Raw genomic sequence first — 72089 nt, 5'->3', positions numbered from 1 at the left:
ACTCTCTAAGGGACATTACTGTGCAACAGGAATTCAAAGCCGCTTTAGAAGAGTCTCTACTACCAGAAAACAGATATGAAACTACGAGGTGGAACGCTCTAAAAATCAAAATAATAAACTGTGCAAGAAATATACTCCCACCACGTCGTGGCAACACCAAATCTGGCTGGTTCGACGATGAATGCAGACAAGTGACCGAACGTAAGAATACTGCATACCGAGCAATGCAGAAACGGCATAGAACGCGGGTATGCGCAGAGGAATATTCACGGCTCAGACGCAAAGAGAAACGAGTTCACCGCTCCAAGAAGCATGCTTTGGTCGCAGCAAGGATGGAGATCTGGTCAGTAACCAGCCAGAGGTCCTCTCGCGGTGGGCTCAGTACTTTGATGAATTACTCAACGACCAGTTTAACGATCAGCTAGAAGCGCCACTAGCAGATAGTGTCATGCTACTGCCACCTACCATAGAGAAAACACAAAAGGCTATCCGTCTGCTGAAAAATAACAAGGCACCCGGAACCGACGAAATTGCAGCTGAACTGGTCAAGAATGGAGGTGCACGACTAGAAAACGAGATTCATCAAATTGTTACTGAGATGTGGGATAGCGAATCGATGCCTTGTGACTGGAATTTCGGCATCATCTACCCCATATACAAGAAGGGAGATAGGTTGGACTGCAACAACTACAGGGGTATTACGGTGTTGAATACCGCCTATAAAATATTCTCCCAGATCCTCCAGGATCGCCTTGTCCCGCACGTCGAAGAGGTAGTCGGAAACTATCAAAGAGGATTCCGAAACGGAAAATCAACCACTGATCAGATCTTCACCATGCGGCAGATTTTGGAGAAGATGGCTGAATACAGAAACGACACATACCATCTCTTCATAGACTTTAAAGCCGCGTATGATAGCATAGCCAGGGTAAAACTGTACGACGCTATTAGCTCATTTCGAATCCCGGCCAAACTGATAAGGCTAGTTAGAATGACTATGACCAACGTCACATGCCAGGTGAGGGTGGATGGAAAACTCTCAGGACCTTTTGCTACCACCTAGGGTCTGCGCCAAGGGGACGGGCTTGTCTGTCTCTTATTTAATCTGGCACTAGAGAGGGCCATCCGCGACTCGAGAGTGGAGACTACGGTATCTTCTATAAGTCAACCCAGATCCTGGCATACGCTGATGATATAGACATCATTGGTCTGCGGCTCTCCTATGTAGCAGAAGCCTACCAAGGGATCGAGCAGGCGGCAGAGAACCTCGGATTGCAGATAAACGAGGCAAAGACCAAACTGATGGTGGCAACATCAGCGGGCCTACCAATAAATAATCAGAATTTACATAGGCATGATGTACAGATAGGTGAACGCACGTTTGAAGTCGTCCCACAATTCACCTATCTTGGGTCAAAGGTCAGCAACGACAATAGCATGGAAGCTGAGTTGCGCGCAAGGATGCTGGCTGCCAACCGGTCATTCTACAGCCTGAAAAAGCAGTTCACCTCAAAGAACCTGTCGCGACGGACGAAGCTGGGACTATATAGTACCTATATAGTACCAGTACTCACATACGCCTCTGAGACATGGACACTGTCCAAATCTGACGAAACCCTCTTAGCCGCGTTCGAGAGGAAGATGCTCAGAAGGATACTTGGCCCCGTATGTGTGGAAGGACAATGGAGGAGCCGCTATAATGACGAGCTATACGAGATGTACGGCGACCTCACTGTCGTACAACGTATCAAGCTCGCCAGGCACCGGTGGGCTGGCCATGTTGTACGCATGAAAACGGACGACCCAGCCCGTAAACTCGTTTTAGACCGCAAAGCGGTTGTAGCGCCGGATAAGTAAGTAAGTAAGTAAGAGGTACACTATTCATGTCAGAAAAAATTCCAGACATTCTTAAAATCTAACGGAATAACCCATAAAACAGGAGCTCCTTACCATCCCGCCACAAATGGTCATGCAGAAAGATATGTACAAACAATTAAAGATAAAATTAAAACTATGTAATGTCATAAATCTGAAATTCCAAAAAAGTTACAAAACATACTGCTAGCGTACAGGAAAACAACTCATCCAAGCACAGGGGAAAGTCCTTCGCGGTTAATGTTAAACAGACAGATACGGTCTCGGCTTGATGTTATGGTACCAAAAATCGAAAAGAAATCCAATCCTGAAGTAGTAGACAAAACGACATGATCATTTGCAGTAAACGAAAGAGTAGCAGCAAGAGATTTCCTTTCCCAAACCGAAAAGTGGAAATTTGGAACGATTACAAAGAAGCTAGGAAAACTGCATTACGAAATACTATTAGACGATGGAAGGATGTGGAAAAGGCACATAAACCAAATGAGGTCTGGTCCTGAAGAAATATCAATCCACCATAGTAGTAACCAAAACATAGAACCTTGGATAGATGAATCATTTTATCTGCCAGATAGGATGGAAGAGTTTCAACTCCCTCATGATTTAGAAACGGAGATGGTTAGATCTGATAATATCAATGAAGATTTAGCTCGTGGAGAAGAATCTCAAACTCAAGTTAGGAGATCTACAAGAACTCGACAACCACCAATTCGATACCGTGATTAGGGATTATTACTTTAATTAACAATTTAAATATGAATTGTCTTTCACACTTTAGTAAGTAATCACTTTATATTATTAGGAGGAGAGAGTTGTCATATACGTCTGACAGCTGTCCATCGACAGAAACTGCTAGTTGGGTAGCAAACAGCTGTCAGTGAGAATAAATGGCACGCTGTGTAGCAATGCGAACGAAACACATGTGTCTTCCTTCCACGAGTTATAACACCCTTGTTACTAATCACTCTGTCCACTTGTAGACATACGGCATACTACAGACTCGAGATCTTCGGCGACCGCCTAGTCCGCCTACCGTTACATCCGCCGCTGGTTCATGACGGCGTTTTTTTATTGTGTAGGTGCATCCTTCCCCCTGCCTGCAGCCTATGCATCAGGCAGAAGACAATGTGGCAATATGCAAGTTGCCCTGCCCGCTGGATAGGAGCGGGCCCGCGGCACCGCCATCATTCCGCACATCTTAACAGCATGCCCATGGTAGGTTCTAACCGCGTATGAACCGTCCACCGTAGCAAGGGCTGAGTATGCGGCTACGTGGTACTCAAGTCCTGAAAAGGCCGACATGATCGCGTAGGCCGTAATGACAAGAATAATAATAAGAAAAAGACTGTGTTGATTTTGTTGCTGCCGGGTCCACCGCCGTGGCGCGTCAAATGCACGGAATACACTTGACCAAAAGACACGAACCTATCGAGCCTTACCCATTCCAAGGCAGTGCCGGTCGCACGGCGTTACGATAACCGTAATAAACAAATCCAGAATCCTCTTTTGTATGAATTTAATTCAAGTTTCGTTTCCACTTGCGTCCGCTAACTGAATGGGAAAGAAATGTGCTACATATCACATGCACGTTTGATCGTGTTTCTTTTTGATACCGCCAACAGCAGAGCCGGTCGCAAAGATGGTAGCGCCAATCCAATGGTTGTGTTGTCTCTCAGGTAGCGAGATCGAAAATGCGTGGTACTTTGTAGCCGCAGTGGATGAAAATGTACGCATCAGAATCAAAGAATCAAACGCATCATGGGGTTTCCACACGCACACACACACACAAACACGCAAGCACACACACACACACAAACACGCAAGCACACACACACACGCACGCACGCACACATGCGCACATGCACGTACGCGCGCACGCACCCCCGAAAGCGCACACGCGAGCCCGCATCTCCAACCAACCCCCCCCCCCACCACCCGCACGAGCGAGTACGGCTACCTTATCGGTAGAACGGCTGGTTCAGCTTTCTCGTAGCATCCTCATCCAAAGCGCCGGGCGGGGTGGGGGATCGCGACATGATAGAGTGAACGGTCACTTTCCCCGCGCTGTGTGTGTGCGTGTGTGTATCGAGACCTGAAAACGCGAGACAGATTTCGGCACTTAAAACAAAATTATCACCACTTTACTCTGTGCTACATAATGCTTAGAAGGTCGTTGAAGCATCAACCATGTTCAAATAAAAAAATATTAGATTAGTGTTAGACGTTCTCCTACGCTTGTTTGAAATAGGCTTCTTCACCCTCGATTGGCACGGGCATCGAATGGTCTCATCAGCAGCGGCACGAAATAAAATAAACCATCAATACACCGTTAACACTTTGAATCCCAAACCAGCTTCTCCCGCATCGTCTCAAGGTTACACACAAATTAATAAATGCTAACACCCACCAATAACAATGCACATCCGCAATGCACATATAAGTATCAACGCATACACCACAACACCCAATCAGCTGGCGACGGAAGGTACGGTCAGAAGCTCAAGTAAGGCAAGGCAGAGGGTTGGTTAGGGAGGGAGCAAAAGCGGACGAGAAAATGGTTGCCAATATTTTTAAATTTTTTGGCCGTTTTTTGCTCCGCCGCCAAAAATAGTTCGTCCATTTCGCCAACAGATGGCGCTAATCCTGCGCAGGCCTGTGCAGGAATCGCTAAAGTCCCGCGCGGGGATCGGGCCAAAATCTGCGTTGGCTAGCGCAGATTTCGGTACATTTCCTGCGCAGGAAACTGCTCGAATTTGCGCAGCTGGACCCGGCATGGCGTTTCCCTCCAACGGTAAATTTGCACGTCCCTGGATTCGCCTCATACCCCTCGACTGAACGCGCTGTGACAGGTACCGATGTGTTGGTGCTTCAGACGGCCAATCGCTGTCAGTCGTCGTCCCTGCTCATTCCCTCCATAGCGCTATCTCTTTCTCGTTTGTGGTCAATGCTCATGAGTTGCTGTGGCGCTTAAAAAAGCCGTTAACAAACATTGCGGCGATGAAGTTGCATTTTCACAATTCAAACCAAAAAAGCGCAATGAGTTCAAACGCTGCAATGTAAAAATGACTACGGAATCGCTAGCTCACGATGGAGGGTGTTGGCACGTTTGCCATGCGGTTCGACACCGATTTGTTTATAAAGATCGGTTGTCACTTGACCATTCGCGATAATCCGGGCTGGTTATCGAGCCGAGCACCAGGTGGCGAGCACCAGAAATACCGAAAACAGAAGATAAACAGGGGGAGATAGAAACAAGGCGAAAGGTAGATGAAATTACGTCCTAGAGAGAGAAAGAGAGAGAAAAAGAGAGAGAGAGAGAAAGAGAGAAGAGAGAGAGAGAGAGAGAGAGAGAGAGAGAGAGAGAGAGAGAGAGAGAGTACATCTGGAAATTAGAAACTAGGTCACGGTCGACAACAGGGGTCACCAAGGGTCATGCTATGTCCAGTACGCAAATGATCAGCTGAGAGACCGGACTATTTTTAAACCGCGCCCACACCCCAAAATCATTATTCGCTTGTGAAATCGCCATTACAAAAATCCGGAATAAAAATTAATTGTTTAGTGAATTCTAAAGCTTGTTTAGTGAATTCTAGACAGACAGACGTTCAGCGGAACGCCTAGGGACTGGCCACGATTTTATAACAGCTACGTAGAGTCAACAGCCGCGTGTGGATTTTCAAACGAGGAAAATCTAGCCAGACTGGAAGAGTGTTTGTTTGGCGCAGCACGGGATGTGGTTGAAGTCTGGTTGGATTCACCTTCATTCGTGTCGTTAATAATTAAAACCCTCCAGCGTCTGTTTGGCAAACCATCTCTCGTGATAACGGATATGGTGCAGAAAATCCGACAACTGCATCCGCCTAGACGCTTGGACGACTTAATTACATTTGGGTTGGCTGTTCAACACTTATGCAGCCAGCTTAGTTCCGATGACCGAAAGCACTACTTAGCTAATCACGAGTTGCTGGAAGAGATTGTCGATAAGCTACCAGCGTCTAGGCAGTTGAATTGGGCCACATACAAACGAGCAATCCAGGCCAAACGCCAAATATAGCCTACGCTATATGAATTTGGCCTATTTATGGAAGACTTGGTAGAAAAGGCTAGCGATGTAACTAAGTACATTCGGAGGAATCCAGCACGTCAAGGCCTGCAAGGAACCATGACCGTTCGCCCGTCCTCCTACATGCACCAGCAACCAACAGCATCGAACAAGACAATAATACCAGTCCGTCAAGCTTCACATCAAAATTATTTATTTATTATTATTTATTTAATCTTCAACGGGCCGTATGGCCTAATTAAGATGTAACAGTTCAATTAAAAAAAATACATAGCAAAAACAAGATTTGGATCGCAATTCATTGCGGCCACGGCAAAAGCCGGAGACGTTCCTTGAAGCACTGAGTTGAGATGTCGAAGTCGAAGCAATCCGAGACAGTGTTGAAGACAGCCGACATGCGGAACATAGGGTCAGACCGACCAGCACTGGAACGGGGTTGAGCGAGCCGTAGAGTTTCTCTAGACCTAAGTGTTCGGGATGGTGCATAGATATCGACTCGATGCAACAAAGGCGATGCGTCGATAGAAACATTTAGCAATCCAGCGATGAAAGAGCACTGTGCATTGCGTCTTCTAATCGAAAGAGGTTCAAGGCCTAGAAGACGGCACCGCGCAGCATACGGAGGAAGATTATAGCGATCCTGCCAGGGAAGTAGGTGTAGGGCATATCTCGTGAGCTTACGTTGAATCGCCTCAAGTCGAGCAATTGAAGAAGCGGTAGTTGGGCTCCAGACTACGCATGAATATTCCAGAACCGAACGAACGATACAGTTGTACACAGCTTTGATGCACATGGGGTTGCGGAATTCATTAGTTGTCCGGATAACCACGCCAAGTAATTGATTTCCTCTGGCTACAACGTCATCGATATGCTGTTTAAAGTTCAAACTAGAGTCAAGCAGAACGCCCAGGTCTTTGGCATGATTCTGTCGAAAAACTGCAGTGCCGTCCATGAAGTAGGTCCCAGTCACTGGGCTCCTGCATCGACTAAAAGACACACAGTAGCATTTCTCGATGCAGATAGTCAGTCCATTACGCTTGCACCACGAACAGATAATGTCGATGCAGTCTTGCAGGAAAGTACAATCACCTGTGTTGTAAATAGGCGCAAAAATGTTTGCGTCGTCGGCAAACTGACTGATACTGTCGGGAGGTAAAGCGAGGGTAACATCGTTGATAAACAATATGAAGAGAAGCGGGCCAATATTGCTTCCTTGTGGCACACCCGAGCTGCTGACTATTTCTTTGGACATGTGCTTATCAATTTTCACGATGTATGTGCGATTAATTAGGTAAGACTTAAGCCACTGTACGAGCGAGCTGGGAACTCCTAGGAGGATCAGGATTCCGAATGTGAGGCGTGGATGCAGTTTGAAGGAGGGTAAAACCACTGCGAACTTCGGCGACAATAGGCTCAACGAGCTTGCCAATAGCTGCTACAGCTGAGGTGAGGGCGGCTTGGAAACCGACCTGGGCGCCTATTTCTTTTACCGAACGGCAGCGCGGATTTTTAAGAATGTTAGTGCAGCCAATGCAGCTCCAGTGCAGGTCGACATTGGACAATACTGCGTCAATCAGCTCGGGGGGCAATTTGCAACAGCCGCGGTGGAACGTAGCGTCACAATATGCACAACAGATGATGCAGCCGGTGGCCTCTAGCCGTTCAGCACACGAGAAGCAAATAGCCGCCATCGCGAAATCACGCGTAATCACAGCACAACACTGCTGAGCCGAGCAGGAAAAAACAGCAGGAAACCACCGGTGCGGTGCAACTAAACAATTCGCCAACACGCAACGATGATGTGAAGCAGTTTAATAGTCCGTAGAATAGGCAACAATGCGATGCAACGCAGAAAACACAAGAAAATTACTGAAAAATAACGGAGCGCGACGAAAGTGCGGCCGAACAGTTAAACGTCAAACGATCATCGTGCTAGAACCAAATGCTAGAAACCAACACAACGGTCCAGAGAGAGTTTTCTATGGGACAGGTGAATGACTAGTCTGCCACGATCCAGCACATCGCATTAAACAGTGCGATAGATTTAAACGCATGAGCCTTGAAGCACGACAAGTCTCCGTGAGGAAATTCAAACTGTGCCATGTCTGTTTGGGAATGCATGCATCCAATCTATGCAGATGCAGATACGTCTGCCAAGTTTCGGGTTGTCGAGAACGACACCACACGCTACTTCACGAGGATCCACCAGATTCCACACCCACGCACAGTGGGCAACGGCCATACAAACGCCGGGATGAAAATCAATCCCTCGTGCTATTGCAATTTTTCTTCATTCAATACAATTGCTCTTACTATACAGGGCAGTCCTATACTAAAATCGTCAAGACAGCCAAGAACTTAATAATTATCGCTCACAACATTGCATTATTGCGTATCAGTTAACAGCATCGACAATAATTGTTAGGAATTAAAACGAAGGCGGAATAAGTTTCTTACTGAAAATGAATTTTTAAAGTATTACACGCTAAAAAAGTTATGTTTTTCATGGTTGGTTTTGAAAAGAGCTGTTTCCTATCTTACGACCTTTTTAAAACAGTTTTTTCTCTCTTCAGCTTTATTTTTTGCCTGGTCGTTTCAAATGCCCGTTTATGACAGGTAGTTGGATACTGGTGGTATATGGCTCCTACAACAATACATGTCAAGCTCGCGCTACTTTAAAGAAAAAGTTTGATAATTTTCGGGGTCGCAGATGGTCGCAGCTAGTTTTAACGACAAAACGTAGGAAAAATGTTGATCTTTCCTATGATATACGACTCACGAGTGAAATCGAATCATAAAAAAAATCACTCTCCAAAATGAAAACATCCAAAAATTCAGCAGTGATGTTTGGCTTTCAATCATTTATGAACTATAAAAACAACTTTTTGCAAAATATTCAGACATAACATCAAAGTACGACAAAAAACGTTTACAACAACACATTGATTATCAAAATCTAACCATTATTTACTAAAATATTATGATTTATGTTCGGTCGAAAAATAGCTCAAATTTGGGACAAAAAACACAAAATTGTACTTTGATGGCCTGAGCTATAGGCAAAGTTTTGGATAAAAACGTATAATATTTTGGTTTCAACTAAGTTTAAGTATCTCTTTTTAGAAAATGTTTATGGTGTAAACTTGCGACAAAGTTGGTTTTTCGATTTTTATACAGGTGTTTGCCCAATGTGCCACGGTAGCTGACTGCAGATGAAGGATCCATCCATCAGATGAAGGAGAAGCCGTCTGATACCTTATTCCGGATTGTGCCTGTTTCAGTATACAACGGCACAGTAACCGTCGAAACCTTGGCGTTCCTGGATGAAGGATCGTCTCTCACACTGGTGGAAGCGGCGTTAGCGGAACAACTTGGACTGAAGAGGGATCCGGATCGGCTGGAGCTTCATTGGACTTCCGACGTTAAAAGAAATGAAGCTACTTCGCGTCGCGTCAGTCTGCAGATTTCGGCAAAGGGGAGTGAGCGGCGCTATTCAATAGCGGTCGCTCACACCATCAACAAGCTAAGTCTCCTACCACAAAACCCAAATTTAAAATATCTGATAACAAACCTTTACTACTTGCAAGACATTCCACTTCTCACCGTTGACCACCCCGTTCCACAACTGCTCATCGGGTTAGCAGACGTAGAATTGCTAAAACCGCTGGAAACACGTTCACGTTCACGTGATCTTTAGCGAAACGGTCTCAACAACCAGTCCATGCATATACATGCCTCACGTTGTATGCAATCTTTGCAAACAAGACTGAAACTCCAAAAAAAAGCTTTTCTGTCGCATACTTACTCCTCTTAAAATAATGTTTTTTTTTATAAATATGAGCCCCACATAATACCAAGACAATTGCTACTTAATATGTTTTCGGATTGTGAATGCAAATATAGAGCTTTTGGATTTTAAGCTCGGTATATTCTTTTTCTGAGTTCATGTTTTGTAATAATTTAATTCATTTTTATACAGTTCACCAAACGGACACACCTAAACTAATACTACTAACAAACTATAATGAATTCTTCATAATTCAATTTAACCAAAACCTATACTACTATTTACAACTATGCTAACTATACTATACTAATTTTAAAAAAATATGACAAGAAACTACATATCTACTATTTACAAATTCAAATCAAAATTCAGATCTTCGTGATCTTCAAGACCTTCAACATCTGCTAAGTTCAGGTGATGTTCTTCGTTTTCTTCTTCGGCTTCTTCGTTCTCAGGAACGCGTGCTGCGGCGTAGCGCAATTTCAAAAAAAAAATTTTTTTATAAATCCTTTCTTCACTACCATGTCGTCCGTGCTTCCAACTTTTGCCATTAGTGACACAATGTTAGGATAATTTTTTAGCGGTATTTTCCCGTTCTTGGCTGTCCACCTGCAGGAAGGCATGAAAGCCTTTGAAAAAAGCAAGTCCCTTGCTTGGTTCAACCGCTTCATTGAATACGGCGACATCACCTCACATTTGAGCCACGACACACAGTGCCGCATATACTCCTTGTCAGCCAACTTCCGCTCCATGTTGTCGAGTTCGTCCTTCGATCTGATGGGTTGCAGCGTAAACTCGTCCGGCAAAGACCTCGCACACCCCTCCTTGTCGGCACACACCGCTGCTCTGATCCGGTTCACAACCACCTCCGTCGTCAATACCGTCTTACGGATGACGGGGATTTCCTTATTCAGAGTTGCGCTGTGTGCCTGGAGGGTGTTTTCGATATCGTCAAACCGTCGTTTTACGTATTGAAATAGGTGCGATATTTGCTGCCGCACATCAGTCGAAGGATCGACACCAGGATAGTCAGTGGCGGTGACTGTGGCTCGGGGTGGAGTGGAGACGGGATCTGCGCGATTGGAAGCCGTACCCAAATGAGTAGCGGTTGACCGGAGAGGACTAGCTGCCTTCGAACGTCGAATTACCCCCGACCGGTTCTTGCTGGTGGATGGGACAGGTGATACAGCAGGAACTGGCTGGTTATCGTAGCGGTCTGGCGAAGCGACCGCTGATGCCCGCCGGATTGGCGATGCAACGATGGCATTTCGCTGCACTGCCGATGCAACAGTGGCACTCCGCTGCACCGCCGCTGTAGCTGTAGCACTACGCTGCACCGCCGCTGTAGTGGTAGCACTGCGTTGCACTGCCGATGCAACGGTGGCACTCCGCTGCACCGCCGCTGTAGCGGTAGCACTACGCTGCACCGCCGCTGTAGTGGTAGCACTGCGTTGCACCGCCGCTGTAGTGGTAGCACTGCGTTGCACTGCCGACTGCACCGCCGCTGTAGCGGTAGCACTACGCTGCACCGCCGCTGTAGTGGTAGCACTACGTTGCACCGCCGCTGTAGCTGTAGCACTACGCTGCACCGCCGCTGTAGAGGTAGCACTTCGCTTCACTGCCGATGCAACGGTGGCACTCCGCTGCACCGCCGATGTAGCGGTTGCACTACGCTGCACCGCCGCCGTAGTAGTTGCACTACGCTGCACCGCTGATGCACAGGTGGCACCTTGCCGAACAGGTGCAAACGACGACCCAGTTGTTAAGATGGCTGGAGAGGCCGGGAAAGTTGAGGGGACAACTGTTGTCAGCTCGCTAACCGATACTGCGCCCCGGACATCGGTTATAAGGTTGGTGTTGATGTGAAGACCACGTAGCCCCATTATTTTTCTCGGAGGACCGTTTGAATGTTCCTGGTGAAATGGCACAGCTGGTCGAAGGGCGGTAGCGCGTTGGACACTGCTTGCTATCATGGTGCTGGTAGCCCAGGTTAACGTTCCACATGTAGCCGCTGTGGCGACAGTGGTGATTGTTCAACCACGGTTGTGGTTGTGGCAATGCCGCTGGTGGTGATTTCGGATACCGCCCCCGGATATGATATATTAGAAATTTTCTTCATACCTGCGTCGGACAGACACTCGTTGTCACTAGACTCCTTTCGTACCGGAAACATTTTGCTGAAACAATGCAACAACGCAAAATTTAAGTAAGGTTTATGCGCATCCATGATTACCGCGGTCAATTGGTTACATCGGAACCGGCATGGAACATACTACACGGACAGCAGTTCAACACCAGCAATCAATCGACCAGCGGCATATAAGCAAAAAATAATGATAAATAAATACTAACCACAACTAACACACGCCTTACTAACACGAATTCAATAAATCGCTCCGCGGAGGAAAATACATGTGATTCGATGGCGGCACACAGACAGAATGAGGAGATGAAAGGATGGTGTGTACAGTGTTGGCGCCAAATAAAGGAATCGGTGGTGTGAGTGAAGAGAAATATGAGGGCAACGTTAAAAAACAAATACGTACGATACACACAACTGTGGGTAAATATATTTTTTGGCCGTTATATATTTTTCAATACATTTGCAAATTTGGATCTACCTATACAAATGCATTCACACGCATTCGAATTGCCAGAAAGAGATAGATATATACTTTGCCATCTCGCTCGGCACGCAGCCATGAGCTCAAAAAAGTACACAGCCAGTGTCAAAAGGGCTGAAGTTTGACATCCAAATTTGAGTATACCCGCTGCGCAAAGCAACCCCGCTGCGCAAAGCGACGCAAGAAATGATGGCGTTCGGAGAATTTTATCATGCCTTCTTTTTCCCTCCAACGGCAAATTTGTCAAGCAGCCAGTCGAGCTACCCGTCCCTGACTCCGCCTCATACCCCTCGCCTGAACGCGCTGTCGAAGGTTTGGATGTGTTGGTGCATCAGACGGCCAATCGCTGTCAGCCGTCGTCCGTGCTTTTTCCCTCCATAGCGCTATCTCTTTCTCGCTTGTGGCCAATGCTCATGAGTTGCTGTGGCGCTTAACAAGCCGATACTAAACATTGCAGCGAAGAAGTTGCATTTTCACAAATCAAACCAAAAAAGCGCAATGAGTTCAATCGCTGCAATGTAAAAATGACCAAGGAATCGCTAGCTCACGCTGGAGGGTTTGCTGTGCAACGGGCAGAACCCTAATTCGCATTAGCACGTTCAGCCTGGCGCTGTTTTTCATCAACATTCCGTTCCGCCGGCATCTAGAACGCAAGCTGATTGTAAAATCGGCATACTGGAAAGTTCACTGGCAGTCCCTGGGGCCTGCCATCGAACTGAACGTGCTAAACATAAAGCATAATTTTATTACACTAAGCTTTTGCTTTCGTATGGTGTAGATTACACAGATATGCCAAGCCGCCTGCGCATGGGTGTGAGTGTGCGTGTGTATGCAAAACTGTCGCCGAATGTATGCTCTTCCGGAATGTTATGATCGATCGGTCAAAGAAAGGAAGGTGTTCATGACAGTGACGGTGTTCCGTTGATAACGGAAGATGAAGAGGAGAGAGAGAGAGAGGGAAGGCATCGTGCCATACGGAACGGACGACATTTGTAGTTGACGGTATGCACGTACGTATGTATCGATACAATAAGTCGAGCAAAAGCGCCGGTCGGTGTATTGGTGTACGTGTAGTATTTTTTGGCAAGCAAGTGTGAGAGCAAGAGCACGAGGCTAGAAACAGGCGAGCAGGTAGAAACGCGTATGCGATGAATTTATACTGGTAGTGGTAAGAGCGAGCGGTGAATTTCGAATTGAAACGGAATTCTGTTTGTAGCAATCGGCTTAGCCAGACGCAAACGCAGCGGTGTTAAGTTAGTCAATAAAGCGACACAAAAATCAAACTTTTCCTTCGTATCCACTGCTTCCCAGAGCAAATTATCCATTGGTCCTTCGAACCGGATGTTAGAAAAGTGTTAGAAGTGTGCAACATGATGACTAGAACATCGAAGTCTGCGAAGGAGAAGCCCGATGAGGAACATGCGGAAGAGTTGCAATCTATTGAGATTGATCCGGACGCGCATGGTTTTATGCGACAAGCAGCAATCGACGAGGTGGTGAGAATAAGGGACACTTTGCTAAAGGCCACTGACGAAGGGAGCGAATTCTCCAACGCACGGTTGAGAATATTTCAAAGGTCAGTGGAAGGTGCAAGTGTACAATTTCTCGATCACCATCAACGTTTGTTGAAAAGCTTATCAGCGAGTGATCGTCAGAGTGAAACCGCGACTTACCAGGAATTCCGTGTTCTATACGAGGACACAATGACGGAATTGGAGTCAACGTTGGAAGGCCGATCGCCGCCTGTGGTTGAAAAGAAAGAACCAGAAACAATACCGGTGCAAGCGAGTGCGCCTGTAGTGGTGCATACTTCGTTGCCTCGTGCCATTCCATCGTTCAGCGGACGATATGAGGATTGGCAAAGGTTTAAGGTAATGTTTCGGGACGTGGTTGATAAAACCAACGAAGAACCACGAATCAAGCTCTATCATTTGGAAAGAGCTCTAACGGGTGAAGCATCAATGATAATTGATGCAAAAACGATCAGTGATGGAAATTATGATCATGCATGGAAATTGCTCGAAGAAAAGTACGACGACAAACGACGGATAGTGGACTTGCACATCAAGGGACTTTTGGATACGGAAAAGATGAAGCAGGAAAATTATGAGTGTTTGCGTGAACTGGTGACGGGTATAGAGACACATGTTGCGAATCTGAAGTTTCTTGGTGAGAGTTTTGATGGTCTGAGTGAGAAATTTGTGGTGTACATTATTTCACAGTGCTTGGACAATGAAACGCGCAAACAATGGGAGTCAACTGTATCACGGAACGAGTTCCCGAAATACGAAGACACTATAACGTTCCTGAAGAGTCGTGTATCAGTACTTGAGCGTTGCAAGTGTAGTGGTAAATCGGAGAAACAAAAGAATTTCGTCGATAAACCCGGTCGTTCTGGATATAGGGCAAATACGGCTATCACTGAGCAAAAGTGTGCGGTTTGTAAGGCTGCACATGAAACGGAAAATTGCCCCGAACTAAGCAAATTGAATGTGAAACAACGAGGAGCGTTGCTCAAGAAAAAAGGGTTGTGTTTTGTTTGCTTGAAGTATGGTCATTGGAGAAATCGGTGCAAGTCACAGATCAAGTGTGAAAGGTGTTCGGGTTTTCATCACACAATCATGCATTACGATCAAGCGGAGAGTGTAGTGAATCAAACAGCATCCGATGAAGTGCCAGATTCCGATGTAGCAGTGTTTAGTGTGAGCCAACACTCAAGGGTTTCAACGTTGCCGAGAGTGCGTGTAATCTTACAAACAGCTCTAGTGAACGTAATAGCCAATGGCGGAGGGTTAGTGCGTTGCCGAGCATTGTTGGATAGCGGCTCTCAGATAAGCTGCATAACATGGCAGCTTGTGAATAAATTGGGGTGTCGAATGGTGAATACTAACATGCCAGTGTCAGGGATCGGGAACGTTAAGTCACCAGTAAACAAGTGTTGTTCGGTTATTGTAAAATCAATGTGTAGAAACTTTACTGTGGACTTGCGTTGTCTTGTGTATGATGAAATAACGGGAACCCTTCCAGCGTCGTATTTCTGTATTGATAATCTGAAAATACCAAGTGATCTTGACTTAGCTGATCCTGACTTTAACAAGCCGGCGTCAATAGATTTGCTTATTGGCATGGATCGTTTACCTTTCATCATGAAGTCAGGGTTCGTCAAACTCTCGAATGAACTTCCAGTTGTGATGGACACTGAATTAGGATGGGTGATTGGTGGCTGTATCGACAGCAGTGACAATGGTGAAGGTGTGCATACGAACATAGCAGTTTCTGATAATTTAGATCAGTTATTGCAAAGGTTTTGGGAAATAGAAGAGGTTTCTAACGAACAGTGCGTTCAAACGGAAGCGCAACAATGTGAAGAACATTTTAAGAAAAGTCATCATCGCGATGTGGACGGTAGGTATATCGTTCGGCTTCCATTAAGGGAAACAGTTGACAAACTTGGCAACTCACGTTCGATGGCTTTGCGTAGATTTTTTGCTTTGGAAGCTCAGCTAAGTCGCCGTCCAGAAGTGAAGGAGCAGTATTCCATGTTTATGGAGGAATACAAGGCTATGGGCCATTGTCGCGAGGTAAATGAGTCGCTCGATTTAGCTGAAGTTAAAAGGTGGTACCTTCCTCACCATGCAGTTTTGAACCCCAGCAAGAATACCACCAAATGCCGGGTTGTATTTGATGCATCGGCTAAAGTGAATGATATTTCATTAAATGATGTTATGATGACGGGTCCCACTGTGCAGGCTGATTTATTCTCAGTTCAGCTGAGGTTTCGGATGCACAGATACGTGCTGAGTGCTGATGTTGCCAAAATGTTTAGGCAAATCAAGGTTGACCCTGAGGGATACGCCCTTACAAAGAATATTTTGGCGAGCTGAGCCATCAAGTCCTATCCGTGTTTTTGAATTAACAACTGTAACTTACGGGACTGCTGCAGCCCCTTTCTTGGCAACAAGAACCTTGCTACAGTTGGCTGACGATGAACAGCTACGGTTTCCGTTGGCTAGTCGTGTAGTAAAGGAGAACTTTTACGTGGACGATGGACTTTTCGGTGCGAACCATGTGGAACAGTTGTTAGAGGTACAGCGTCAGATTGTTCAATTGTTTGATTCAGCTGGGATGCATTTGCACAAGTGGGCGTCTAATTCTGAAGTGTTGTTGAGTGAAGTGCCGAAGGAAGATCGAGATTCATTTACGGTGTTGGGCGAGAGCAAGGCAAATGAAATAATAAAAACTTTGGGTATCAAGTGGAATCCTGCTACGGATGAATTTATTTTCATCACCCCACAGATATCGGAAAACTCGGCCCCAACGAAAAGAGAAGTGCTTTCAGCATTGGCCAAAATTTTTGATCCTCTTGGCCTCATTTCACCAGTGATTGTGATTGCTAAAATGTTAATGCAAGAGTTGTGGAAGGCACAGCTTGGCTGGGATGACAAGGTGGATGACTATCTTTTGCTTGGATGGACGAAATTTCTTGCTGCGTTACCAAGAGAGAATCAAATACGTATTCCGCGTCAAATGGTGAACGATGACTCAGCCTTCTTCGAGTTGCATGGGTTTGCAGACGCTTCGGACAAAGCATACGGTGCTTGCGTGTACATTCGGTCGGTTAACGGACATGGTAGTGCTGAGGTGCGTTTAGTGACAAGCAAGTCTAAGGTTGCTCCTCTGAAACCTACTTCGATACCACGAAAGGAACTGATGGCTGCGGTGCTTCTGTGCCGATTGACGATCAAGGTTGTGGATGCTTTGTTTAGAACAACGTTTAGAAGCATCAACTTATGGTCCGACAGTCAGGTGGTGCTTGCCTGGTTGAAAAAACCTTTAGATCGTTTGGAAGTGTTTGTACGCAACCGAGTAGCAGAGATCACGTCTCATCGCGAGTTTACATGGCGATACGTTAACACAGCAATCAACCCAGCGGACATCGTGTCAAGAGGACAGTTGGCTTCTGAACTTGCCGACAACGAGCTTTGGTGGAACGGGCCAGCATTCTTGAGAGAATGTACGGTAGAAGCTGAGCCGGTAAGGGATCTTCCTGAATCTGCCATTCCGGAACTACGCTCGGAGATTAAAATTCACGTGGCAATGACCAAGGAGGAGTTTCCGTTCTTATTCAGGTATGAGTCATTTCGTAAGGTTCAAAGAATAATGGCATATATTTTACGATTCGCAGACAACACCAGGCGTCTGAAGGAGAATCGTATCAAGGACTCTACCTTGCGAATTACAGAACTACGAGAATCGTCAAAACGGATTGTAGGATTAGTTCAGCGGATGGAACTATCGAGCATTATAGCGGCAGTTAAAAACGGTAGCCGCAATCATCGTTTTGCGAATTTGAACCTGTTCTTAAAGGATGGTTTGCTAAGAGTGGGTGGACGTCTGCAACATTCTCAGCTACCATACGAAAGCAAGCATCAATTGTTGCTGCCTAATACGAGTGTGATTACGAGCAGAATCATCACTATGATACATCGTGAGCATCTGCATGTGGGGTGCTCGGGCGTTATCAACATTCTACGACAACAATACTGGTTGACGAATGCGCGGTCCACGGTGCGCAAGGTTCTCCGAGGATGTGTAACCTGTTTTAGAGTCAATCCAACGACTGTAAGCCAACAGATGGGGGACTTTCCTTCGTATCGTGTGAATGCAGCTCCGACGTTTGAACGTGTTGGTCTGGACTACGCAGGACCAATTTTGCTTCGATCAGGAATACGGCGGGTTTCCTCATCGAAGGGTTACATTTGCATATTTGTATGCATGGTAACCAAGGGAATACATCTGGAGGCTGTCGAAAATCTAACGACGGAAGCGTTTCTGGCGGCTTTTAAAAGGTTTGTGTCACGTAGAGGAATACCACAGGAGGTATTTAGTGACAACGGCACGAACTTTGTAGGTGCGAATGCGGAGATTCGAGAGATGCGAAACGCCTATAAGAAAGCTGTTGCAGCTCAGGGATTTGTTGAATTTTGTCAAGCAAGGGAGATCAGTTGGAAACACACCCCTCCTAACGCTCCACATTTCGGTGGAATTTGGGAGAGTGGGGTTAAAAGCGTAAAGGCGGTGCTCAAAAAGGTGTACAAGACAGCGTCGTTAACAATCTTTGAATTCTATACCTTACTATGTCAGATTGAAGCGATTTTGAATTCTAGACCACTGTACGCGCATTCAAGTGATCTACACGATCTTGAATGTTTGACACCAGCGCACTTTATGATCAATCGACCCTTGGTAGGAGTTGCGGAGCGCTCGTATATAGACGTTACGGAAAATAGATTAAATAGATGGCAGAGAATTCAGCAGTTGAGGGATCAATTTTGGACAAGATGGTCAAAAGAATATTTAAATGAATTACAAGTGCGAAGTAAATGGATCACAAAACAGGCTAATCTTAAACCAGATATGTTAGTGCTGATGAAAGAGGATAATATGCCACCTCAGTTGTGGAAAATGGGTCGAATAGTTAAGACATATACAGGGCCTGACGGTTTAGTAAGGGTAGCAGAGGTGTTCACGAAGGGTGGAACATACAAACGGCCAATACATAAGATAGCGCCTATCCCAGGGTTAGAAGAGTAGTTAGACACTTCTTGTGTGGGAGTATGTTCCGTTGATAACGGAAGATGAAGAGGAGAGAGAGAGAGGGAAGGCATCGTGCCATACGGAACGGACGACATTTGTAGTTGACGGTATGCACGTACGTATGTATCGATACAATAAGTCGAGCAAAAGCGCCGGTCGGTGTATTGGTGTACGTGTAGTATTTTTTGGCAAGCAAGTGTGAGACCAAGAGCACGAGGCTAGAAACAGGCGAGCAGGTAGAAACGCGTATGCGATGAATTTATACTGGTAGTGGTAAGAGCGAGCGGTGAATTTCGAATTGAAACGGAATTCTGTTTGTAGCAATCGGCTTAGCCAGACGCAAACGCAGCGGTGTTAAGTTAGTCAATAAAGCGACACAAAAATCAAACTTTTCCTTCGTATCCACTGCTTCCCAGAGCAAATTATCCAGACGGAGTAGGGGAATCGGGTGCCCTAGGCGGAAAGACGGTCGCTGTAAATGGTAACTGATGACCGGGAGGAGGGGGTACTGGAGCGGGTACAGCTGTTGGGAGATATAACAGTATACTTAAATCGTTGGCGCGGGGGGGGGGGAGGGAGTGGGACCCCTACGATCATCACAGGCCCTAAAATTGTTGTCGGCATGGGGGAGGGGGGGTAAATGTTTCTCCAGCCACAGGACCATCTTTCCAGGGGCCTTTATCGCTAATACTCTGTCCACTTGTTGTTGTTGTTGTTGTTTTATTTTTTTACGAGGCCTCTGTCCACTTGTAGACATACGGCATACTACAGACTAGAGATCTTCGGCGACCGCTTAGTCCGCCTACCGTTAGATCCGCCGCTGGTTCATGACAGTGTTTTTTTATTGTGGAGGTGCATCCTTCCCTATGCCTGCAGCGTATGCATCGGGTAGGAGACAGTGTGACAGTATGCAAGTTGCCCGCAAGATAGGTGCTGTCCCGCGGCACCGCCACCATTCCGCACATCGTAACAGCATGCCCGTCGCGGGTTCTAACCACGTATGAACCGTCCGCCGTAGCAAGGGCTGACAAACCGGCTACGTGGTACTCAAGTCCTAAAATGGTCGGCATGATCGCGCTGGCTATTACGCCAACAATAATAATAATAATAAGAAGAAATTAGCATAACATTCCACGCCCGGGGAAGAGTTTGGCTTGTCTTTGATGCTGCCGGGCTACCGATGTGACGCGACAAATGCACGGAATGCACTCGACCAAAGGACATTAACCTACCGAGCCGAACCCATTCCAAGGCAGTGCCGGACGCTCGGCGTCATGATACCGGCTTGCCCAGCCAACAAGCCGCCAGATTCTGGACGGACAGGTGCAGCACCATACGCGCACCGTAATAAACAAATCCAGAATCCTCTTTTGTATGAATTCAATTCAAGTTTTGTTTCAACTTGCATCCGCTAGCAGAATTGTGTTGTCTCTCAGGTAGCGAGATAAAAAATGCACGGACTTTGTTGCCGCAGTGGATGAAAATGTACGCATCAGAATCAAACGTTTTGGGGTTTCCACACGCACGCACACACACACACACACACACACACACACGCGCGCGCGCGCGCGCACACATGAATGAACGCGCGCACGCCAGCACGCACGCACGCACGCACACACGCACGTACGCGCGCCCGCGAGCATGAAAGCGCGCACGCCAGCACGCACCCACGAAAGCGCGCTCGCGAGCACGCACCCCCGAAGTCGCGCAAGCACGCACTCCCCCCCCCCACTAGACCACCCCCCCCCCTCCACGCATGATCGATTACGGCTACCTATCGGCAGAACGGTTGGTTCAGCTTTCTTGTAGCATCCTCAACCCTAGCGCCGGGCGGGGAGGGGGATCGCGACATGATAGAGTGAACGGTCACTTTCCCCGCGCTGTGTGTGTGTGTGTGTCGTGGCCCGAAAACTCGAGACAGATTTAGGCATATTTTAAAAAAATATTTTATTGCCACTGTACACTGTGCTACATGATGCTTAGAAGGTCGTTGAAGCATGAAACATATTCAAATTAAAAAAATATTAGATTAGTGTTAGACGTTCTCCTACGCTTGTTTTAAATAGGCTTCTTCACCCTCGATTGTCACGGGCATCGAATGGTCTCATCAGCAGCGGCACGAAATAAAATAAACCATCAATACACCGATAACACTTTGAATCCCAATCCAGCTTCTCCCACAGCGTCTCAAGGTCACACACAAATTAATAAATGCTAACACCCACCAATAACAATACACAACCGCAATGCACATATGAGTATCAACGAATACACCGCAACAGCCAATCAGCTGGCGGCGGAAGGCACGGGCAGAAGCGCAAGTTAGGCAAGGCAGGGTGAGGGAGGGAGAAGAAGCGGACGAAAAAATGGACGCCAATATTTTTAAATTTTTTGACCGTTTTTTTTTTAATCCGCCGCCATAAATAGTTCGTCCATTTCGCCAACAGATGGCGCTAAACCTGCGCAGGAATCGCTGAAGTCCAGCGCGGGAGACCAGCTAAAATCTGCGCTGGCCAGCGCAGAATTTGGTACATTTCCTGCGCTGGAAACTGCTCGAATTTGCGCAGCGGGCGGGGATCGGGCCAAAATCTGCGCTGGCTAGCGTAGATTTTGGTACATTTCCTGCGCAGGAAAATGCTTGAATTTGCGCAGCGGGTAGTTTTTTCAGCGAGCTCCATAACAGCGACCCGCTGCGCAAAGCGACGCAAGAAATGATGGCGTTCGGAGAATTTTATCATGCCTTCTTTTTCCCTCCAACGGCAAATTTGTCAAGCAGCCAGTCGAGCTACCCGTCCCTGACTCCGCCTCATACCCCTCGCCTGAACGCGCTGTCGAAGGTTTGGATGTGTTGGTGCATCAGACGGCCAATCGCTGTCAGCCGTCGTCCGTGCTTTTTCCCTCCATAGCGCTATCTCTTTCTCGCTTGTGGCCAATGCTCATGAGTTGCTGTGGCGCTTAACAAGCCGATACTAAACATTGCAGCGAAGAAGTTGCATTTTCACAAATCAAACCAAAAAAGCGCAATGAGTTCAATCGCTGCAATGTAAAAATGACCAAGGAATCGCTAGCTCACGCTGGAGGGTTTGCTGTGCAACGGGCAGAACCCTAATTCGCATTAGCACGTTCAGCCTGGCGCTGTTTTTCATCAACATTCCGTTCCGCCGGCATCTAGAACGCAAGCTGATTGTAAAATCGCCATACTGGAAAGTTCACTGGCAGTCCCTGGGGCCTGCCATCGAACTGAACGTGCTAAACATAAAGCATAATTTTATTACACTAAGCTTTTGCTTTCGTATGGTGTAGATTACACAGATATGCCAAGCCGCCTGCGCATGGGTGTGAGTGTGCGTGTGTATGCAAAACTGTCGCCGAATGTATGCTCTTCCGGAATGTTATGATCGATCGGTCAAAGAAAGGAAGGTGTTCATGACAGTGACGGAGTAGGGGAATCGGGTGCCCTAGGCGGAAAGACGGTCGCTGTAAATGGTAACTGATGACCGGGAGGAGGGGGTACTGGAGCGGGTACAGCTGTTGGGAGATATAACAGTATACTTAAATCGTTGGCGCGGGGGGGGGAGGGAGTGGGACCCCTACGATCATCACAGGCCCTAAAATTGTTGTCGGCATGGGGGAGGGGGGGTAAATGTTTCTCCAGCCACAGGACCATCTTTCCAGGGGCCTTTATCGCTAATACTCTGTCCACTTGTTGTTGTTGTTGTTGTTTTATTTTTTTACGAGGCCTCTGTCCACTTGTAGACATACGGCATACTACAGACTAGAGATCTTCGGCGACCGCTTAGTCCGCCTACCGTTAGATCCGCCGCTGGTTCATGACAGTGTTTTTTTATTGTGGAGGTGCATCCTTCCCTATGCCTGCAGCGTATGCATCGGGTAGGAGACAGTGTGACAGTATGCAAGTTGCCCGCAAGATAGGAGCTGTCCCGCGGCACCGCCACCATTCCGCACATTGTAACAGCATGCCCGTCGCGGGTTCTAACCACGTATGAACCGTCCGCCGTAGCAAGGGCTGACAAACCGGCTACGTGGTACTCAAGTCCTAAAATGGCCGGCATGATCGCGCTGGCTATTACGCCAACAATAATAATAATAATAAGAAGAAATTAGCATAACATTCCACGCCCGGGGAAGAGTTTGGCTTGTCTTTGATGCTGCCGGGCTACCGATGTGACGCGACAAATGCACGGAATGCACTCGACCAAAGGACATTAACCTACCGAGCCGAACCCATTCCAAGGCAGTGCCGGTCGCTCGGCGTCATGATACCGGCTTGCCCAGCCAACAAGCCGCCAGATTCTGGACGGACAGGTGCAGCACCATACGCGCACCGTAATAAACAAATCCAGAATCCTCTTTTGTATGAATTCAATTCAAGTTTTGTTTCAACTTGCATCCGCTAGCAGAATTGTGTTGTCTCTCAGGTAGCGAGATAAAAAATGCACGGACTTTGTTGCCGCAGTGGATGAAAATGTACGCATCAGAATCAAACGTTTTGGGGTTTCCACACGCACGCACACACACACACACACACACACACACACACGCGCGCGCGCGCGCACACATGAATGAACGCGCGCACGCCAGCACGCACGCACGCACGCACACACGCACGTACGCGCGCCCGCGAGCATGAAAGCGCGCACGCCAGCACGCACCCACGAAAGCGCGCTCGCGAGCACGCACCCCCGAAGTCGCGCAAGCACGCACTCCCCCCCCCCCCCCCACTAGACCACCCCCCCCCTCCACGCATGATCGATTACGGCTACCTATCGGCAGAACGGTTGGTTCAGCTTTCTTGTAGCATCCTCAACCCTAGCGCCGGGCGGGGAGGGGGATCGCGACATGATAGAGTGAACGGTCACTTTCCCCGCGCTGTGTGTGTGTGTGTGTCGTGGCCCGAAAACTCGAGACAGATTTAGGCATATTTTTAAAAAAATATTTTATTGCCACTATACACTGTGCTACATGATGCTTAGAAGGTCGTTGAAGCATGAAACATATTCAAATTAAAAAAATATTAGATTAGTGTTAGACGTTCTCCTACGCTTGTTTTAAATAGGCTTCTTCACCCTCGATTGTCACGGGCATCGAATGGTCTCATCAGCAGCGGCACGAAATAAAATAAACCATCAATACACCGATAACACTTTGAATCCCAATCCAGCTTCTCCCACAGCGTCTCAAGGTCACACACAAATTAATAAATGCTAACACCCACCAATAACAATACACAACCGCAATGCACATATGAGTATCAACGAATACACCGCAACAGCCAATCAGCTGGCGGCGGAAGGCACGGGCTGAAGCGCAAGTAAGGCAAGGCAGGGTGAGGGAGGGAAAAGAAGCGGACGAAAAAATGGGCGCCAATATTTTTAAATTTTTTGACCGTTTTTTTGCTCCGCCGCCATAAATAGTTCGTTCATTTCGCCAACAGATGGCGCTAAACTTGCTCGACCCAGCGCAGGAATCGCTGAAGTCCAGCGCGGGAGACCAGCCGAAATCTGCGCTGGCCAGCGCAGAATTTGGTACATTTCCTGTGCTGGAAACTGCTCGAATTTGCGCAGCGGGTATTTTTAAATTTTTTGACCGTTTTTTTTGCTCCGCCGCCATAAATAGTTCGTTCATTTCGCCAACAGATGGCGCTAAACTTGCTCGACCCAGCGCAGGAATCGCTGAAGTCCAGCGCGGGAGACCAGCCAAAATCTGCGCTGGCCAGCGCAGATTTTGGTACATTTCCTGCGCTGGAAACTGCTCGAATTTGCGCAGCGGGTTGAATATGCCCGCTGCGCAAATTCGAGCAGTTTCATGCGCAGGAAACCCCCCGCTGCGCAAATTCGAGCAGTTTACAGCGCAGCCCGCTGCGCAAATTCGAGCAGTTTCCAGCGCAGGAAATGTACCAAAATCTGCGCTGGCCAGCGCAGATTTTGGCTGGTCTCCCGCGCTGGACTTCAGCGATTCCTGCGCTGGGTCGAGCAAGTTTAGCGCCATCTGTTGGCGAAATGGACGAACTATTTATGGCGGCGGAGCAAAAAAAAACGGTCAAAAAATTTAAAAATATTGGCGCCCATTTTCTCGTCCGCTTCTTCTCCCTCCCTCACCCTGCCTTGCCTTACTTGCGCTTCTGCCCGTGCCTTCCGCCGCCAGCTGATTGGGTGTTTGTGGTGTATGCGTTGATTCATATATGTGCATTGCGGTTGTGTATTGTTGTTATTGGTGGGTGATAGCATTTATTAATTTGTGTGTGGCCTTGAGACGCTGTGGGAGAAGCTGGATTGGGATTCAAAGTGTTATCGGTGTATTGATGGTTTATTTTATTTCGTGCCGTTGCTGATGAGACCATTCGATGCCCGTGGCAATCGAGGGTGACGAAGCCTATTTAAAACAAGTATAGGAGAACGTCTAACACTAATCTAATATATTTTTAATTTGAACATGTTTGATGCTTCAACGACCTTCTAAGCATCATGTAGCACAATATATAGTGGCAAAAAAATATTTTTTTTTAAATGTGCCGAAATTTGTCACAAGTTTTCGGGTCTTGACACACACATGCACACAGCGCGGGGAAAGTGACCGTTCACTCTATCATGTCGCGATCCCCCAACCCGCCCGGCGCTTTGAATGAGGATGCGCTACAAGATAGCTGAACCAGCCGTTCTACCGATAAGGTAGCCGTACTCGCTCGTGCGGGAGGGGGGGGGGGGGGTTTGGTGGAGGGTGCGTGATCGCGTGCGCGACTTCGGGGGCGCGTGCTCGTGCGCGAGCTTTCGTGGGTGCGTGCTGGCGTGCGCGCGTACGTGCATGTGTGCGTGCGTGCGTGCGTGTGTGTGTGTGTGCGTGCGTGCGTGCGTGTGTGTGTGCGTGCGTGAGTGCGTGCGTGCTGGCGTCCGCGCGTTCATGCATGTGTGCGTGTGTGTGTGTGTGTGTGAGTTTGCGCGCGCATGTTTGTGTGTTTGTGTGTGTGCGTGCGTTTGGATACCCCAAAACTATTTGATTCTTATGGGTACATATTCATCCGCTGCGGCTACAAAGTCCATGCATTTTCGATCTCGCTACCTGAGAGACAACACAACCATTGGCATTGGCATCTTTGTGATCGGCTCTGCTATTGGGGGTATTAAAAAGACACATGATTTAAGCAAACGTGCGTGTGATTTCTGCACATTTATTTCTAATTCAGCTAGCGGACGCAAGTGGAAACAACATTTTGAATTGAATCCATAGAGGATTCTGGATTTGTTTATTACGGTGCGCGTATGGTGCTGCACCTGTCCGTCCAGAATCTGGTGGCTTGTTGGTTTGGAGTAGTTATCATGACGCCGGTTGACCGGCAATGCCTTGGAATGGGTTCGGATCGGTAGGTTCATGTTTTGGTCGAGTGCATTCCGTGTATTTGTCTCGTCACAGCGGTAGCCCGGCAGCAACAAAGTCAAGACAAACTCTTACCCGAGTGTGGACTGCTATGCTTAGTTCTTTTTATTCTTATTATTATTATTATTATTATTATTATTATTATTATTATTGGCGTAATAGCCAACGCCCGGTCGTCGTAGAGCCGGTCTGGTGGTGCAGTCGTCAACTCGTACGACGTAACAACATGCCCGTCATGGGTTCAAGTCCCGAATAGACCGTGCTCCCATACGCAGAACTGACTATCCTGCTATGGTAACAATAAGTCACTGAAAGCCAAGCTCACTTTACTATTGGGTACTGGCAGGCCTTGACCGACAGCGGTTGTTGCGCCAAAGAAGAAGAAGAAGAATAGCCAACGCGATCATGCCGGCCTTTTCAGGACTTGAGTACCACGTAGCCGGAGCCGGTGACTAATCCCTTGCTATGACGGACGGTTCATACGCGATTAGAACCCACGACGGGCATGCAGATGTGCGGAATGATGGCGGTGCTGCGGGCCCGCTCCTATCCGGTGTGCAACTTTCATACTGCCACACTGTCTCCTGCCCGGTGCATACGCAGCAGGCAGGGGGAAGGATGCACCTCCACAGTAAAAAAAAACACCGTCATGAACCAGCGGTGGATCTAACGGTAGGCGGACTAGGCGGTCACCGAAGATCTCTAGTCTGTAGTATGCCGTATGTCTACAAGTGGACAGAGTGTTAGCGACAAGGGCCCCCGGAAAGATGGTCATTGGGGCTCCGTGGCAGGAGAACCATTTGCACCCCCCCCATGGCGACTACAATTTTAGGGCCTGTGACCGATGATCGTAGGGGTTCCATCGCCAATCCCCCCCCCCCCACCACGCCAGCAATTTAAGTACAATGTTCAATCTCTTAACAGCTGTATGCCAGTACCCCCTCCTCCCGGTCATCAGCTATCATTTACAGGGGTCTCAATTTGTCTTTCCGCCTTTCATGAACACCTTCCTTTCCGATGGATCATAACATTCCGGAAAAGCATACATTCGGCGACAGTTTTGCACACACACGCACACTCACACCCTTGCGCAGACGGCTCAGCATATCTGTGTAATCTACACCATACGAAAGCAAAAAAGCTTAGTGTAGCAAAGTTATGCTTAATGCTTAACACGTTAAGTTCGATGGCAGGCCCCAGGGACTGCCAGTGAACTTTCCAGTATACCGGTTTCACAATCAGCTTGCGTTCTAGATGCCGGGGGAACGGTAAGCTCATGAAATTCAGCGCCGGGCTGAATGTGTTAATGCGAATTAGGGTTCTGCGCGTTGCACAGCAAACCCTCTATCGTGCTAGCGATTCCTTAGTCATTTTTATATTGCAGCAATTGAACTCATTGCGCTTTTTTTGTTTGATTTGTGAAAATGCAACTTCATCGCCGCAATGTTTGTTAACGGCATTTTTAGGCGCCACAGCAACTCATGAGCATTGACCACACGCGAGAAAGAGATGGCGCTATGGAGGGAAAAAGCACGGACGACGGCTGACAGCGATTGGCCGTCTGACGCACCAACACATACAAACCTTCGGCAGCGTGCTCAGGCGAGGGGTATGAGGCGGAGCCAGGGACGGGTGGCTCGACGAGCTGCTCGACAAATTTGCCGTTGGAGAGAAAAGGAAGGCATGATAAAATTCTCAGAACGCCATAACGCCTTCCGTCGCTTTGCACAGCGGGAGGAAATGTACCAAAATCTGCGCTGGCCAGCGCAGATTTTGGCTGGTCTCCCGCGCTGGACTTCAGCGATTCCTGCGCTGGGTCGAGCAAGTTTAGCGCCATCTGTTGGCGAAATGAACGAACTATTTATGGCGGCGGAGCAAAAAAAACGGTCAAAAAATTTAAAAATATTGGCGCCCATTTTTTCGTCCGCTTCTTCTCCCTCCCTCACCCTTTACTTGCGCTTCAGCCCGTGCCTTCCGCCGCCAGCTGATTGGCTGTTGCGGTGTATTCGTTGATACTCATATGTGCATTGCGGTTGTGTATTGTTATTGGTGGGTGTTAGCATTTATTAATTTGTGTGTGACCTTGAGACGCTGTGGGAGAAGCTGGATTGGGATTCAAAGTGTTATCGGTGTATTGATGGTTTATTTTATTTCGTGCCGCTGCTGATGAGACCATTCGATGCCCGTGACAATCGAGGGTGAAGAAGCCTATTTAAAACAAGCGTAGGAGAACGTCTAACACTAATCTAATATTTTTTTAATTTGAATATGTTTCATGCTTCAACGACCTTCTAAGCATCATGTAGCACAGTGTATAGTGGCAATAAAATATTTTTTTAAAAATATGCCTAAATCTGTCTCGAGTTTTCGGGCCACGACACACACACACACACAGCGCGGGGAAAGTGACCGTTCACTCTATCATGTCGCGATCCCCCTCCCCGCCCGGCGCTAGGGTTGAGGATGCTACAAGAAAGCTGAACCAACCGTTCTGCCGATAGGTAGCCGTAATCGATCATGCGTGGAGGGGGGGGGGGTGGTCTAGTGGGGGGGGGGGGGGGAGTGCGTGCTTGCGCGACTTCGGGGGTGCGTGCTCGCGAGCGCGCTTTCGTGGGTGCGTGCTGGCGTGCGCGCTTTCATGCTCGCGGGCGCGCGTACGTGCGTGTGTGCGTGCGTGCGTGCGTGCTGGCGTGCGCGCGTTCATTCATGTGTGCGCGCGCGCGCGCGTGTGTGTGTGTGTGTGTGTGTGTGTGTGTGCGTGCGTGTGGAAACCCCAAAACGTTTGATTCTGATGCGTACATTTTCATCCACTGCGGCAACAAAGTCCGTGCATTTTTTATCTCGCTACCTGAGAGACAACACAATTCTGCTAGCGGATGCAAGTTGAAACAAAACTTGAATTGAATTCATACAAAAGAGGATTCTGGATTTGTTTATTACGGTGCGCGTATGGTGCTGCACCTGTCCGTCCAGAATCTGGCGGCTTGTTGGCTGGGCAAGCCGGTATCATGACGCCGAGCGACCGGCACTGCCTTGGAATGGGTTCGGCTCGGTAGGTTAATGTCCTTTGGTCGAGTGCATTCCGTGCATTTGTCGCGTCACATCGGTAGCCCGGCAGCATCAAAGACAAGCCAAACTCTTCCCGGGCGTGGAATGTTATGCTAATTTCTTCTTATTATTATTATTATTGTTGGCGTAATAGCCAGCGCGATCATGCCGGCCATTTTAGGACTTGAGTACCACGTAGCCGGTTTGTCAGCCCTTGCTACGGCGGACGGTTCATACGTGGTTAGAACCCGCGACGGGCATGCTGTTACGATGTGCGGAATGGTGGCGGTGCCGCGGGACAGCTCCTATCTTGCGGGCAACTTGCATACTGTCACACTGTCTCCTACCCGATGCATACGCTGCAGGCATAGGGAAGGATGCACCTCCACAATAAAAAAACACTGTCATGAACCAGCGGCGGATCTAACGGTAGGCGGACTAAGCGGTCGCCGAAGATCTCTAGTCTGTAGTATGCCGTATGTCTACAAGTGGACAGAGGCCTCGTAAAAAAATAAAACAACAACAACAACAACAAGTGGACAGAGTATTAGCGATAAAGGCCCCTGGAAAGATGGTCCTGTGGCTGGAGAAACATTTACCCCCCCTCCCCCATGCCGACAACAATTTTAGGGCCTGTGATGATCGTAGGGGTCCCACTCCCTCCCCCCCCCGCGCCAACGATTTAAGTATACTGTTATATCTCCCAACAGCTGTGCCCGCTCCAGTACCCCCTCCTCCCGGTCATCAGTTACCATTTACAGCGACCGTCTTTCCGCCTAGGGCACCCGATTCCCCTACTCCGTCACTGTCATGAACACCTTCCTTTCTTTGACCGATCGATCATAACATTCCGGAAGAGCATACATTCGGCGACAGTTTTGCATACACACGCACACTCACACCCATGCGCAGGCGGCTTGGCATATCTGTGTAATCTACACCATACGAAAGCAAAAGCTTAGTGTAATAAAATTATGCTTTATGTTTAGCACGTTCAGTTCGATGGCAGGCCCCAGGGACTGCCAGTGAACTTTCCAGTATGGCGATTTTACAATCAGCTTGCGTTCTAGATGCCGGCGGAACGGAATGTTGATGAAAAACAGCGCCAGGCTGAACGTGCTAATGCGAATTAGGGTTCTGCCCGTTGCACAGCAAACCCTCCAGCGTGAGCTAGCGATTCCTTGGTCATTTTTACATTGCAGCGATTGAACTCATTGCGCTTTTTTGGTTTGATTTGTGAAAATGCAACTTCTTCGCTGCAATGTTTAGTATCGGCTTGTTAAGCGCCACAGCAACTCATGAGCATTGGCCACAAGCGAGAAAGAGATAGCGCTATGGAGGGAAAAAGCACGGACGACGGCTGACAGCGATTGGCCGTCTGATGCACCAACACATCCAAACCTTCGACAGCGCGTTCAGGCGAGGGGTATGAGGCGGAGTCAGGGACGGGTAGCTCGACTGGCTGCTTGACAAATTTGCCGTTGGAGGGAAAAAGAAGGCATGATAAAATTCTCCGAACGCCATCATTTCTTGCGTCGCTTTGCGCAGCGGGCCGCTGCGCAAATTCGAGCAGTTTCCAGCGCAGAAAATGTACCAAAATCTGCGCTGGCCAGCGCAGATTTTGGCAGGTCTCACGCGCTGGACTTCAGCGATTCCTGCGCTGGGTCGCGCAATTCGGGCAGTTCGGGCAGTTCGGGCGGCGGCGGAGCAAAAAATAAAAACGATAAAAAAAATTAAAAAAAAATAATGGCGCCCTTTTTTCGTCCGCTTCATCCTCTCCTCTCCATCCTTCACCCTGGCTTGCCTTACTTGAGCTTCAGCCCGTGCCTTCCGCCGCCAGCTGATTGGGTGTTGTGGTGTATGCGTTGATACTTATATGTGCATTGCGGTTGTGTATTGTAATTGGTGGGTGTTAGCATTTATTAATTTGTGTGTGACCTTGAGACGCTGTGGGAGAAGCTGGATTGGGATTCAAAGTGTTATCGGTGTATTGATGGTTTATTTTATTTCGTGCCGCTGCTGATGAAACCATTCGATGCCGCTGCCAATTAAGGGTGAAGAAGCCTATTTAAAACAAGCGTAGGAGAACGTCTAACACTAATCTAATATTTTTTTAATTTAAACATGTTTGATGCTTCAGCGACCTTCTAACCATTATGTAGCACAGTGTAAAGCGGCAATAATTGTTTTTTTTTTAATGTGCCGAAATTTGTCTCGAGTTTTCGGGTCGCGACACACGCACACACACAGCACGGGGAAATTGACCGTTCACTCTATCATGTCGCGATTCCCCACCCCGCCCGCCCCTTTGGATGAGGATGCGCTACATGATAGCTGAACCAGCCTTTCTTCCGATAAGGTAGCCGTACTCGCTCGTGCGGGTGGGAGGGAGGGGGAGGGGGGGTTGGTGGAGGGTGTGTGATCGCGTGCGCGATTTCGGGGGCGCGTGCTCACGCGCGTGCTTTCGTGGGTGCTTGCTGGCGTGCGCGCTTTCGTGCGTACGTGCTCGCGTGCGCGCGTGCGTGCGTGTGTGTGTGTGTGTGCGAGCGTGAGTGCGTGCCTGCTGGCGTGCGAGCGTTCATGCATGCGTGCGTGCAAGTGTGTGTGAGTGCGTGCGGAAACCTCAAAACTGTTTGGTTCTGATGCGTACATTTTAATCCACTGCGGCTACTAAGTCCATGCATTTTTGACCTCGCCACCTGAGAGATAACACAACCATTAGAATGGCCCCACCATCTTTGCGATCGGTTCTGCTGTTGGGGGTATTAAAAAGACAAACGATCGAAGCAAACGTGCATGTGATATATAACACATTTCTTTCCAATTTAGCTAGTGGAAGTAAGTGGAAACATCTTTTTGAATTGAATTCATACAAAAGAGGATTCTGGATTTGTTTATCTGGAATCTGGCGGCTTGTTGGCTCAGAGTCGGTATCATGACGCCGTGCGATCGGCACTGCCTTGGAATGGCTCGGCAGGTTCATGTCCTTTGGTCAAGTGTATTCCGTGCATTTGTCGCGCCATGGTGGTAGACCCGGCAGCAACAAACTCCAGACAAACTCTTCCCCGGTACGGATGGCGCTTCAAAGTCCTTTTTCTTATTATTATTCTTGTGATTACGGCCTACGCGATCATGTTGGCCTTTTCAGGACTTGAATACCACGTAGGCGGAAAGTCAGCTCTTGCTACGGCGGACGGTTCATACGCGGTTAGAACCCACGACGGGCATGCAGATGTGCGGAATGATGGCGGTGCCGCGGGCCCGCTCTTATCCAGCGTGCAACTTGCATACTGCCACACTGTTTCCTGCTCGATGCATACGCAGCAGGTAGGGGGAAAGATGCACCTCCACGATAAAAAAACACCGTCAAGAACCAGCGACGGACCTAACGGTAGGCAGACTAGGCGGTCGCCGAAGATCTCTAGTCTGTAGTATGCCGTATGTCTACAAGTGGACAGAGTATTAGCGACAAGGGCCCCCGGAAAGATGGTCGTTGGAGAACCATTTGCACCTCCCCTCCCCTCATAGCGACTAAAATTGTAGGGCCTGTGACCGATGATCGTAGGGGTCCTATGGCCGCCCTCCCCCCACCCTCATCCGCTAGCAATTTAAGTATACTGTTCAATCTTCCAACAGCTGTGTCTCAGTACCTTCTCCCCCGGTCAGTAGTTACCATTGACAGGTGCCGCAATTCTTCGTCTTTCCGCCTTTCATGAACACCTTCCTTTCTTTGACCGATGGATCATAACATTCCGGAAGAAAACACATTTGGCGACAGTTGTGCACACACACGCACGCGCATACCCTTGCGCAGACGGCACAGCATATTTGTGTAATCTACACCATACGAAATCAAAAGCTAATGGTAACAAAGTTATGCTTAATGCTTAACACGTTCAGTTCGATGGCAGGTCCCAGGGACTGCCAGTGAACTTTCCAGTATACCGGTTTTACAATCAGCTTGCGTTCTAGATGCCGGCGGAACGGTAAGCTCATGAAATTCAGCGCCGGGCTGAATGTGTTAATGCGAATTAGGGTTCTGCGCGTTGCACAGCAAACTCTCCAGCGTGAGCTAGCGATTCCTTAGTCATTTTTACATACAAGCAGCGTTTGAACTCATTGCGCTTTTTTGGTTTTATTTGTGAAAATTAAACTTCATCGCCGCAATGTTTGTTAACGGCTTTTTTAAGCGCCACAGCAACTCATGAGCATTGTCCACACGCGAGAAAGAGATAGCGCTATGGAGGGAAAAAGCACGGTCGACGGCTGACAGCGATTGGCTGTCCGACGCACCAACACATCGATACCTGTCACAGCGCGTTCAGGCGAGGGGTATGAGGCGGAGCCAGGGACGGGCAGCTCGACGAGCTGTACGACAAATTTGCCGTCGGAGAGAAAAGGAAGGCATGATAAAATTCTCCGAGCGCCATGATTACGTCTGTCGCTTTGCACAGCGAGCTGACAATCTATCGTTTGACGCTAGAACGCATTGCACAAATGAAAATCGAACTGTTCTGGTTCTGCATATACATTGTTGGTTCTTTTTTTCAATGATCGTTAATACCTGTTGTCATTTTGTTCATTCTATTTTTTTATGTATCAAATGAACCATACTGTTTTATTCTTGTGTCAGGGTAATTCATTTTTTCACGTGAACTTAATGAACCGATTTGGCACACCTCTATTACGTACACCCATCACTAGTCACAAGCTAACATAACAACCTAATTCAAGCAACAAAAGCACATGCTTTCTCGCTCTGAAAGGTCTGTTGGGTAGAGCGAAAGAACCTGTTGATTTTGTTGGCTGAGTACTAAATTATCAAGCGATACTGTATGGCCACGCCCACTATTTGGTAATAATCGTGCATAGAAAAAAGTTCCAACAATCGACGAAATAACCTGCGTGAAATGATTGCCAGCGCAGTGATGCCATCGTGCACAGTTGTTAGTTAGCTCAAACTATGTGCGATATCAACAACGAAATGGTGCAACGTGGTAGGCTTTTTGGGGATAATGCTATTGAATGTAGTAACATACGAACACCGTTGAACATTCAGGATGAAGCTTCACATCAAAAATTAACTTTTGGGATCGACCGTTTATTGAGCATGTCAACACCTGCAAGGAATAAGGAATTTGGCGACAAATCACAGTTTTTGTCATCTTCCGTTACTGAAGAGGAAGTTTATCATAGTTCGTATGAAATGGATAAATATGATTTATGTGGTAAATACAAAGGAAGTTTCCCTAATTTTTCCAAACTTTCGATTAGTGATAGTAATAAGAAAATGGAAAATGGCCATGTTTGTGAACCAGTTCTTCTAGAATTAAACAAAAAAAGTGAGCATTGCGATAAAGGTGACAATCATTTGTGGTTAAGCTATCCGGATGACAGTGGTATAAAGTGTTCCAAAATAATTGCTGAACCGTTTCCCTTGCGAATAGGAAATTTGAATTTAGGTATGTAATGAAAAGTATCTCAATTGAAATCATCTTTTTTCTACCGTACTGCTGCGATTTACGGACACTTAAGACATTTTTGGCATTTAATATTTTCAAACTATTTCAATTTTAATCGCTCAGACCAGTGGCGGATTTAGGGTGTTGGGAGCCCTAAGCGTTAAAAGGAGTGGAGGCCGGTTGGCGTCAAGCAAGGGGGGGGGGGTTGCATATTGTATGTTGTTGCATTAGGTTTTGAAGCAACCACACTTCAATGGTTTACTTATGGGGGAGGGGGAGGGTGCTCAGGATCCCTCTACTGGACCTTTATAGTTTATGAGTCCCTTCATCCGTGGGGCCCCTATCTAACACAGAAGTTCTTGTTGAGACTACTGTACACACTGTTCTATATGCTGGAATTACCATGTACGGGGCCCCTACATTTACGGGGCCCCCCGCGGCCGCTCAGTCCGCGTAGCGTTAAATCCGCCACTGGCTCAGACGTCTGTATACCGCCGTTTACTAAAGAAAACCTACTATATTTGAGAAAAAAAATTAAGATTTCTTATAAATTTACAAGAAACATTGCAAAAATTCATTGAATTGTAACAAAAATTTGATTCATATTCCAGACAGTTTCAAGCTGATGTTTCAAATTACGGACGTTTTGATTCAAATTCCGGATAGCCACTAAATCTGTAATCTTCAAATTAACACTCTTTTTAGTTTTTAACTTGTTTAAAATTTCAAACATCAAATTCTCAGTGAAGGAAACCTCCTAGACCAGCGGTCGGCAATCTTTTGAGGCATTGGGCCAACTTTAGTAAATGATCGAGTGCCGCGGGCCAGGAGAATGCGGTTGTTTTTAATTATTGCGTTTAAAATTATTACCTTTTAATCTTTTAGAAACATTTTTGGTATTATTGTTGTTTTTCTGTAATTATATCATCAAAGTATAGTTCAAAATTAAAGATACCTTCTTTAAAAACTAATTGCAATCTTTAATCACTTTAGAATCAGCAATAGATGGCCACAAATTTGATCAGTCAAAAAACTACAAAAAGTATCAATATAGCTTCTTGAAGACCCCTTCTTCCCACGCCGTAAAAAAATATTGAAGATATTCCGGGGATGTTACAAAAGTCTGAAAGGCTGAAAAATTATCGAAGCAAACATAGATTCAGTAATTATAAAAATGCGTTATGGACAAGTCACGCCATTTCAGTTCAATTGATAACTGATTCCTTATGAAAAAGCACATTGATAATCGGTGTACTCGTAAACAGCAATAGTGTGGAATCGTCGTTCTCGTTAAAACAACAGGGGTTTTTTAAATATTGGTTTTTGCTTTCAAATACGATCGAAATTGTCTCCAAACTAATTTAAAGGGAAACCAACTGATTTGTGTGAAATTAAAAGGAAAGATTAAATCATAACAACAACAAAATATCTAAAAAAATGTAATTTCACTACATTTAAAACTTTTTATTGCATGTTTTGCGTTGACGAAAGTCAAATGATCTCCCATTGCAAAGTCGCATGCAAAACTTTAAATACATTTATTGCAACCAGTCTTTAGTGCATCTCATCAATATAAAATTTCGTGTGCGATTTCCTTCATTCCGAAAGTCTTATTGTCGTGTTGAAACAATGTTAACCGTTATGTAATTAACGGTTGCATTTACAATATTGACAAATTTATCATAGGATTATCTTTACCCGTTCTAACAAATCGTTGATTGCACTTTGAGAGCATCGCAAGGGAGCCCAGGTTAATTTTTGAGGTTCAAAAATGCTAAAAATAAATATAGAGGTACAAGTGGCTACATTACTGGGATATCTGGGCCGGGAGATCGATGCAACCCTCCAAACAGTGAAATAGTACTTGGGAAACATAAACATATATATCAGGAAGCAGAAATCGCGTCCACTGATTTCGCAATGGCAAACAGTGACGCCAAAACTTAATGTGTTCGTATTATGTGAGTTTCGGCAAAATTTCGACATGAAACCCTAGCTCTACTCTAACAATTCTGTCGCGAAAACTTAGGATGTCTATAGGCATGTATTCGTCCATCGTGGCGAAAATTCCGAAAAATTGATGAACAGCAACTCCCAAAGTCTTAGATTTATTTGTCCAAGGAAGCTTAAATAACTACCTTTTAAATGATGTACATGTAAAGAAATTATCTCTCCTAGTTTTTGTTCTACAGCCAGCTGAAAAAAAAAGTCAATTGTTTCCATATAAACGTTACGGGGATATTGATCACGAGTTCGAACATACCAAACGATCCGACATTCCATAGTACTTTAACTAAAGTTGAAAGAGTACGATGGTAGAAAATTGTTATTCTAAAAGATATTCAGTAATTTGTATACGATAAGGAATTTGGCGACAAATCACAGTTTTTGTCATCTTCCGTTACTGAAGAGGAAGTTTATCATAGTTCGTATGAAATGGATAAATATGATTTATGTGGTAAATACAAAGGAAGTTTCCCTAATTTTTCCAAACTTTCGATTAGTGATAGTAATAAGAAAATGGAAAATGGCCATGTTTGTGAACCAGTTCTTCTAGAATTAAACAAAAAAAGTGAGCATTGCGATAAAGGTGACAATCATTTGTGGTTAAGCTATCCGGATGACAGTGGTATAAAGTGTTCCAAAATAATTGCTGAACCGTTTCCCTTGCGAATAGGAAATTTGAATTTAGGTATGTAATGAAAAGTATCTCAATTGAAATCATCTTTTTTTCTACCGTACTGCTGCGATTTACGGACACTTAAGACATTTTTGGCATTTAATATTTTCAAACTATTTCAATTTTAATCGCTCAGACCAGTGGCGGATTTAGGGTGTTGGGAGCCCTAAGCGTTAAAAGGAGTGGAGGCCTGTTGGCGTCAAGCAAGGGGGGGGGGGGTTGCATATTGTATGTTGTTGCATTAGGTTTTGAAGCAACCACACTTCAATGGTTTACTTATGGGGGAGGGGGAGGGTGCTCAGGATCCCTCTACTGGACCTTTATAGTTTATGAGTCCCTTCATCCGTGGGGCCCCTATCTAACACAGAAGTTCTTGTTGAGACTACTGTACACACTGTTCTATATGCTGGAATTACCATGTACGGGGCCCTACATTTACGGGGCCCCCCGCGGCCGCTCAGTCCGCGTAGCGTTAAATCCGCCACTGGCTCAGACGTCTGTATACCGCCGTTTACTAAAGAAAACCTACTATATTTGAGAAAAAAAATTAAGATTTCTTATAAATTTACAAGAAACATTGCAAAAATTCATTGAATTGTAACAAAAATTTGATTCATATTCCAGACAGTTTCAAGCTGATGTTTCAAATTACGGACGTTTTGATTCAAATTCCGGATAGCCACTAAATCTGTAATCTTCAAATTAACACTCTTTTTAGTTTTTAACTTGTTTAAAATTTCAAACATCAAATTCTCAGTGAAGGAAACCTCCTAGACCAGCGGTCGGCAATCTTTTGAGGCATTGGGCCAACTTTAGTAAATGATCGAGTGCCGCGGGCCAGGAGAATGCGGTTGTTTTTAATTATTGCGTTTAAAATTATTACCTTTTAATCTTTTAGAAACATTTTTGGTATTATTGTTGTTTTTCTGTAATTATATCATCAAAGTATAGTTCAAAATTAAAGATACCTTCTTTAAAAACTAATTGCAATCTTTAATCACTTTAGAATCAGCAATAGATGGCCACAAATTTGATCAGTCAAAAAACTACAAAAAGTATCAATATAGCTTCTTGAAGACCCCTTCTTCCCACGCCGTAAAAAAATATTGAAGATATTCCGGGGATGTTACAAAAGTCTGAAAGGCTGAAAAATTATCGAAGCAAACATAGATTCAGTAATTATAAAAATGCGTTATGGACAAGTCACGCCATTTCAGTTCAATTGATAACTGATTCCTTATGAAAAAGCACATTGATAATCGTTGTACTCGTAAACAGCAATAGTGTGGAATCGTCGTTCTCGTTAAAACAACAGGGGTTTTTTAAATATTGGTTTTTGCTTTCAAATACGATCGAAATTGTCTCCAAACTAATTTAAAGGGAAACCAACTGATTTGTGTGAAATTAAAAGGAAAGATTAAATCATAACAACAACAAAATATCTAAAAAAATGTAATTTCACTACATTTAAAACTTTTTATTGCATGTTTTGCGTTGACGAAAGTCAAATGATCTCCCATTGCAAAGTCGCATGCAAAACTTTAAATACATTTATTGCAACCAGTCTTTAGTGCATCTCATCAATATAAAATTTCGTGTGCGATTTCCTTCATTCCGAAAGTCTTATTGTCGTGTTGAAACAATGTTAACCGTTATGTAATTAACGGTTGCATTTACAATATTGACAAATTTATCATAGGATTATCTTTACCCGTTCTAACAAATCGTTGATTGCACTTTGAGAGCATCGCAAGGGAGCCCAGGTTAATTTTTGAGGTTCAAAAATGCTAAAAATAAATATAGAGGTACAAGTGGCTACATTACTGGGATATCTGGGCCGGGAGATCGATGCAACCCTCCAAACAGTGAAATAGTACTTGGGAAACATAAACATATATATCAGGAAGCAGAAATCGCGTCCACTGATTTCGCAATGGCAAACAGTGACGCCAAAACTTAATGTGTTCGTATTATGTGAGTTTCGGCAAAATTTCGACATGAAACCCTAGCTCTACTCTAACAATTCTGTCGCGAAAACTTAGGATGTCTATAGGCATGTATTCGTCCATCGTGGCGAAAATTCCGAAAAATTGATGAACAGCAACTCCCAAAGTCTTAGATTTATTTGTCCAAGGAAGCTTAAATAACTACCTTTTAAATGATGTACATGTAAAGAAATTATCTCTCCTAGTTTTTGTTCTACAGCCAGCTGAAAAAAAAAGTCAATTGTTTCCATATAAACGTTACGGGGATATTGATCACGAGTTCGAACATACCAAACGATCCGACATTCCATAGTACTTTAACTAAAGTTGAAAGAGTACGATGGTAGAAAATTGTTATTCTAAAAGATATTCAGTAATTTGTATACGATAAGGAATTTGGCGACAAATCACAGTTTTTGTCATCTTCCGTTACTGAAGAGGAAGTTTATCATAGTTCGTATGAAATGGATAAATATGATTTATGTGGTAAATACAAAGGAAGTTTCCCTAATTTTTCCAAACTTTCGATTAGTGATAGTAATAAGAAAATGGAAAATGGCCATGTTTGTGAACCAGTTCTTCTAGAATTAAACAAAAAAAGTGAGCATTGCGATAAAGGTGACAATCATTTGTGGTTAAGCTATCCGGATGACAGTGGTATAAAGTGTTCCAAAATAATTGCTGAACCGTTTCCCTTGCGAATAGGAAATTTGAATTTAGGTATGTAATGAAAAGTATCTCAATTGAAATCATCTTTTTTTCTACCGTACTGCTGCGATTTACGGACACTTAAGACATTTTTGGCATTTAATATTTTCAAACTATTTCAATTTTAATCGCTCAGACCAGTGGCGGATTTAGGGTGTTGGGAGCCCTAAGCGTTAAAAGGAGTGGAGGCCGGTTGGCGTCAAGCAAGGGGGGGGGGGGGGTTGCATATTGTATGTTGTTGCATTAGGTTTTGAAGCAACCACACTTCAATGGTTTACTTATGGGGGAGGGGGAGGGTGCTCAGGATCCCTCTACTGGACCTTTATAGTTTATGAGTCCCTTCATCCGTGGGGCCCCTATCTAACACAGAAGTTCTTGTTGAGACTACTGTACACACTGTTCTATATGCTGGAATTACCATGTACGGGGCCCCTACATTTACGGGGCCCCTACATTTACGGGGCCCCCCGCGGCCGCTCAGTCCGCGTAGCGTTAAATCCGCCACTGGCTCAGACGTCTGTATACCGCCGTTTACTAAAGAAAACCTACTATATTTGAGAAAAAAAATTAAGATTTCTTATAAATTTACAAGAAACATTGCAAAAATTCATTGAATTGTAACAAAAATTTGATTCATATTCCAGACAGTTTCAAGCTGATGTTTCAAATTACGGACGTTTTGATTCAAATTCCGGATAGCCACTAAATCTGTAATCTTCAAATTAACACTCTTTTTAGTTTTTAACTTGTTTAAAATTTTAAACATCAAATTCTCAGTGAAGGAAACCTCCTAGACCAGCGGTCGGCAATCTTTTGAGGCATTGGGCCAACTTTAGTAAATGATCGAGTGCCGCGGGCCAGGAGAATGCGGTTGTTTTTAATTATTGCGTTTAAAATTATTACCTTTTAATCTTTTAGAAACATTTTTGGTATTATTGTTGTTTTTCTGTAATTATATCATCAAAGTATAGTTCAAAATTAAAGATACCTTCTTTAAAAACTAATTGCAATCTTTAATCACTTTAGAATCAGCAATAGATGGCCACAAATTTGATCAGTCAAAAAACTACAAAAAGTATCAATATAGCTTCTTGAAGACCCCTTCTTCCCACGCCGTAAAAAAATATTGAAGATATTCCGGGGATGTTACAAAAGTCTGAAAGGCTGAAAAATTATCGAAGCAAACATAGATTCAGTAATTATAAAAATGCGTTATGGACAAGTCACGCCATTTCAGTTCAATTGATAACTGATTCCTTATGAAAAAGCACATTGATAATCGTTGTACTCGTAAACAGCAATAGTGTGGAATCGTCGTTCTCGTTAAAACAACAGGGGTTTTTTAAATATTGGTTTTTGCTTTCAAATACGATCGAAATTGTCTCCAAACTAATTTAAAGGGAAACCAACTGATTTGTGTGAAATTAAAAGGAAAGATTAAATCATAACAACAACAAAATATCTAAAAAAATGTAATTTCACTACATTTAAAACTTTTTATTGCATGTTTTGCGTTGACGAAAGTCAAATGATCTCCCATTGCAAAGTCGCATGCAAAACTTTAAATACATTTATTGCAACCAGTCTTTAGTGCATCTCATCAATATAAAATTTCGTGTGCGATTTCCTTCATTCCGAAAGTCTTATTGTCGTGTTGAAACAATGTTAACCGTTATGTAATTAACGGTTGCATTTACAATATTGACAAATTTATCATAGGATTATCTTTACCCGTTCTAACAAATCGTTGATTGCACTTTGAGAGCATCGCAAGGGAGCCCAGGTTAATTTTTGAGGTTCAAAAATGCTAAAAATAAATATAGAGGTACAAGTGGCTACATTACTGGGATATCTGGGCCGGGAGATCGATGCAACCCTCCAAACAGTGAAATAGTACTTGGGAAACATAAACATATATATCAGGAAGCAGAAATCGCGTCCACTGATTTCGCAATGGCAAACAGTGACGCCAAAACTTAATGTGTTCGTATTATGTGAGTTTCGGCAAAATTTCGACATGAAACCCTAGCTCTACTCTAACAATTCTGTCGCGAAAACTTAGGATGTCTATAGGCATGTATTCGTCCATCGTGGCGAAAATTCCGAAAAATTGATGAACAGCAACTCCCAAAGTCTTAGATTTATTTGTCCAAGGAAGCTTAAATAACTACCTTTTAAATGATGTACATGTAAAGAAATTATCTCTCCTAGTTTTTGTTCTACAGCCAGCTGAAAAAAAAGTCAATTGTTTCCATATAAACGTTACGGGGATATTGATCACGAGTTCGAACATACCAAACGATCCGACATTCCATAGTACTTTAACTAAAGTTGAAAGAGTACGATGGTAGAAAATTGTTATTCTAAAAGATATTCAGTAATTTGTATACGAATAGTTTCTTTCCATCTTTCAAAATCAGTCAAAACCTTTCGCGGGCCGGATTGAATGTTGCGGCGGGCCGCATTTGGCCCGCGGGCCGGACTTTGCCGATCGCTGTCCTAGACCAACAGAACGACGGTCTTAAAAACAACGGGATATGGATGCTGTTTTTCTCTTGTACTCGAATTGACAGTCTTTCCCGTACGGCCATCAAGCCATCTATCGAAAAGATCTTTAAATGTTGTTGTTTTCTTGTTATTATCATTGTCTAAAAACATATTTTTATTCAATAAACCACAGTTTACTTCGGCTGTCCGGAATTTAAAACAAAATAAAAAATCTTGCTTCGAATTCAGGACAAAATCAAATATGTGTTTTAATGAAATTCAGAGCACAATATGATAAAAATAACTGTTATTTTTGCATTGATAACTACAGGTGTCCCCCGAGATACGACTGTATTTGGGACCGAAAAAATGTCCCAAAGCAACGCGTAAGTCGAAATAGTCGTATATCGAATATCTGTGAATATAAAGTTTATAACCAAATTTGAAGAGTCGGAAATTATGTAATCGTTTATTTTATTTAATCTTTTATTTATTTAAAATAATGTAAAATAATGTATTAATTTTCCTCCAAAATCTGTTTACACGATATAGATATTAAAGATCGGATAGTTTAGGAATGTGTGTATAACGGTTAGCAGCCCAGAAATTCAAAAAAATACATCAATTTCTTGTCAATGACAACATTAAACTGTTAAAATCAAAATCGTCGTATCTGCGAATTGTCATAACTTGAGGGGGTTGTAACTCGGGGGACGCCTGTACTTCCATAAGTGATTCCGATGTATTTGAATGCACGTGGACGCAATTAATAGGACTGACTGTCCGGTTGTGTGGTAACTGTAATCCAAAGTGGATTAAAGATACGAGGTGGTGAAAAACGGCCTTTGGGGGGTTACCATAGTTGAGCGACTTTGCGTCATTGTAAAACTGTTAACGATTGGTTTCCGCCCACAAACTATAGCAAATAGAACGTATTCTTGGTTATTAAGAGCATTTTTGTATGTTTATTGATTTTGTCGAAAAAAATTATATATATTAACAAAAGAGTTGAGAAATCGTTTGGTCAAGAAATTTAAAATCATTTTAGTAAGAGTTCTACTTACTTACTTTCTTACCTATTCGTAAGAGTAAGAGTAAGAGTTCTAATCTTACTTAAATTGTCCATATGTCTCGTAGATAATGAGAAATAAATGTAAAAAAAGAAAAAGAATGATTCATTAGTTTTTTTCCTGAAACATGTTGAAAACGCAATGAATTAAACATGTTGAAACGCGATAAATTCACGAAATAATACGAATTAATATACTTCAAAGCACCAAAATATGTTTTAAAAGTATATTTAATCGAAATGTGGTAGATACATTAACTGAAAAACATAGACAAAGTTTGAATCCTGGGGACCAGGATTGGAAAGTTTTCCAGCATCTGATCTCTTTAATCCACCTTGCTGCAATCACAAAACCCTGACAAACTATGCTACATATACACATTTCCGTCATTTTCGCTGGTCATGACTCATAACTATGTATGCGTATTTAATTTAAACACTGACATTGCAGTAGAATTAGCTTGCAACTCGAAAATATAGGCTTGGATTTGATCGGTGATTTCCATATAGGAATGGGGTATTAAGATGAAAACTATATTTACTTATGTTGGTGTAATGGGCGATTATTTTAATTTAATTGAGTAAGAACTATATTGAAATATGTTCTTGCACCTGGCAATTTGCCAATAATACAATGGTTTTACAAAAAAATAAATGTTTTTGTAATGTCACATGATACATAATGTTGTTTTATTATTTATTTATTTTTTAGTATGAAGGCTTTTTGTATTGTTAACACTTTGTTGTTGAATTGTTAACTTAATGTTAGATTGTACTTTTTTATTTAGCTTTTCGCTAGTCGAGTCTAGTCTGTATATTATTACAACGCTTGAAATATCACTCTAAACTATTGTTTTCATAAGGCTTAATTGGATCAAGCATCCCATACAAAAAGTAAACAAACAAACTTTACTTTAGTATAAACATTATACTATTTGATCACTGAATAATTTCATTTAATTTCATTTAGTGAATCCAATCGTTTGAATTGAATTGAATAATCGTTTTGCATATATTGCTTTTCATTTAATAATTTAATTATTATGTTTCGTCATTGAACTTATCTAATTGAACAATTTAACCTCGTATGTTTCCCTACAATAGCATTAGGGACCTGTTTTTCCCATGATAGTATGGGCTTCAGTAATCATGTGTAGTCTATGTTTTACGTAAATGCAAAGAAACATAATTAATTAGAACCGATAAACAATCTCAAGTTAACGCTGCATCAGCCATTCAGCCAGATATCGTTTGTTTTGTTTATACATTCTACTCTCCGGTTTAGGACTATTGCTTAATTTTTCCTTTCCTTTAGCTTTATGTGCTACATTCCTATCTCTTTCTAGTTATTGTGTTGATAGAAATAATTTTACTGGGTTATTCTCACCTAAAGGCGCATATCATTTACTAGTCGCGGCGATTAGGCGATCTTGAAACGAGGATCAGTTTAGGTTGTGTTTTCAACCCTAAATAATCTGAAAACTTCTGATTCGTATGTTTAAAACAAAAAAAAAAAATAAAATAAACAAATAAACCCCGCTCACGAATCCAGCGGTTAATAACATGCTACATTTGGTGGTGAAGCAACTTGACATTTGTTTGTATTATCCTTCCTTTCCTCTGTTAAAGCTGTTCTACATAATATTTATGGCATTTCATTGTGTGTAAGAGCAGCTTGAACATTTTTGTTTATGTTTTGATAGGGTTTATTGGCTTGTTTCAATTTTAGTCATGAATATGCCCATTTTTGTCATGCTACACACATACATTTTTTCACCGACTCTTGCTTTAAAACTACCGAAATCCGTACAATCGAGATCTCGTTTATTTTCTTTACTGATTCTTTGTAACCGAAAGTCTCGGTAAAAAACGTAAATGACCATTTACATATCTTAATTGAGATTTCGGTTTGGGAATGCTGAAATATCAGTAAACTGAAATTTTGTCGGATTTCTCTAATGGTTTGTTTTTCTATACCCTATAACATTTGCATTGTTTTGACGCAAGGTAACGTTACAGTCGTTGTCACCAATTTTTGGCTCTAAGGCATAATGTTTGACAGTGCGCATAAATGATTGCATCTAATGCATCAATTTTGACTCTAACGCACCTATTTTTGTCTGTAAATCGTATTTTTTTTTTAACTTTTATAAGAATTATGATAATTTTACTTGGTATTTCAGCAGATTTTTGACAATTATTTTAAATCACATTAACAATACAAAAACCGTGTAACTGAATTGAACAAACAGAGAAAAAAAAAATTAAATTTTACAATTTCTACATGAAAATACATGCCATTTTTTCACTCCATTCAGACATTCAAAATTGGCATAACAATTGTTATAGTTTGAGTACTTTGAATGAAATTATTAACTACTTTATTAAATTTGAATAAGTTTGGAACTTACAATTTGGAATTTTGTAAAAAAAAAAACAATTGACTCACAGTCAAAAATGGATACCTTAGAGACAAAAATTGATGCGCACTGTTAAAAATTGGTGCCTTTGAGTACAGGTGTCCCCCGAGATACGACTGTATTTGGAACCGAAAAAATTTCCCAAAGCAAGGTGTAAGTCGAAATAGTCGTATGTCGAATAATTGTGAATATAAAGTTTATAACCTAAATTGCAGAGTCGGAATCTATTATAGTGTGCATTTTATTCAAAATAATGTTGGATAATTGTTAGATGAAAGAATGCAGCCAGCTGCTCGCGTGCTCTCTCTGCAGTAAGCCGCTCTTACTGCAGTTGACGAGCCGTGAGCGCCTGAGAGCGATCGGTCGGGGTGGATCGTTCGGCTGCTGCGCGAAGAGCAGAAGACACTTCGCATCGGGGCAGCGCGGCATACACAAGTTAGCAATAAAGCATCCGTTAAGTTTATAACTGAATATTTGTTCGTGTTTGTATTGTACATTCTCGCATATATCACGTAAAAATAATGTATCAATTTTATTCCAAAAGCCGTTTACACGTAGCCGTTTACACGTAGCCGTTTACGTATCAATTTCTTGTCAATGAAAACTTTTAACTGTCAAAATCAAAATCGTCGTATCTGCGAATCGTCGTAACTCGAGGGGGTCGTAACTCGGGGGACGCCTGTATGTATATTATATAATACGAGATAAAACATAGTGTAATATAACATTATCGTGCTTGTTATATTACATCATCTTTCTCAACAAAAACTTTAAACGAATACAACGAAAACCGACCAAACTGTCCCAAGCAACAATTTCCCATATAAATCTCGACAAAATTTCCTGAGTGCCAAGGGCAATTTGGGACTCCGGTTTATTCTGGGGTTCACCCGGATAAGGTTGAGTTTGATATGATTTCAGAGCCGTTTAGCCGCTTATTCGAGTTCAGGCCTGTTGACATTTGGGGGCGACCATGTTTGTTATTAGACTGCGTTGGGAAGTATATGTGTAAAGAACATACCGCCAGCAAAAAAATCCAGCAAAATTATAAATAATACAAAATATAATATAAAATTAAAAGAATTCCTAAAACGCACTCAAGAACCAAGGAATTTGTTCTATTTGCTACGTTTTGTTTACGGAAACCAATAGTTAAAGTGTTTAAAATGACGTAAGATCCCTCACATATTGCGACCCCCCAAAGGCCCTTTTCCACCATCTGATCCCTTTACGATCGTGTCTGTGGTCCATCGCATGCAATTTTATCGCGCGTGCTTTTAAACGTTTTTTCGATTCATATTGCGATTATTTGGATGATTTTATTAGTTTAACGATTATGAAAAATAAATGTAAGGTAGTTCCTATAAAACCTGAAACAATAAGTTTGACAGATGAAATCGGATGCGACGTCCGACGAAATTAATTTTATTTATTCGTACGACGGAATCGCATTGTGGTGGACAAAGGTTTCTTTCCTGTCACGGTCGCCATGTGGTGGACAAAAGTTTCTTTCCATCTAACTAGAAATAACTACACCGATTTAGGAATACTTTTTAGTTCTGTATTTTTCGGGCAGCGTTTCCTCTTAGTTTACAGTTTCCTTAATGGCCTAATTCCTATTCCTAACCCTTATTTATACTGCTTCTTTTCGCGCCAAAATTTACCCTGTGTTTTTCTATTGGCTAAAAGTATTTATCTTAAACATATCTTATGTGGCTATTAGCTTATCTCCCTATCCTATTCTATCGTATGCCCTATATTCTGTCCTTATCTAGCCAATGCATTTTTATGTAATTTACTTGCTATAATTATTCCTATCCTTCCTATCCTTCCTATCATACCATAAACGATCGCTACCACAATTGCTTACTATAATTGATTATTCCTAGTATTATACTAATTGCCTAACTATCAGGCGTCTCACCTCACCCCTTCAAAAATTAAAAGCGTATGCTTTTCATCCCTGAATCAATCTATTTTTATGTACCGTGCTAAATTTATTTGTAGCCTTATTCATAATTGTACAATTAGATTTATCCAAGCTTACTACTATATATGGACCTATGTATACGGGGTCTAACTTTTTCCTATTCTCGTTTTTTAAGTAAACCGCGTCTCCTTGCTTTACATCTAACGGTTTCACATTGACATTTGCACTATCCTGCCTTTTTAATTTTTGCTCAATCAAATTTTTACGTGCTATTTCATTTGATTTTTTCAATTTGTATTTCATTTCGTTATAATATGCATCATAATTGTACACTGGTTCAATATTACTACTCCGTAAATCCTGTGGAAGGTTAGCCTTTTTTCCAAATACCAATTCATACGGAGTATAATTTGTATCTGTGTGAGGTGTTGTGTTGTAACTGAATTCATAAAACTTTACCCAATCATCCCAGTCATCACCATGCTCATTCGTAAATGCTCTTAGATATTCATTTAATGTTCTATGATTTCTTTCCAAAGATCCTATTGTTTGTGGATGATATGAAGTTGCAAAAGTCTGCTTGACCTCGAGTATTTCTGCTATTTTCTATAAATTTCGTTATTATATTCAAGGCCTTGATCGGACTTCATCTCAAGAAATTTTCCGTATTTCAGAATAAAATTGTCTACCATAGCCCTTGCAATTGAGTTCGCTTCTTTATTCTGTGTTGGAGCGAGAACAATATACTTTGTTAACTCGCACTGCATCGTTACAATGTACCTATAGTTTTTTGATGTTTTTGGTAATGGGCCCACTGTGTCTATGCATACCACTTCAAATGGTTTCATGGGCGTAGTCGTAACTACGCTCTCGCCTTTTGTGTGTCTCTTTATTTTATTTTGTTTACATTTTTCGCATCCCTGTACAACATCCTTAATTTCTTCTTTCATGTTTCTCCATTTAAATTTGTCTCGTATTTTTTAATACAATCGATATTGACCAACATGTCCTCCCGAAGGTAACATGTGATAATCTTTCAAAATATTATGTATTTCTTCCTGCTTTGTAACCCATTTCGGCGAAATGTATGCAATGATCTCGAAACCGGAAATGGCTTTATCCGCGATTTCCTTTACGGTTTGTATCGAGTATTGCTTAAATAATGAATCTTGTAAAGAAATCGCTATCCTGTTTCGTTTATATTCTTTCACAATTTTGCATACTTGTAGAAGAGCAGACTCGAGTGCCTGACTTCCATTTACGTTGCATTTTATAGATGTGTTTCCCAATTCCTCATTAAGATTATTATTGAGTACAACTAATTTAATTGTGTTAAATTGCTTTACCGACTGAATCTTTAAGAGTTTATTTACTTCTGAAGGATTTTCAGTTTGCCAAAAAGTAGGTTCTGTTACGGACCTATTTTCTTTTTCTTCTTCAATAGTTTTCTGTGGGATCTTTAATGTGTTTTGTTTAGTCATTGCTCTAGTGTTTACCATCAACAGAGATTTCTTTTTTAGCACCTCTATGTTTTTTTCTTGCATGTCTTTAAGTTGTTGTGAATCAATGACGATTTTTGATAGTGCGTCCGCCCCTGTATTTGATTTACCTTGAACAAATTCTACTTCGAAGTCAAATTCCTCAAGATCCAGCCTCATACGTGTTAATTTTGACGTGGGATTTTTCATATAAAATAGGTAAACCAAAGGTCTGTGATCTGTTCGGATTTTAAACTTTCTCCCAAAAATGAATGGTTTAAAATGGTTTACTGCCCAATGAATAGCTGTCAGTTCTTTTTCTATCGTTGGTTTGGATTTTTCCCCTTTTGTAAAACTTTTACTTGCAAAGGCAATTGGTAAATCATTATTATCTTTTAATTGGGATAGAATTGCGCCACATGCAATATCCGATGCATCTGTTGTGATAATAAACTCTTTCTTAAAATCTGGATACTGTAATATATTTGGTGATGCTAAATTTCTTCTGAGAGTATCGAACGCGTACTGACATTCTTTCGACCAGCAGAACATTGACCCTTTCTTTAATAAATTATTTAATGGTTTTGCTATTTCTGCAAAACTACGAATAAACTTACGATAGTAATTGCAAAAGGCAACAAATCTTCTAACATCATCGGCATTTTTGGGTAAAGGGTAATTTTTAATGGTATCAAACTTAGATTCATCAGGATATATACCTTTATCCGTGATCTTGTGCCCTAAGTAAGTTACACTACTCTGGAAGAATTTGCATTTTGATGGATTCAGCTTCAAATTGTAACAACGTAGTCTATCAAAAACTTTTCTTAAATTTTCAAGGTGATGTTTTATTGTACAACCTGTTATTATGATATCATCAATATAGACGAAAGCACTCTCTGGGGTCAATCCTGCCATTGCTATGGTTATCATACGCTGAAAGCTATTAGGGCTTATATTCAACCCAAAAGGTAATCTTTTAAATTGATAGTGCCCTGATGATGTTGAAAAAGCTGTATATTTTCTTGATTCTTTGTGCAAAGGGATCTGGTGAAACCCGGACATCAGGTCTAAGGTGCTGAAATATTTTGCTCTATCCAATTGGTCCAAAATAGTATCGATTCTAGGCAAAGGGAATTTATCAGGCATATTTTTTGTATTTAGTTGTCTGAAGTCAACAACTAACCTTCATTTTTTGCTGGTTTCTTCGGATTTTTTTGGTACCAAGAGGATAGGCGAATTATATGGTGAGACCGAATGTTCTATTATGTCATTTTTGAGCAGCTTATCTAACTGATTTTTTATTTCATTACTTTGAGAATAAATTTGTTTATAATTTGGAATATAACACGGTACATTATCTTTCAACTCTATTGATTGCTCGTAAAAATTGTTAGTAGTTATTTGTTCATCATCAGTGCAAAATACATCACTATATTCGATGAGAATTTTTTCTAAATCTGAAATTATATAATTTGGAATATTTTCATACTCTATTTGTTTGAGAATTTCGTTTATTTTAGACTGGTGTTTTAAACTGTTTTTGGATATTTTATTTTTAGTTGTATAGTTCTTAACTGGATCAACCAGAGGTTTGAATGAATTATTGGCGATGAACACATTATTATCAGTGGTATTTATGAACTTTACATACTGTTTATCGATTGATACCAAGGAGTTGCCGCAAAAAATTCCTGGTTTGATTTCATTTGCAAGAACGATTGAATCTTCGGTTAACTTATTTAATTTTACTCTTCGTACGACTTCACTACGTAACGGCAGTATAAAACCATCATCGATACTATCTTCGATTGGGTGACATATTGTTATGCCCTCATAGTTGAAGTTTAAAAGCCAGTGATCATAATCGATTACGCATTTATGTTTTGTGAGAAAATCTCTTCCCAAAATACCGTCTGCCTTTATATCAATATCTTTAGGTATAATGTGGAATTTATGATTAACAGACACGTTGCACAATGATATATTAGTAAACGTGGCTGCTAATGTATTTATAGAATTATTAGTAACACCTGTTAGATTTATTTAATTTTGTTTATAAACTTGTTGTTTTAGCATTATTTTATCCACTTTGAATAATGACACATCTGCTCCAGTATCTAAAATCAGTATACTTGTTTTATTGGTAGCCATTTCTATTTGAACTTTTATGAAATTACTAGCATGGAAATTTATTGCGAATGTTGATAGTTTTCCGTACTCTGGAGAGTTTCTTCCAGTGTATTTGGATCCCCTAAAAAATGCTCCTGTTCTTCAGCTTGCGCTGTGTATAGCCTATTAAAATTTGTGTTTGATGCTGGCATTCGCCTTTGACTGTTATGAAAATATTTTTTATTTTGAAATCGATTGTTATCGGGTTGATTGCTATTGTACGTTAAACGATTGCCAAACCCTCTATTATGCGTATTTTGCATATATCTACTATTTGTGTTATGGGGAAATTGGCTGCGGAAAAATCTTCGCTTACTATTTATGTGTGGTGTGTAATAGTAATTTCTTCCGAAGGATAATATTTGCATATCATTATTATTTTTTTCATTTTCTAAAACCTTTTCAAAAGCATCAGAAATACAAGAAAATTTTATCCGCTTTTAAAAGGATTCTTGTTTCCTGATTTTTTACTTAGTCAATAAGAGTGTTAACACCTTGTTTTTCGCCATTTCTTTTGCTATCTGTTCGGGTATTTCCTGTTGTAAATAAACGTTTTTAAGTTTAGTGCTGAGTACTTCAACTTCATCGCAAAGGGTTTTAGTGTCTCCATGACGAATCGCTTTTAATTGACATATAATTCTGTCGGGGTTGAGTTTTTCTTGACACCTGGACCTAACATCATTTATTAATGACTCAAAATTATCAATGTTAGGCGATAAACCTAATCGTGCCTTTCCTGTTAATCTGGTCTTTAAAAATTTAACCAACATTAGTGTGTTTTTTGGAAAAAGCTCATTTAATAAGTTGGCGGAATCCACAAAATTGTCTAATCCATCCGGGTTGCCATCATATGTGTGTACCAGTGCAGTAGCTGTTTTGATGACAAAATTGTCCATTTTGCTCTCACTCCAACGTACGAACATGACAACGAGTCTGGCTAAGGTTTTAAATTTAATCCGAATACGGTTTGATTGATGATAGTTTATGTGGGTTTGAATGTTACCAAAAATTTCAATGATCTCTTTTAAAATTTGTTTGAGTTCAATGTTGTTTGTTAATGGTTCTATTTCTTGATAACTATTCAGATAGGCCTTAGTTTTTTCAAATAGGCGGTTTGCAGAAGCACCATAGTGTTCAAGCAGACATCCGCGAAACTTTCTATCACCAGATAATGTTTTTTCAATATTTTTTAATCCTAGAACATTCTCGTTTATTTTTGATAGCATTGAAAAATGGGAATTTGGGTAATGTAAAGGAAGGATGTTTTTTTTTGTAATATTGTGAGTAACCAGTGCACGAAATTAAATCAACGTATATTTAATTGAGCAATTACAATAATATCATTTATAAATTTCTGTATTCTATTGCCTGCCTTGTTCTATTTTCTAACTTACGCTTAGTCCTTACGCCGCTGCCCGATATATTAATACGTCTGCTTTCCGCTCGCCATCCGTCGCTTCACCACTTCGTAGCTTCGTCGCTTCGTCGCTTCGTCGCTTCGTCACTTCGTCGCTTCGTCGCTTCGTCGCATCGTCGCTTCGTCGCTTCGTCGCTTCGTCGCTTTGTCGCTTCGTCGCTTTGTCGCTTCGTCGCTTCGACGCTTCGTCACGTCGCCTCTTCGCCGTATAAACACATTCACTGTTAGCTCCGACCCACCCGCTTGGCAAAGAGTAACTCATTTTGATGCCTCTCGCTACCCCTGGCCTTAGTTTTAAAGAAATCATGCGACACACTCGCACTCCACTACCCCATCCCATGGAAAAACGCTCCCACCATCGAGGTGTTGACCAAAATTTCGCTGTGTGCATGAGAAACACACTCGCACTCCTCCAGCCCTCCACAGCTGAATGCACCCACCGTTTCGAAGATGGGAGAATTTTTGCTCTGAGCGCGAGACCCTGAAGCGCAAGAGATGACACTATGTGTAAAGACAATCATAATTCGATATGGTCAAAATGCGTCGATTGTCGTTTCATTTATCTGGTAATGATGTTTTCACTTCATCATAATTTTAAACGTTCACAACTAGGCTGATAACAATATTTGAAATGTAAATCAGAATAAAATCAATTCATTTGAAGTAAAATAAATTCCATTATACTCTATTTTGACCATATGATCAACACTTGTACATAGTGCCATTTACTTTGTGTTCTTCACTCTCGCGCTGTGTTGTGAACGTTCGAAACTCATTTCCAGAACTAATGCAAATTTCATTTGGGAAGGATCGGTGCCGGAATATGCAGCGAAAATCATTAAATGTTAATAGAAAAGTGGTTAAGTTAATCGTGAAAGATGTCAACGCAGGCGTAAATGCAGTATGTTTTGTTACATGATCTACAGGTAAGTGCATGCATAAGAAGAAGAATCTTCCAAATGATGTTTGTGTTCTAACAATCGTACTGCTTTTAATGTTTGTTTATTCTGTTATTATTTTCCATCACACCTAGCTATTTCATCACCAAAGCCCCTGATAATAGATCAAAGCAGATGGATCGGGCATACAGAGTCGCCGTTTAATTTAAAATATCTTCGTGATCGGTAAGTTTTAAATATTACTAGTTTTGTTCACCATTCTAATGCTCGATTCATCTTTCATTCCTCAGGCAAACGCATCAAACAGCATATTTTTTTTCAACAGCACGCACCATCGGTGGAGCAAGCAGCTAACGTTTTGTTCGCCCAGCACGCACCATCAAGTATTGAAATATTTTCAAATAGCTTTGTGAATAAAAAACTGCACACTTACTGTCGGAATTTCCGGGAATTTGTTGGTCGGGCTACGCTCGCGGGAATGGTGTGTCCGTTGAGGAGAAGGAAAGAAAGGGTGGGAGTGAGGATTAACCAAAAACGCGGCATTGAGAATGAGGGGAGGTGTGCTCAGTGCTCACGTTGGGACACTCACGATGCTTGAAATAAAATGTTAACAAGCATCGATTTCAAGCATGCATGTCGCGCGACATTTTGCCAAGCGGGCGGTCACCAGCACTCAGAGATCCGCCCGCTTGGCAAAATGTCGCGCGACATGCATGCTTGAAATCGATGCTTGTTAGGGGAACTGGGGGTAGTTTCGACACCTTAAGGTTTTCGCCTGATTGTAATAATTTTGCCAATGTAAACTTACTAGTAGACATCGAAAAAGCTTTTTTGATGTATTATGTACCATCTCACGAGAAACTACGGTTCCTGGATTGATTTTGATAATATTTTGATAAAAATAAAAAGTGTGTTTTTTGTTGCGTCACGACTGCAGTGCGGGTAAGTTCGACACCATGATGGGGTGAATTCGACACCTTGGGGGTGATTTCGACATATTGATTTTAGCTTTTAAAATAACAAACTCTGATGGCCTGTAGTTTTCATCGAAGCTCAACAAAGCATTTCGTACCTATTTTATGAAAAATTAACACAAAACATTGTTGAAATATGCGAAAAAAATGAAGTAACAAGCAAGAACAAAAATTTCATTACAAATAGCATCGGGCCATACTCCATATAGTAGAAGCTGCAGCGATAGCATCTGGTTTGCGGAATGATTGGTTAAGATTCCTTTAAAAAATAACCTGGCAGCCATCTTTCAGTAATCTTCTTCTTTTTTTTTGTAAAATCGAAAAGTGTTCAATTTTATTTTTCTCTGCCAACTCGAAAGCCAAAAGTCGAACATCGGTCAATGTGATTCCAAACCAGCGACTATTTTTTTCTTCAGTTAAGCCTACCCGGCCTAAAGTCAGCCTAAAATACAAAGCCATTATAGGTCAAAGCCGTAGCAATATTAATTTTCATAAGCCTAAACCATATGTAAAATTCATGTTTTGAATGAGAGTTTGGCAAACGTTCTGTGATGGAATAATAGCTGAATTTCATAATTATAACATCCTTGGTTTGTTGACATCTTGAGTTTTAAAGCTTCTTCGGCATTTTTAATTGCGTTTTTGTTCAGCTTAATTATTACGTTTCTCGTTCATCGTTAAGTTTCTCGTTCATCGTATTAAGAGACATCAGTATAAAATACATGCACTTTCAATTTGCGATAAAAAAAAGTTAACATGCTACAAATCAGCATTACACTACTACCAAGTGAAGTGTCGATTTTACCCCCATTGGACGAACAAGTTTTAGTGGCATTTTATATTATATAGTTCAATATAAAAATTACGCCCTGTGATACAGAACTAATCAAAAGTGTTTATAAAACAATACTATTTACACGGAAACTATAATTTTGTTGAAATAACGCAACAATTCCTTAAGTCCCAGAAGTAAAAATTTACATCGGCTGTCAATCAGAACCACCATGTGTTTATTTTGTTGTTTTTTGACAATTGACAGGTTTTTGCTCAGTGAAATGTGACTTAAATATTCGGAACAGTTAACATAAATAATATGTACTAGTTTTTTTTTCAAAAAGCTCTATAAATACAAAAACGGCAAGGTGTCGAACTTACCCGCAGTGTCGAACCAACCCTGACTTCCCCTAACATTTTATTTCAAGCATCCTGAGTGACCCAGCGTGAGTGCTGAGCGCACCTCCCCTCATTCTCAATGCCGCGTTTTTGGTTAATCCTCGCTCCCACCCTTTCTTTCCTTCTGATCAACAGACCCACCATTCCCGCGAGCGTAGGCCGACCAACAAATTCCAGGAAATTCCTACAGTAAGTGTGCAGTTTTTTATTCACAGTACTGTTTGGCAAAATATCAATTCTTGATGGCGCGTACTGGCGATCAAAACGTTAGCTGCTTGATCCACCGATGGTACGTGCTGTTGGAAGAGAAACACATGCTGTTTGATGCGTTTGCCTGAGGAATGAAAGATATATTGAGCATTAGAATGGTAAACAAAACTAGTATTATTTAAAACTTACCGATCACGAAGATATTTTAAATTAAACGGCGACTCTGTATGCCCGATCCATCTGCTTTGATCTGTTATCAGGAGCTTTGGTGATGAAATAGCTACGTGTGATGGAAAATAATAGAAGATTAAACAAACATTGAAAGCAGTACGATTGTTAGAACACAAACATCATTTGGAAGATTCTTCTTCTTATGCATGCACTTACCCGTAGATCATGTAACAAAACAAACTGCATTTACGCCTGCGTTGACATCTTTCACGATTAACTTAACCACTTTTCTATTCTAACCACTATCATTTCATAATTTTCGCTGCATATTCCGGCACCAATCCTTCCCAAATGAACTTTGCATTCGTTCTGGCAATGAGTTTCGAACGATCACAACACAGCGCGAGAGTGAAGAACACAAAGTAAATGGCACTATGTACAAGTGTTGATCATATGGTCAAAATAGAGTATAATGTAATTTATTTTACTTCAAATGAATTAATTTTATTATGATTTTTATTTCAACTATTGTTATCAGCCTAGTTGTTAGTGTTTAAAATTTTGATGAAGTGAAAACATCATTACCAGATAAATGAAACGATAATCGACGCTTTTTGACCATATCGAATTATGATTGTCTTTACACATAGTGTCATCTCTTGCGCTTCAGGGTCTCACGCTCAGAGCAAAAATTCTCCCATCTTCGCAACGGTTGGTGCGTTCAGCTGTGGAGGGCGGGAGGAGTGCGAGTGTGTGTCTCATGCACACAGCGAAATTTTGGTCAACACCTCGATGGTGGGAGCGTTTTTCCATGGGATGGGGTAGTGGAGTGCGAGTGTGTCGCATGATTCCTTCAAAACTAAGGCCAGGGGTGGCAAGAGGCATTAAAATGAGTTACTCTTTGCCAAGCGGGCGCTGAGATAGAAGCTGACTTTGAAGCTGAGTTGGCGAAATATCTCAGCACCCGAAGTAACCCGAAGCCGAAGCGAACCCGAACGGAGTTCGGTACGAACCTTCGTTTAATTAGCCCCCTCCCCCTTTTTTGCCAGGATTTCATTCCAAAAATGATACAGTGCACACAATTATATCTAAACAATTTTGTTTATTGAAATTAATAACATTAATCTTCTTCTTCTTTTGGCTCAACAACCGTTGCCGGTCAAGGCCTGCCTGCACCACTTGTGGGTTTGGCTTTCAGTGACTAATTGATTTCCCCCCATAGCAGGATAGTCAGTCCTACGTATGGCGGCACGGTCCATTTGGGGATTGAACCCATGACGGGCATGTTGTTAAGTCGCACGAGTTGACGACTGTACTACGAGACCAGCCTAACGTTAATCTTACTTTTACAAAAATCAAAAACACATGCACTACGAACACTGAACTTAATTTAACATTAACGCACATCATTTAAAAACAAACTTTCCACACTCGCTCAATGAATAAAATCACAAAATCGTCACAACACTCTCTGCTCTTCCTCACAGTCGCGCCTAATTTCTTTCGCTACATTGTACGGGCCAAAAACACACAAAACGACACAGCCACAGGTTTTGTTGTCTCCGTTCACCGTGAAACACACATGAAATGGAAGAAAAATTTTATTAATTAGGAGCGGGGATGTTGTTTGATAATTTTTATCACTTTTACTTACCTCAAATTAAACAAATCTCCATTTTTCACGGGGTTTATCCGCTGTCCACCAAGCGCTGAAACACCACACAAGGACCAACCTCACTGGACTAAAAGTGAAGCCTACTGCGTTAATGTGTGTATGCGCTTCTACCAAGCCAACCGCGCCGTACTGCGTGTGTAGCCAAGAGCTTGTGTGTGTATATTTGCACCACTGGACACAGAACACAAATCTTACCGCACAGCAGAGCGTATGTCGCCAAGTGTGTGCATGTGTGTATTTGCACCACTGAATTCTGAACGTCCACCGCACCGCACCAAACAGCGTGTATCGCCAAGTGCGTGGCTGTGTGTAGTATCACCGTGGACTGCAGAAAACTACCTGCACTAGAACAGAGCGCTGGTGTGGCTAAATGTGTGCATGTGTGTACTTGCTCCACTGAAAGCCGGTATCGCACCAGATTTCGGGTGTCGCCTTGTGCGTGCGTGTGTGTTATTCGCACAGCACACACGTTCATCATTTTTTTCGTTTTTTCGCTTGAGCCACTCGATTTTGTTCTTCGCTGATTTTGGCAGCGCACGAAGGGGGTTCGGTTTCAACTTCCAACAACAACAACCACACGAGGGAGCTCGTGGATACTCACGAAGGGAAAATCACTCAAATCCCAACCAACCAAACCGAGCTCTTTCGAAGCAAATCCTTCCTGATGAGCGAGAAAGCATGTCACGCATCTCACGTGTTGCCATGCGAACAGCTGCGCGTGTAGATGTGTGAGTGCGCGGAGAAAAATTGATGGATGACGAATGGAGGAAGGGGAGGAGCTTCACTCTGTCGAAGCATCTGAAGGGGGGCCGAACGCTCTCTTCACATTTTGCGAAGAATCAGTTTAACTCAAACGCTTGGCAAAGAGGATATACTACTTTGAGGCACTAAATAATTCAGGCAATGGAGTCGTGGTCTATTAGTATTAGTATAAATTATTTCCCTTGCCCCATTTATGAATTAATTTAAAGGAATAAACATTCATCTGAGTAAAATTTGAAAAGTCACTTTTAGCGAAAAACTTTTTCCAAATGTGTTTTGAAATTCTGAATCGATCTTGTAAAGACGGTTTTTTCATACAATGCGTACTTTTTAAGATATTTAAAAAAGTACGGTTCATAGGATGCGCGGATGATATACTAGCAATGCTATTACAATGAAATGCTATTCCGCTCTATCAAATTTCTAGCTGAGCGATTTTGTCTGTTTACGTTAGAACCGCTCCATTATTATTGCGCCTTTTACGTCCTCACGCGCGAATTAGCTAATAGTTTAAGTGTTAGGCCCACTTGTGTTGAACAGTAGATCCACCAAGTACCATGTTTCAACTCTCTGATTAAATATCACGTAATAAATAAATCTAATATTTCTCCTTCCAATTACAATTAAACACATAATCACTGCAAATAAGGTAGGAAGATAGATCAGAGGAGGAGGAGGAGGGAGGGGCTATAAACACGTACGTAAATAGGGGGCAGGGCGCGCGTGTGAGCGAACGCGGGGCAGCAGCAAACGAGAGAATTTTTTCTTTCTCTTTTGTAGCATTTCGGCTAAACACCCGAGCTTAACTTCGGTAGGAATTGCCTATCAAAGTTGGTACACCTTCGGTAGAGAACTTCTATCGAAGCTATATCGAAGCAAATTTACTTCGAAAGCGCACGGTTTGGTTGGTTGGGATTAGACCGAGAGACAGATAGAAAAAACGAAAGGTCAATATAAAATCTTCGGCTTTTGACCGTTGGGGATTCTCTTGCTGAGCTTCGTACTCGTTCTATCGAATTTCAACGGTGTATACCCAACAGTCACCAGCACTCAGAGATCCGCTGAGATTGAAGCTGACTTTGAAGCTGAGTTGGCGAAACGTCTCAGCCTCCGAAGTAACCCGAAGCCGAAGCGAACCCGAACGGAGTTCGGTACGAACCTTCGTTTAATTAGCCCCCTCCCCCTTTTTGCCCCTTTTCTTTCTAAAACGATCCAGTGCACACCATTATACTAAGTTAATTCGATTTATTGAATATCGAACCAACATAGAATACAAAGAAAACACAACACTTGCTCAATAATCACTGCACTTAATCCTAAATTAACGCACATAATTTAAAAAAACACTTTTTACAGTCGCACTGAGCAAAAAATAACAAATTCAGCACAGCACTTTCTGCTCCTCATCGCTGTTGCTCCTGGTTTTTCTCGCTGCAATGTACGGGCCACCTGCTCCAACACTACGACACAGCCACAGGTTTTGTTGTCTCCGTTCGCCGTGAAACACACATGAAATGGAAGAAAATTTTTATTAATTAGAAGGGGGGATATTGGTTGATCATTTTAATCACTTTTACTTACCTCAAATTAAACAAATCTCCATTTTTCACGGGGTTTATCCGCCGACTACCAAGCGCAGGAACACTACACAAGCACCAACCTCACTGGACTGAACGTAAAGCCTACTGCGTTAATGTGTGTATGCGCTTCTGCCAAGCCAACCGCGCCGTACTGCGTGTGTAGCCAAGTGCGTGTGTGTGTATATTTGCACCACTGGACACAGAACACAAATCTTACCGCACAGCAGAGCGTATGTCGCCAAGTGTGTGCATGTGTGTATTTGCACCACTGAATTCTGAACGTCCACCGCACCGCACCAAACAGCGTGTATCGCCAAGTGCGTGGCTGTGTGTAGTATCACCGTGGACTGTAGAAAACTACCTGCACTAGAACAGAGCGCTGGTGTGGCCAAATGTGTGCATGTGTGTACTTGCTCCACTGAAAGCCGGTATCGCACCAGATTTCGGGTGTCGCCTTGTGCGTGCGTGTGTGTTATTCTCACAGCACACACGTTCATCATTTTTTTCGTTTTTTCGCTTGAGCCACTCGATTTCGTTCTTCGCTGATTTTGGCAGCGCACGAAGGGGGTTCGGTTTCAACTTCCAACAACAACAACCACACGAGGGAGCTCGTGGATACTCACGAAGGGAAAATCACTCAAATTAGAGCGAGAGACAGATAGAAAAAATCGAAAGGTTAATATAAAATCTTCGGCTTTTGACCGTTCCCACCCAACGGTCACCAGCACTCAGAGATCCGCTGAGATTGACCCAGCTAGCAAAGCCGAAGGCCTTTGTATGGGAGCCATCGCGCTCATCAAGGCTCACTTAGTCGCGCGCATAAAGCAAAATGTGCGCGAAGGCGAAAAAACCCGAAAGCGCTTCGTGTGGCCCTCTCTCGTGTTTCTAGTTTTATTTTCTCTCGCATGTCATCACTCTCTCTTAGTTTTTCGGATTGAAATGAGAATTCACTCTCTTGATTTGGTTGCGGCAGTCTAGCTGCTTCACACTCTTTATTCTCTTCTTTTGCAGTTCCCACAAGAGGATTCACACATGTGTTCTCACATACTTACATACACACACACGGTGGTTGGAAGCCTGGCGCGGCTGTTTCCAATTCTGTCTTTTCTTCTTTCCTCTTCACACCGCGCTGGAGCCCGTGGTGGTGCGCGTGTTCAGCCTGCTTGGTTCAGGAAAGATGTCATCAGATTTGACGCGCCTCAACCGCGGTGTTGTATGAAGGCTGTTGATGAAAGTACACAATTAATAGACACACTTTGTTAAAAAAATTACACTTGATTTAAAGATGTGACAAACTTACCTTTGTGCTCGAGGATCAATTGAACCTTGAACGCCTGTGCACACAGTGTCGCTATTTGAAGAGGTTTGGAGAACAGCTAGCGGTAGCAGCACACATCTGAAACATGTAAAGTGCAATGTTTTAATTAGAATAAATGTCACATAACACTAGACACTTAGAAAAGGACACTTACCGAAACAATTAGATGATAACAATTTGTCCTCCGATAAAGCAGAAAGAACACCGCGGATGGCGCAGTATGGAAAGTGTTTCACGCAGGAAAAATAGTTCACGCAGCACACAAACACACACTCTCACGTCCACGGTTCAGAGCACACTGAAGTCGCTCTTTGGCTTGGATGGAAAAGAGCAAACACCCTGATGAGTGCGATGGAAGAAAATGACGTGTGTTCAACAGGGATGGGTAGAATCAAACACACGAAGTGTGCAGGAGAATTCTCTTCGTGTGGCAAGAGAGAATTGACTAACACCCTGATGAGTGAGAACGCAACAAACGTTGTGGAATGTAGAAACGGGATAGGAATAGTAAGCGAAGGCAGTTTGTGGACATGAGGGGGTTGAAACTGGGAGAAAAAAGCTTCGGTTGCTACTTGGGGAAGCTGACTTTGAAGCTGAGTTGGCGAAACGTCTCAGCCTCCGAAGTAACCCGAAGCCGAAGCGAACCCGAACGGAGTTCGGTACGAACCTTCGTTTAATTAGCCCCCTCCCCTTTTTTGCCAGGATTTCTTTCTAAAATGATACAGTGCAAACCATATAACAACATGATTCGATTTATTGAATATTTTATATAACATAAATACAAAAAAAAAACACAACACATGCACAATAACCACTGCACTTAATTCTAAATTGACGCACATAATTTCACAAACACTTTTTACACTCGCACAGAGAAAAATTAGCACAACACTTTCTGTTCCTTATCGCTGTCGCACCTAGTTCTCGCTGCACTGTACGGGCCACCATCTCGAACACTACGACACAGCCACAGGTTTTGTTGTCTCCGTTCGCCGTGAAACACACATGAAATGGAAGAAAAATGTTATTAATTAGGAGGGAGGATGTTTGTTGATAATTTTAATCACTTTTACTTACCACAAATAAAACAAATCTCCATTTTTCACGGGGTTTATCCGCCGACTACCAAGCGCAGAAACACTACACAAGCACCAACCTCACTGGACTGAACGTAAAGCCTACTGCGTTAATGTGTGTATGCGCTTCTGCCAAGCCAACCGCGCCGTACTGCGTGTGTAGCCAAGAGCGTGTGTGTGTATATTTGCACCACTGGACACAGAACACAAATCTCACCGCACAGCAGAGCGTGTGTCGCCAAGTGTGTGCATGTGTGTATTTGCACCACTGAATTCTGAACGTCCACCGCACCGCACCAAACAGCGTGTATCGCCAAGTGCGTGGCTGTGTGTAGTATCACCGTGGACTGCAGAAAACTACCTGCACTAGAACAGAGCGCTGGTGTGGCCAAATGTGTGCATGTGTGTACTTGTTCCACTGAAAGCCGGTATCGCACCAGATTTCGGGTGTCGCCTTGTGCGTGCGTGTGTGTTATTCTCACAGCACACTCGTTCATCATTTTTTTCGTTCTTTCGCTTGAGCCACTCGATTTCGTTCTTCGCTGATTTTGGCAGCGCACGAGGGGGTTTCGGCTTCAACTTCCAACAACAACAACCACACGAGGAGGCTCGGGGACACTCATCAGGGGAAAATCGCTCAAATTAGAGCGAGAGACAGATAGAAAAAGTGAAAGGTCAATATAAAATCTTCGACTTTTGACCGTTGGGCAGCTAGCAAAACCGAAGGCCTTCCCAAGCTCCCGACCACGCTGGTTTTCGCTGGTCTTTTCGGGGATAATTCGTTAACGAATTATCCCCGAAAAGACCAACGAAATACAGATCATTTTCGGGGATAGTGAACACACGTGAAAGATGAACCCATGCAAAAAAGAGCTAAAAATAGAAATGAACATTCGGATTCACTCCCTCCACTCATGATCATGCTTCATCCTTGATGCTACCAACCACATCGCTAGTTCTACTTCGAATCACTTTGCCAGTTGCGCCACCATATTATTATTCATTATCGTGCTATTTACTGGTTTGTTTGTATGAAGGGGTACTGATACTAAAAGAATTAAAAGAAATAAATAAAACAATAAAAATAACAGATTAACTATTAAACACGCATTTCTAGCAATGAGTAAATGAGTTTGAAGTTATTGGAGCTGGATGTTTTAAAAATTAAATAAAACTTTAAATCATAAAAAAAACAATAAAAATGGAATTGAACTCAGGTCGACCATGGTACAAACATTACACCATTAACATTTGACCATAACTAGTTCATGAACATGAATTGTTATCTATCACTTTTAAACCCTTCAAATATAGTACAATGAACAAAGAGATGTGTAAAAGTTCATCGATGCGTGTGAGAGAGTAGGGCTGATGAATAGAAAGAGATGGCATGAGTTTGTGTTCATTATCCCCGAAAAATTTCGCTTGGGTTTGTATGGGAGCCATCGTGCTCATCAAGGCTCACTTAGTCGCGCATAAAGCAAAATGTGCGCGAAGGCGAAAAAACCCGAAAGCGCTTCGTGTGGCCCTCTCTCGTGTTTCTAGTTTTATTCTCTCTCGCATGTCATCCCTACGGACAAAGAGCGGGTAATTTTTATCATGGTGTGCGTAAAAACCTAGAGTTAAGCCGATGGAAGATTTTCTAGGCTTAAAAAAGGGGGCGGGAACGGGTACCACGGTTCTCTCCCGCTCCCATGTAAAATACACGGTGCGCTCTCTCAATGCTCGCGCCCATACGCGAGCATCCTTTCGTGTGCTTGTGTTAGTTTCTTTCGTGTTGCGCTGTGTGCGTTTCTTTCGTTCAGCGATCGCTCACACTCGCTGCGTATTTTTTTGTTATCTAAAGCTAAACAAAAACGTAAACACGCGTAGATTTTTTTTCATCACTTGATTGAAACATTTACATTTTAACTTTACACGATTTCACACATTTACGTAACTTGATACACAATATTTGACTAAAATAAAATTGATCGCTCCATCGATGCAAACGTTAAAATGGCCGAATATCTGCGTAGATCCTTTTGTACACGTTGATTACTGTAAAAAAGGTACGAAATGAAGCTGCGCGATGTACATAACATGCATTACGAATCATTCGCGCAGCTTCATTTGAATTCGCACAACACTTGAACACTTGAACACTTTACAAAATCATAACATCAATCGTCCAGGACTTAGGCTGACGCACGTGCGGCCGCTCGCTGCCGATCCTTGAGCTGTACTGACGATTTAGTGTGGTAGCAAGAACGAGAGCACACAGGGGAACTTTCGGTGCAGCAGTGCCAGCGAGACACCGACATCAGCACAGCGCTGTGAGCAGATCAAACTGAGCGAGCTGGCCGAAAATGAACGCACACATTTCCACATGTGTAACTGTATTAGTGCCAAAACTGTGTTGAAACCAAAACGCGCTCTCGCCTCCGTGTATTTCACACCGATTCTCCGCTTAACTCTAGGTTTTTACACACACCATGATAAAATATTCCGCTCGTTGTTTGTAGGGATCACTCTCTCCCAGTTTTTCGGATTGAAATGAGAATTTACTCTCTTGATTTGGTTGCGGCAGTCTAGCTGCTTCACACTCACAGCCCGTGGTGGTGCGCGTGTTCAGCCTGCTTGGTTCAGGAAAGATGTCATCAGATTTGACGCGCCTCGACCGCAGTGTTGTATGAAGGCTGTTGATGAAAATACGCAATTAATAGACACACTTTGTTAAAAAGATTACACTTGATTTATAGATGTGACAAACTTACCTTTGTGCTCGAGGATCAATTGAACCTTGAACGCCTGTGCACACAGTGTCGCAATTTGAAGAGGTTTGGAGAACAGCTAGCGGTAGCAGCACACATCTGAAACATGTAAAGTGCAATGTTTTAATTAGAATAAATGTCACATAACACTAGACACTTAGAAAAGGACACTTACCGAAACAATTAGATGATAACAATTTGTCCTCCGATAAAGCAGAAAGAACACCGCGGATGGCGCAGTATGGAAAGTGTTTCACGCAGGAAAAATAGTTCACGCAGCACACAAACACACACTCTCACGTCCACGGTTCAGAGCACACTGAGGTCGCTCTTTGGCTTGGATGGAAAAGAGCAAACACCCTGATGAGTGCGATGGAAGAAAATGACGTGTGTTCAACAGGGATGGGTAGAATCAAACACACGGAGTGTGCAGGAGAATTCTCTTCGTGTGGCAAGAGAGAATTGACTAACACCCTGACCCTAACGCAACAAACGTTGTGGAATGTAGAAACGGGATAGGAATAGTAAGCGAAGGCAGTTTGTGGACATGAGGGGGTTGAAACTGGGAGAAAAAAGCTTCGGTTGCTATTTGTGTTGGGTATTTTATCTTTGTCACGTTAAAACGATCTAGATGATCTCCCGTCGTCACGACTGTGTTGGTTTTCTCACTCCCGCTCTCCTTCTTAGTTAGCGTTCTCTTTCACTCGCACTAATTTTGACGAACTGAATAATCTCACGGAGCTACAGTTTCATCACATCGCACAGCACGGTTCGGGTTTCCTTTTCGCTTGTACAGCTGTAATCGGTAGATTCGCTCTTTCGCTCACCTTACAGTCTATTCCGCTTTGAAGAGACTCTCACACGTTGAACTGAGACTATTTGATGATATGTCTCTCTCTCTCGATCCACTTTTACTTCCAATTCTCTCACTCGTACTTCTTTCTCTCTATTTTTTTCGTGTTGACACGTCGATAGTTTATTGATAGGTCACTGCACTAATCCGGCTACGCACGATACCGTTAACTATTATTAATTTACGGTATAGCTTATCGGATTTGTACTTCACCTGCCATTCATTTTAAGACAGTTTCAAATATATATAGTCTAGCGTAACGTCACTATATATGTCGTAGTTTCTATGCGGTTCCCGATATCGCACACTTCCCAAGTGCCACAAATCCACTAAACGACCACTAAACGGCTTCTAAACGACTCAAGTTCTCTACCTAAACGGAATATAGAAAGACTTCGTTTAGCAGACGCCAAACGACTCATGCATTCTAAAAATAGCAAAAAAGCTGGTGGCGCTATCTGTTGGTGGGATACCCCAACCAGTTGAGCTTCATCGCTTGGAGGAGAGCTTTCTCATTTCCTCTGTACTGTTGTATGGTTTCGCATTGAAGTTATGCATCGCTAGAACTAGAACGGCGATACGATTGTTTAAATACTAAACTCCAACGGAAACCACCAGCACTAAAGCAAGTGAGATTTGAGCAATGGTCATTGGTGTTGATACCCACGTATCTAACCACACGACCATTTATATAGATTTTTGCTCAGAAAGTTAGAAGGCTATATAGGTCATAATAAAATGCAACTTGTCGAAACACATTGCAAGAAAAGGATAGCAATATAATGATGAGTTGTAATACGCCATCTATTGATCAAACCAATGAAGCTGTGGAGCTTTCATTTTTTTTCTATGGATATTCAATTTTCCAGTCGTTTAAGCTTAATCTGTGGCGCTTGGGTTACGCACTTACGCGACACATTCTTACGCACTTACGTAGGTTCAGTAAACTCGCGTTATTAAAATCGTTTCGCGTTACTAACTAATCAACTAACTAATCACTTTCTGCACACTGTCACGGTCGCCATGTGGTGGACAAAGGTTTCTTTCCTGTCACGGTCGCCATGTGGTGGACAAAGGTTTCTTTCCATCTAACTAGAAATAACTCTTAGTTTACAGTTTCCTTAATGACCTAATTCCTATTCCTAACCCTTATTTATACTGCTTCTTTTCGCGCCAAAATTTACCCTGCGTTTTTCTATTGGCTAAAAGTATTTATCTTAAACATATCTTATGTGGCTATTAGCTTATCTCCCTATCCTATTCTATCGTATGCCCTATATTCTGTCCTTATCTAGCTAATGCATTTTTATGTAATTTACTTGCTATAATTATTCCTATCCTTCCTATCCTTCCTATCATACCATAAACGATCGCTACCACAATTGCTTACTATAATTGATTATTCCTAGTATTATACTAATTGCCTAACTATCAGGCGCTACAGCATGTCCGACGTTAGAGGCCCGCTGTGCAAAGCGATGGAAGAAATCATGGCGGTCGGAGAATTTTACCATGCCTTCTTTTTCTCTCCAACGGGGATTTTGTCAAGCAACTCGTCGAGCTACCCGTCCCTGGCTCCGCCTCGTACCCCTCGCCAAAGCGCGCTGTGACAGGTATCGATGTGTTGGTGCGTCAGACGGCCAATCGCTGTCAGCCGTCGTCCGTGATTTTTCCCTCCATAGCGCTATCTCTTTCTCGCGTGTGGTCAATGCTCGCGAGCTGTTATGGCGCTTAAAAACGCCGTTAACAAATATTGCGGCGATGAAGTTGCATGTTCACCAATCAAACCTAAAAAGCGCAATAAGTTCAAATGCTGCAATGTAAAAATGACTAAGGAATCGCTAGCTCACGCTGGAGAGTTTGCTGTGCAACGCGCAGAACCCTAATGCGCATTAACACGTTCAGCCCGGCGCTGATTTTCATCAACATTCCGTTCCGCCGGCATCTAGAACGCAAGCTGATTGTGAATCCTGTATACTGGAAAGTTCACTGGCAGTCCCTGGGGCCTGCCATCGAACTGAACGTGTTAAGCATTAAGCATAACTTTGTTACACTAAGCTTTTTTGCTTTCGTATGGTGTAGATTACACAAATATGCTGAGCCGTCTGCGCAAGGGTGTGAGTGTGCGTGTATGTGCAAAACTGTCGCCGAATGTATGCTCTTCCGGAATGTTATGATCCATCGGAAAGGAAGGTGTTCATGAAAGGCAGAAAAACGAGTTGAGGCCCCTGTAAATGGTAACTGATGACCGGGAGGAGGGGGTACTGGCACACAGCTGTTGGGAGATTGAACAGTATACTTAAATTGTCGGCGGAGGGAAGGTGTGGCCATGGGACATCTATGATCATCAGTCACAGGCCCTAAAATTGTTGCCAGCATGGTGAGCGGGGGAGGGGGGTGCAAATGGTTCTCCAGCCAAGGGGCCCCAACGACCATCTTTCCGGGGGCCCTTGTCGCAAATACTCTGTCCACTTGTAGACATACGGCATACTACGGCATAGACTAGAGATTTTCGGCGACCGCCTAGTCCGCCTACCGTTACATCCGCCGCTGGTTCATGACGGTGATTTTTTATCGTGGAGGTGCATCCTGCCTCCTGGCTGCAGCGTATGCATCAGGCAGAAGACAGTGTGGCAGTATGCAAATTGCCCGCTGGATAGGCATCGCCATCATTCCGCTCATCTTAACAGCATGGCCGTCGTGGGTTCTAACCGCGTATGAACCGTCCGCCGTAGCAAGAGCTGACTATCCGGCTACGTGGTACTCAAGGCCTGAAAAGGCCAACATGATCGCGTAGGCCGTAATGACAAGAATAATCATAAGAAAAAGAACTTTGAAGCGCCATCCGTAGCGGGGAAGAGTTTGTCTTGACTTTGTTGCTGCCGGGTCTGCGGCCGTGGCGCGATTAATGCACGGAATACACTTGACCAAAGGACATGAACCTACCGAGCCTTACCCATTCCAAGACATTGCCGGTCAATCGGTGTCATGATAACGACGCCAAGCCAACAAGCCACCAGATTCTGGACGGACAGGTGCAGCACCATACGCGCACCGTAATAAACAAATCCAGAATCCTCTTTAGTATGGATTCAATTCAAAATGTTGTTTTCACTTGCGTCCGCTAGCATAATTAGAAAGAAATATGCTACATATCACATGCACGCTTGCTTCGATCGTGTGTCTTTTTAATACCCCCAACAGCAGAATCGATCGCAAAAATGGTGGTGCTAATCTAATGGTGTTGTTTCTCAAGTAGCGTGATCGAAAATGCATGGACTTTGTAGTCGCAGCGGATGAAAATGTACGCATCAGAATCAAACAGTTTTCGGGTTTCCGCACGCACGCACACACAAACACACACACACACACACACACACACACACACACACACACACACCACACACACACACACACACACACACACACACACACACACACACACACACACACAACACACACACACACACATACACACACACACACACACACACACACGCGCGCGCGCGCGCACGCACACACGCACGCAAATCGGTTTTGAGATTCTTTGAGAATCTTTGAGAAAGTTGACGATGCAGCGATCGGCTAGCTGAAATATAAGCAATTGTGCTATTTCTTTTTCGATAATCACTTTGGAAAATGTATTCAATATTTATAATTGAAAAAGTTTTAAAAAACATGCAATCAAAAACATATTTTCTATTTAAAGCTACAAATAAAACTTGAGTGGCTTTATCAGTTTCTCAGAGTGAGAAAAATTGACGACGGCCACGAGCTCGCGTCTGAGAACAAGTTTTGAGTGCTTGAGAAACTTAAATGAGTGCTTGAGAATGTTTTCTCAGCTTGAGAAAGCCTCGTGGCTCCGCGGCCTTACCAGTTTCTCAGAGTGAGAAAAATTGACGACGGCCACGAGCTCGCGCCTGAGAACAAGTTTTGAGCGCTTGAGAAACTTAAATGAGTGCTTGAGAATGTTTTCTCAGCTTGAGAAAGCCCCATGGCCCCGCGGCCTAACAGTCACTTTCCCCGCGCTGTGTGTGTGTGCGTGTGTCGATACCCGAAAACTCGAGACAGATTTCGGCACATAAAAAAAAATATTGCCCTTATACACGGTGCTACATGATGCTTAGCAGGTCGTTGAAGTAGCAAACATGTTCAAATTAAAAAAATATTAGATTAGTATTGGATGTTCTCCTTCGCTTATTTGAAATAGGCTTCTTCACCCTCGATTGACACGGGAATTGAATGGTCTCATCAGCAGCGGCACGAAATAAAATTATACTATAAATAGGTTTAGAGCCCTCTGTGGGCGAAATGGACGAACTATTTTAGGCAGCGGAGCAAAAAAACGGTCAAACCAAGGTGGAATGTATAATGAGGTGTAGTTATAGCGCTTTTGGCGATCCCCCCCCTGGGCTCCGATTTTGACAGATGGTTTTCCGCTTGTATATGTATTGATGGATTGTTTACGTTTTGTACGGTCAATATTTGGTGGAGATCAATTTGGGTGAATATTTTAGTTTATTAGAACACAGCCCGTGATTTAAAATGGAAATTTTCCTTCGAGAACTTGAAGCGTTCGCCAAACGCGGAAAACTAACTGTCAGTTTTCTTCGTCGATTCTTCTTCCACCTAGCTGTCAAAACGGGCTTATAACTTGACCTGATATCTTTACGGTCCTAGGGTCAAACAATTTAAAATTATTGGCGCCCATTTTTTCCTCCGCTTATTCTCCCTCCCTCACCCTGCCTTGCCTTACTTTCGCTTCAGCCCGTGCCTTACGCCGCCAGCTGATTGGGTGATGTGGTGTATGTGTTGATGCTTATATGTGCATTGCGGTTGTGTATTGTTGTTGGTGGGTGTTAGCATTTATTAATTTGTGTGTGACCTTGAGATGCTGTGGGAGAAGCTGGAATTGGATTCAAAGTGTTATCCGGTTTATTGATGGTTTATTTTATTTCGTGCCGCTGCTGATGAGACCATTCGATGCCCGTGTCAATCGATGATAAAGAAGCCTATTTAAAACAAGCGTGGGAGAACGTCTAACACTAATCTAATATTGTTTTTTTTCATTTGAACATGTTTGTCGCTTGAAGGACCTGCTAAGCATCATGTAACACAGTTTATATAAGCAATGAAAGTTTTTTTTCAATGTGCCGAAATCTGCCTCGAATTGTCGGGTCTCGACACACACATACAGCGCGGGGAAAGTGACCGTTCACTCTATCATGTTTCGCTCCCCGACCCCGCCTGGCGCTTTGGATGAGGATGCGCTGCAAGATAGCTGAACCAACCTATCTTCCGATAAGGTAGCCGTAATGGATCATGCGGAAGGGGAGGGGGGGTGGTTGGGTTTGTGAATGCGTAATCGCGTGCGCGCGTTCATAGGTGCGTTATCGCGTGCGCGCTTTCGTGGGTGCATGCCTGCGTGCATGCGTACGTGCATGTGTG

General features: G+C 43.2%; 3 long non-coding RNA genes across 4 annotated transcripts; 1 reads left to right on the top strand and 2 right to left on the bottom strand.

Moving 5' to 3' along the window:
* Positions 1-40032: 40032 nt before the first annotated feature.
* Positions 40033-54528, top strand: LOC121601316. 2 transcript variants are annotated; one of them, XR_006006067.1, is made up of 4 exons: positions 40033-40236; positions 53980-54123; positions 54231-54321; positions 54387-54528. It is a non-coding gene; the product is annotated as an uncharacterized LOC121601316 (long non-coding RNA). The 2 variants fall into 2 exon arrangements; XR_006006066.1 differs by lacking the exon at positions 40033-40236 and having other exon boundaries at positions 53886-54123.
* Positions 54529-56229: 1701 nt separating this feature from the next.
* Positions 56230-57058, bottom strand: LOC121601317. Its single transcript, XR_006006068.1, has 3 exons — positions 56841-57058; positions 56643-56733; positions 56230-56577 (listed from the first exon to the last, which is right to left on the bottom strand). It is a non-coding gene; the product is annotated as an uncharacterized LOC121601317 (long non-coding RNA).
* Positions 57059-61609: 4551 nt separating this feature from the next.
* On the bottom strand, positions 61610-66120 carry LOC121601318. Its single transcript, XR_006006069.1, has 3 exons — positions 65964-66120; positions 65792-65887; positions 61610-61863 (listed from the first exon to the last, which is right to left on the bottom strand). It is a non-coding gene; the product is annotated as an uncharacterized LOC121601318 (long non-coding RNA).
* Between the last annotated feature and the right edge of the window lie 5969 nt (positions 66121-72089).

The sequence above is a fragment of the Anopheles merus genome, unplaced genomic scaffold (assembly GCF_017562075.2).
Source record: "Anopheles merus strain MAF unplaced genomic scaffold, AmerM5.1 LNR4000062, whole genome shotgun sequence".
NCBI lineage: Eukaryota > Metazoa > Arthropoda > Insecta > Diptera > Culicidae > Anopheles > Anopheles merus.
Note: the sequence above shows the minus strand (reverse complement) of the source record. Positions and strands in the feature narration are given on the sequence as shown.